Below are 72,089 nucleotides of genomic sequence, written 5' to 3' on the forward strand. Positions count from 1 at the left end.
AGTGAAGCACTAGTTTTGAAGGAATCAAAATCTCCCAGCAGTGTTATCCTCAATAGTGTTATCCCCGGCTGATAACATTTTATCTCCAGCAATGTTGAGAGAGAAAAGTTTTGGAGGAAGTAGCTTTGGAGAAAAGGGGAAGAAAGAAGACTCCCCAATAATATTATTCCCCAACAGGTAAGTAAATAATTCCCCAGTAGTGTTATCCCCAGCAGTCGCGGGGAAAGACAACACGAGCTTTTAAAGGAGAAAATCATCCCCAGCAAAGCCACAAATCGGCCACCATTTTAAAAACTGATAAAATTTTCTTTGCTTGAGAGTTGAAACAGGAACAAAGCAGCGCAAGAGAAAAAGAAAAGAAAAGAAGGAATTACAAAGGTAAGTTTCTCAAACCTTTGATCTTTACATTTTCCTCCTAGGATAAAAGTCCTAGTCTGATGAAATTTTCTCCTGAGATATCAAATCTTAGTCCGATGAATCTTTCTCCAAAGCTCGAAATGAGCTTGATTTATTTTTAAAAATATTAGAGTTGAAGTCAGGAGCCCGCCTGGAGAATGGAGGTGTTAAAATTTAAGAAATTGTTGAAGTCAGGAGCCCGCCTGAAGAGAGGAAAGGCGTTTTGTTTTTTGAAATATCGCTAGCCTGAAGAAAGGAATGACATTTTATTTTCAAAGTTGTTGTTGAAGTCAGGAGCCCGCCTGAAGAGAGGAAGACGTTTTATTTTTCAAGTTGTTTAAATCTCGCCAGCCTAAAGAAAGGAATGGCATTTTATTTTCAAAGTTATTGTTGAAGTCAGGAGCCCGCCTGAAGAAAAGAAAGGCGTTTTATTTTTAAAAGTTGTTTAAATCTCGCCAACCTAAAGAAAGGAATGACTTTTTATTTTCAAAATTGTTGAAGTTAGGAGCCCGCCTGAAGAGAGGAAAGGCGTTTTATTTTTAAAGTTATTTAAATCTCGCCAACCTAAAGGAAGGAATGGCACTTTATTTTCAAAGTTGTTGATGAAATAAGGAGCCCGCCTAAAGAGAGGAAAGGCGTTTATTTTTCAAAGTTGTTGAAGTCAGGAGCCCGCCTGAAGAGAGGAAAGGCGTTTTATTTTTAAAAGTTGTTGAAATCTCGCCAGCCTAAAGAAAGGAATGGCATTTTATTTTCAAAGTTGTTGTTGAAGTCAGGAGCCCGTCTGAAGAGAGGAATGACATTTTATTTTCAAAATTGTTGTTGAAGTCAGGATCCCTCCTGAAGAGAGGAAATGCGTTTTATTTGTTGAAATCTCGCCAGCCTAAAGAAAGGAATGACATTTTATTTTCAAAGTTGTTGTTGAAGTCAGGATCCCCCCTGAAGAACAGAAAGGCGTTTTATTTTTAAAAGTTGTTGAAATCTCACCAGCCTAAAGAAAGGAATGACATTTTATTTTCAAAGTTGTTGTTGAAGTCAGGAGCCCGCCTGAAGAGAGGAATAACATTTTATTTTCAAAGTTGTTGTTGAGGTCAGGAGCCCGCCTGAAGAGAGGAAAGGCGTTTTATTTATTGAAATCTCACCAGCCTAAAGAAAGGAATGACATTTTATTTTCAAAGTTATTGTTGAAGTCAGGAGCCCGCCTGAAGAAAGGAATGGCGCTTTATTTTCAAAGTTGTTGTTGAGGTCAGGAGCCCGCCTGAAGAAAGGAAAGGCGTTTTATTTTTAAAAGTTGTTGAAATCTCGCCAGCCTAAAGAAAGGAATGACATTTTATTTTCAAAGTTGTTGTTGAGGTCAGGAGCCCGCCTGAAGAAAGGAAAGGCGTTTTATTTTTAAAAGTTGTTGAAATCTCGCCAGCCTAAAGAAAGGAATGACATTTTATTTTCAAAGTTGTTGTTGAGGTCAGGAGCCCGCCTGAAGAGAGGAAAGACGTTTTATTTTTTAAATGTTGTTGAAATCACGCCAGCCTAAAGAAAGGAATGACATTTTATTTTCAAAGTTGTTGTTGAAGTCAGGAGCCCGCCTGAAGAAAGGAATGGCGCTTTATTTTCAAAGTTGTTGTTGAGGTCGGGAGCCCGCCTGAAGAAAGGAAAGGCGTTTTATTTTTCAAAGTTGTTGATGAAGTCAGGAGCCCGCCTGAAGAGAGGAATGGCGAATTTATTTTTAAAGTTGTTGTTTGAAGTTGGGAGCCCACCCATATAATAGAAGAATACATTGCAAGTCAGTAAAGCAGAAGAATCCAACAGGAATCCCCAGCGGAAAACAATAAAAATCCCCAGCATCGGAAAGCGGAAGGTTGCAACAAGAGATCCCAGCGCAAAATCAAGCGCATGAGTCAAAATGGAGAAAAGACGCATCTTGAAAGAAGCGGCCTGTGAACATTGAATTATGCCCAACATAACAAATCTTAATGAAGAAAGCCATATCTCCAGCGGACCGAACCAGACAGTGAGAATTAGTATTCAGAGTAGCAAAAGGTCGGTGTCACCCCCGACAGTTCTCGGAAGAAAGAAGCACCGGAATCGACGCAAGCCGACAAGAAAGCAAAACATCAAGAACAAATGGAAGATAGATGGGATCTTGTAATCCGTAGTCTAGCCTAACTTCTTGATTTTTCTTTTAAGCATGGTGTAATAAGGAGGTCAGCAAACAAGTAAAAGTAGCATGCAACAGCAGTAACATTGCAGTACCATGGTAGTCCCAGCTACCAAAACTTCCCGAACTACATTGACCTGATTCTTGTTTTAGCCCAGGATATGTAGGATACCTCTGAAGCAAAGGTTCGGTAAAAAAATTTCAAAAAATGCTTCACACGGAGTACTCGGATGGACAAAAATCGCTCATTTTATCTTTGCACGAAAACCCTTCGTGTCTTCGGGCAAAGAGGGGCAGCTATAAGCACGTGATTTTTGCCCTATGAAAGAATTACTCCCAAAAAATTCAAAATAAAACGATTTTTTTCCTTGGTGTGCAATTTTTGAAATATAATTATTTGTATTTTTGTCTGTGCATGTTTATTTGTTTAAATTAATAAAAATATAAAATATGTCGCATTTTCATTTAGTATTTATTTAAGTTTGTTTTACAAAAATGAGAAAATCACAAAAAAATAATGTACGTTGCATTTTTAGCATTTAACGTCTAAATTGTGCGATTTTATTGTTAATTTATATTTAAATGTGCGATAATAGTTATTTGGAGTTAATTAGTATTTCCAGATAATCTTTGGTTTTATAATTTAATCTTAGCATTTTAGGAAGTTGAATAAAAAAAATAGAAGAAGACCGGATTGGGCCTTTTCTTCAATTTTAAACCACAAGCCCAAAGAGTTTTCCCCATGACCCGGTCTATCTCAACACGGGTCGACCCGGTCTTCCCCATGGCCCAACGAACCCACTCCTATCTTCCCATTTTTTTCATTTTTCACTCCAAAAACCCTAACACCTAAATCTACCCGCCCCCCTCTCTCTTCCTCTCCATTTTTCTCCAAAGTTCATCCATGGCTGCCCCTCAAGCGTCCATGGCTGCTTCCTCACAGTTGCTTCATCTTCCTCATCGTCCTCACGTTCCAGTAACGAACCCTGCCAGCGTCGCCCAACCAACAACCCCGCCTCGTCGTTGAAGCCATGAACGACCAACAGCCCCGCTTCGACGAGCTCCAGCCATGGACGACGTGAAGCAGCTCCCATGGATGCATCGTCTTCATCTTCTTCGTCCCAAGCTCAAATGGCAACGACGAACAACCTTCGTCGTCCTCCTCCGTTCACCACTGCCCAAACCACCATCATCTTCTTCCTCGTTCCATGAACATCGAACCACCAGCATCCATCGTCGACACTGCCCAGTCGACTTCCAGCTGCCTCGACGAGCTTTTGCTTCACCTCCCAGCTGCCTCGTCGAGCACCATGTTCAGCAGTAGCAGCTGCTGCTGCTTCATCTACTCCATAAACCACCATGAACGACCCCAAGCCAGTCCATTGTTGCTGCGTCGAGCCCCACTCCACCCTTGCTGCTTCCTCGTCTTCGTTTTCTTTGTCAAACTCCAAGCCAGGCCATGACTACTGCCTAGTCTGCGACCTCCAGCCATAAACGACAACACACACACACACACACATAGTGGGGCGTCCAAACGTTGCTGCTGTATCATCGTTCTTCACGTTCAATCCGTCAAGGTCATCGTTTGTCGTTCTGAGTTCGTCGAGGTTAAAAGAGAAGTTGGGTTGTAGTTGAAGTCAAGATCCATTAGGTCATTGGCAGTCTTGGTTCGAGTTTTGTTTTCGTTCGAGTTCATCGTCGTTCCGATCCGGTTAGTTGGTTTAACCAATTCGTGTTTGTCGTTTTTTTTTAGTTTGTTTCATTTTTCTTGTTTATTTTTAGGTAGAAATTATTAGTTTAATTATAATGTTTTTAGATTTAAGTTGAAGATTCAATTAATTATTTTTCAGTTTGTTTTATTAATTTAAGAGGATTTAAATTATATATAGAAGAGTGTTAGTTTAAATCGCTTGAATCCGTTATTTGTTGTTTAATATAGATTTAATTCGTGTTCATTTTGCTTGAAGTTCGTTTTTAATTCAGTGATTTAATGTGAAGTTATGTTTTGGTTTTTAGTTTTTTGATTCAATGTATCTTTGTTATAATTTTGTTGGATTTAATTTAAAAAGATCAATTGATTATTTGAAGTTTAGTGATTTGAATATGTTTATTTGTTTTGTTTAAGCTTAATTCGAGTTTAATTCGAATTTGAATAAAACTTGCTTGTTATTGTTGTTGAATCTTTTCATTTATGTCCATACTTTGTTTGATTGTTCTCCGAAATTAGTATAAATTTGATCTTATTGTTTGTTGATTATCATTTTTGATTATTTCTTCAGTTTTTTCATGATCTTGTTTAGTTTTAATATAGAAATTGTTGGTTGTAATGTTGTTAGATTTAATTTTAAGTTCAAATGATTATTGAATTTAGAAATCTGAATATACTTGTTTGTTGTTGTTGTTGTTGAATCTGAAAGTAGGTTTGTTTGTTGTTAAAAAATATTGTTCAATCAAAATAATTTTAGTTGTTTCTTTGTTGTTCATCATTTAGTTTGAATTTTTTGTTGAAAATTGTTTAGAAATTGGTCATATTTGCTGTATTTTGGTTGAAATTGATTAGGTGAATTGGTTATAGCTGGTGGGGGTAGTTTGGTAATTTGCAGTACGTTCAGGGGTAAATTGGTAATTTCAGTAAGGTCGGAGGGGTATTTTTGGAATTAAACATTTGAACAATTGTTTAATATAATGGGGGACAAGACATAAATTAGTGGGGGAATAATGTAATTTTTTATGTTAAGCATGGGGGACAAGATGTAATGGGGTGGGGTTGATATATTTGTTTAATGTAGTGGGGGACAAAACATTAGGTAGTGGGATTAAAAGGGGATGAGTGGGAAGATAGTGGGTTTTATGTTTAAAAATGCTGAAATATGGTAATAAATAGGGGACTGGATCAGATTTTAAAAGAAGGAGACTTGATCAGATTTGGATGGGAGACAAAAAGAAGAAAAAAAGAGAGAAAAATTACGAAAATACTAAGACTCCAAAAATAAAAATAAAAACATTCTGGAAATTCAAAAGAAGAATAGTATACATCTGATATACAATTTAAATATTCTGATATACGGATTCAGAAATTAAGGGTTGAACATTAATTAGTCTTTCAACTCTGAAAAGATTCCCTTGGCTTCTGTCCGTTGATTGTTGTTGGCGTTTTCTGGATTTTTATCTTGAGTTTTAATCCGTCACTGGTTTCTCATTGCTGGTTGCTGGGTGTTGTTGTTGTTGTATGCTACTGAATTTTTGCTGATCTCCCTTTTCTTTTGCTTCCAATATCAGGTACACAACTGACATGCTGGTTACTGTAAACTGAAATATGAAGCATGAATACGAAAATGAAGAGTTGAAGTTCCAGATTTATTTTAATTATATTCTGAATTTTATTTGTATATATAAATTGTTTAGCTTACTATAATCAGAATCATGTAGCTGTTTAATATATATAATGAAACATCTGACGATAGCTTAACGGACGAACTATCTATATATTGCCTAAAAATAAATAAATGGTGTAGTAACTTCGTCTAGTTAATTCGTTATTGTTGGATGATTATCATGTCTCAAAAAGCACGTTAGTTCATCAAGCGAATAGACCATTTTGGAACTTGGAGGAATGTTGTTTAGTTAAATACTATTGGTTAATTTCAGCATGTAAATAAATTAAGACATTTTCTCTTTCATTTTGTAGAGACAAATTTAATAGAGAAAAATGTAGGCATTTTAGGACTGTCCTTTAAAAATAAATGAGATGAGCCTCGCCCAATAAAACGCACCAATTGCGGGGCCCTCAATAAATGTTTAATTGAATATTTAGAATTCGGGATGGACTGTTTAGTGAATTTCACTGCCTTCCCCAAAGATAATAACGTGTTAGACTCTTTAGGCGCGATTTAATTAATCTTACCTTCTTAAAACTCGGGTGCACATTTATGTGACCCAAATCCAAATCTCAACGGAGTCGAAATGTGTCTCCAATCACGGGTACATTGATTGTGACATGGTCCGAGATGCATGTCCATGACGTTGCAAATTCCTTAAAAAATAAGACTGAGATGAGCCTCGCCGAATAAAAATACAAAAATTGCGGGGCCCTCGATAAATATTTTTTTTAAAATTGCTTAGACTTCGGGATGGACCGTTTGGCAAAATTCCACGGTCTTACCCAGAAATAATAATACGCTAATCGCTTTAGGCACGATTTTAATAATAATACATCCCTAAACTCGGGTGCGCATTTATGCGACCCAAATCCAAATCCCAAAACATTGAATAAAAATACGTTCCGGATCGGGGGTGCATTTCATGTGACGCAATCCAAAGACATGTTTTTAAACGATGTTCACATTCTTTTAAAAATATAATAATAAAAGCGGTAAAGAGTTAAAAATTTGCACATGAGCTCATAATTGTATAAAAATCATATATTTAAGCCAAATATGACAGTTGAGTGACCGTGCTAGAACCACGGAACTCGGGAATGCCTAACACCTTCTCCCGGGTTAACAGAATTCCTTATCCGGATTTCTGGTTCGCAGACTGTAATACAGAGTCATTCTTTTCCTCGATTCGGGATTAAATTGGTGACTTGGGACACCCTAAATCTTCCAAGTGGCGACTCTGAAATAAACAAACAAATCCCGTTTCGATTGTCCTTTAATTGAAAAAAACTCCTTCACCCCTTGCGGGGACGGAAAAAGGAGGTGTGACACCTACTGTTATGGTAATCGTACTATTTCAATGCCCATTCGAAAGTCGTGAAAAATCTTTTATGAGGACTTTTGCACTCTCTTCGTTTACTTTTACTTGGCACGTTTTGATTTTTTACGTTCCTTAAGAAATAAAAAATGAAATGCATAATTTACCATGACACTCTTATCAATTGATGTATATTTTTAATAGATTTGAGAAAATGATTTGAGATGAGTAATTAATACTATGGGTATAACAGAAGAAAAGAAATTGTCTTCTCTTGATATGCGAAAAGTGAAAATTTATTTTTAGAATACTGGACAAGTAAAAGTGAACGGAGGGAGTAGTTTTTATAACGACTATATAGTCTAATTCTTCTTTATATATAAGTGTATGTAGGCACGCTTTTCTCTCAGTCTATTGTCAGAAATTTAAGATGAATTCAAGGAGATTCTAATTAAATGAGCCAAAGCTACATATTTGCACATGTGAGATGATTTGGATATGCAAAATTGTCGAGATTGGTAGTTGCTTCTAAGTCCTTGATCAAAAAGAGAAGAAAAAGGATGGTCTACTTTCTTGGAGGTGTTCAATGTTTAGCTTTATTTCGACGTTAACTAACATGCACCATTATCTGGCCAACAATGCATTGCATCAGCATACATTAAGAAATTATGTTTATCTAAATCTTTGGGAATTCAAAGAATGCCTAATTATGAGATAAATTATGATATCTACGGTATTTGGGGGATTTGGGAGCTGACAAGTAACGTCGACACGAATTTCATGCATTTCCACCAATTTGTTGCAGTTGACTGGATTTTGTCCGATTCTTATCTTTTTGAATTGTAAATACATCAATCTAGATTTGCTTTCATAAGATGTTAATAACTGTCTAAATTTCATTGATTATGTCAATACCTACTTTCCAAAGCAATCTTTAACTCATCCTTAACTGCCTCCTTTGTTGTGACTTGATATTTTATCGTCATAACTCTACTAACTAAACCGAAAACTAGAACTTCAAAGCATAGGCTTGTACTCCTTAATACCAACTTAAATAAACATCTTTACAAATATTAATTTTTTTATAAAATTTTACAATTTTTATTGCCTCTATTTATTTTTTCTATTAAAGAGCGTTTGTTTGAACTTATTCATCCAATTCTTGGAGTCCTCGTGGATTAGTCATAGCTAGCCTCACAGGGTTGGTTCGTTGGCCAACCCTCCAAAAAAAAAGTATAGCCAATGGCCAATAAATATCCATTAGAAGAAAAATATAGTACGGTTTTTGTTTAATTGTTTATTATTAGCATACGGGGTTTTGACTTTTAATATAAAATCAATATCTTACCCTCCCTTCGGTCCAAAATAAGTGATTTTTTTGCCTTTTTTTGTGGTCCAAAATAAATAATTTTTTCAGATTTCAAGAATGAATTAATTATATTTTTCCTTCATTGCCCTTGGAGTTAATGGTGTTGAAATATGTGTTAGTAGTATTTATTTGAAGAGATAATAAAAGTTAATATGATCAATTTCATTACTAATTAATGTTAAAATATTAATTTTTTAATATGTGTAAAAATAACTAAAAAATCACTTATTTATTTTGGATGGGAGAGAGTAAGTACTAAACTATTACATAGATCAAGAGGTTCAACTTCAACCAGAGATATATTTACCCTCATAGGATTTAGCCTTTGAGGCGATAATAAAAATAGAATAATAAATATCTAAAGTTTTTTTTTTTTTTGGGGTGGGGGGGGGGGGGTTGATCAAGTAAAATTTAAAAGATAAGTCCTTGAAGTCCACGAAATATGTGACGTAGAAAATGAAGAGCGAACCAGTGGGAGATAGAAACAAAGGAAGAAGAAAGAAACAGTATCGAAGAGAACAAAGAATAAGAATGCGGACAAGAATCGCATTATCTTAGTGCCAACCACTAATCCCATGCATCGCTCTCCTCTTTCCACGTGTCATCCTAAACTTCCTCTGACATCAGATAGCCCCATCTCTTTCTCCTTTTTACTTCACCTTCAGTTAGTACTATATATCAGCATTGAGCAGCGTGCCTAATTTCTTATAACATAGTGACGTAATAGTCTTAGAATATTTAATATCTGGTTGCCGGAGAGTTTGCCGGAAAATCAAGAAGAGCTAGCGATGGATCACTCGGCGGATGCACATAGGACTGATTTGATGACCATAACGAGGTTTGTGTTGAATGAGCAGAGTAAGCATCCTGAATCCCGTGGTGACTTCTCTATCTTGCTCAGTCACATTGTTCTTGGCTGCAAGTTCGTCTGCACTGCTGTTAACAAGGTCCCCTTTTTTCCCCTCTTCTTTATATATAGTGTATGAATACATTTGTTTTATGTGTATTCTTTTCATTTTTGGGGGTGGCTGATTTCTCTCTCTGCGACTCTGTATGTGGGGTTTTAATTTGGCATGGACGTCGAGAAAGGTGGCGTCTTTGTTTTAGGATCTTTTCTTATCTTTCCTCGTGTATATAGACATTTGTTTCATGTGTGTGTGGTTGAAAAGGGTGGCGCTTTTGCATGTGTCTCAATCCATTTTCGGAATTCTTATCATGATATATTTGAGTAATTTTATAGAATGTTGTGTATGAATCGTTAGTTTGCTGTGAAGTAGGATAGCTATATATACTTGGTCTATACGTGTTGTAATTACTCTTTAGAAATGAATATTTTGATCTTCTTTCATAGGACCAAATTTTTGTACATCATACCAGTACAGCTGAATTATAATCCATCAGGTTGACTCCAATGGGAGCATCAATACAAATAAGAGGAAGTCTAAGCTTTTCTGTTTGAACTGTGGAATTGCTGGTACCACCATTTGGAAACATGCATCAAGTTCACTCCGAAAAGCCTAAGCTTTGCTCTGGTTAATTTATTTGTCTTTTAGCACCCAATTGAGTTGAGGAAACAGATTAGTTGCAAGAAATGATAATTGACTGTAGGTACTGATGGATAGACCTCAGTAGCTGCTAGTCTTCTACTAACAAATTTTTCATTATTACAAAGATCAGAGGCGGATCCAGGATTTGAGCGCAACGGGACACCATAACTTTATATATGCAAATTACTAGTGAAAAAAGGCAACTCTTTGAAAACGTAAATGATTACGATAACATATCAACAAAATACAAATTTAATATTATCGAATATCATTAATTTGGTACTAATATAATAAAAGTACATGGGCTCATACTTGACTCTATGCATTTTCATATGCAAAGGGTTTTTAAATTTTAATATGTAAATATTTATATAGAATGTCCTGGTGTGATTGTAGCTAATAAAATATGAGTTAAATGTTTAGGTATCACTAATTAGAATTGAGAAAATATATATCTTGCTAACGTATAAAAAATCACAACCCAGATAAATCTTTCAAAAAGAGAAAGTTCTAAGCAAAGAGTGTGTGAGGAATTTGGAAAAAATAAAATAAATTGACTATTATGTACTAATAATAAACTAATTTTTAAAAGATAAAAGAAAAAACTAGTAAGGGAGTAGTAGAAAGTTTTAAAAAAAGGGGGGGGGGGGGGTTGGGTGGGGGGGGTGAGGGAAGGACTGGAAAAGGAATAAACTAAATTGACAATTACGTAATAAAAATAAACTAATTCAGAAAAAGATTATAGAAAAATGATAAATCAATTGACTAGTAAATAAGGAGCGGTAAGTATCCATGATTTTTTTTATAAGAAAACGTTACCAAAAAAACAATTTAGAAAACAAACAGTCAAGTTGTAAAGTGGGTTTTGAACCCAGGTATACATGTAAGGAAAGGAACTAGCGCCATCCAGAAACCAGCCTCGCCATTCAACTTTAATGTTCAAGGGGGCCAAGGAAAATATATAAGGGGTCCTCCGTATACACACAGTCATATATATACATGGTTTTTGCCGAGGCTAACGGGTCTTGTGACCCCTCGACACTCTATGTAGGTCCGGCCCTGACAAAGATATACTTAGAAGGCAGAGGAAACTTCAGTAGAATAAATCTGTTTTTGTGTACTATCCATGTACCCCCCCCCCCCCAAATTCCTGTATTGATATATTTTGCACGTGGATACATCTTTTCAGGCAGGTCTGGCAAAACTCCTAGGGCTTGCTGGCGAAACTAATGTGCAGGCAAGTTCATGCAGATGCTGCCCTTATTGTATTAAAGCATTGATCAACTATTCGCTTCTTATCAGAATCCTTTTCAACTTTAGATTACTCTGGTTTTGATTTCCAACTGTAGGGAGAAGATCAAAAGAAACTGGATGTACTCTCAAATGAAGTATTTATCAAGGCTCTGGTTAGCAGTGGCAGAACAGTAAGAATCGAGACACTCATTTTATTAATGCACTCTAGAAAAATATGTAGTGATGTTAATCTAAAAGATGTGAAATTATGTAGTGCATTCTTGTCTCCGAAGAAGACGAAGAGGCTACATTTGTGGAGCGAGCTAAGCGTGGAAAGTGAGTGCTATTGTTCTCTGTAGTTTGAGATTTGTTATTATGTTTTGGGATCTAACCCGTCAATGCTATTTTAAAAACAGATACTGTGTAGTCTTTGATCCTCTTGATGGATCCTCGAACATCGATTGTGGTGTTTCTATTGGAACGGTATGATTCTGGTTTGAGCAATATCTGAATTGTTCTTACTGGCTTTCCACCAGTACATCCTTTTTCGCATCATCGCAATAAATAATACGTCTCATTTATCTAGATCTTCGGGATTTACATGATCAAAGATGGTCATGAACCAACACTAGATGATGTCTTACAACCTGGAAAGAACATGTTAGCTGCTGGATACTGCATGTATGGAAGTTCTTGTACGGTATGGTGCTCACATTTACTTTAATATAATTTGAAATCTTACATAGACCGACAAACAAATTTAATACTCTTATGTTGTGATCGTAATTTCTTTTAAGACAATGATGAGTTGGAAATACAAGTAATAAGATTTTCCGAGTTCGGTTATTTGCAGCTAGTTTTGAGCACTGGATCTGGAGTTAATGGTTTTACCCTTGATCCCTCTCTTGGCGAGTTCATTCTAACTCATCCTGACATCAAGGTACCATTGTTACTTTGCCCCTTAGATCTATGTTGAACATAAAACTTGTCGTTGACTCTTAATCTTGATCATGTCTTCATTACCCAAGAGAAAGGACATAATTTGTATGGACAAAAGTCCTAATCAATTTATAGACAAGTTTACAAAATCCTATCAAGATACCTTAAGTCTTTATTAAGTTTAGGTGTGTTTTAAATAGTCTATCGTCTTCTCTCCGGTTGCTGAATATTTGAATGGTTTTTGAACCACACATAATGAGCTCTCAGTGCAGTCTGTTAGTAATACGAACGGTCTAATATTAGATTGGTTTAGCATTTTTGACGGCCTATGTCCTTTTTGACCTTGAGTTTATCTCAAATTTAAGTTAAAATATCTAGTTCTTCGGCCTCTTTGTTTTTCATCAAAGATTCTCAAGCTTGTTCAGATTTTGTAAATTTTACCTCTTCAAATTCCAACTATGCTTTTCCTATTTAATTTTTTCTGTAATTTCTTTGGAATATTTCCGGTTAACATGGTTTTAATTTTGCTTTTACTTGCAGATTCCTAAGAAAGGGAAGATCTATTCAGTAAACGAAGGGAATGCCAAGAACTGGGATGGTCCAACATCCAAGTACGTTTAATAGACTGCAATGGCTGCTAAGCTTGTTTCTCTTGTTCTGTTGTTCACGATGCCCAACTTTTCTTTTAATCCCAGATATGTGCAGAATTGCAAGTACCCCACTGATGGTTCTTCACCAAAATCATTGAGATATATTGGAAGGTAATTGAAATTTCTCTATATGCTCAGGTTGCTGAGGTTATCTTGTTGCAATGTCTTGTATGAACCCATTCACCTACCTACAATCTAAAATCCATATAATCATGAATTCATTTTCTGTTTCTTGACATGCTAGGCAGTGATAACTATAAATATTGGAATCAATACTTGATAATTCTAGAATTCTTACAAGTCAACTGTGGTTGAAATATTCAAATGTTAAAGGTTCGCATTACATCTGCAGACAGGGTTAAATGGAGTATTTTTGTTGGATTTCTTATTAAATGGATCCTTCTATTTTGACCGTTATTTGCAAAGTCTCTAGTGGATTCTGTAATGTGATATTGGGTTTGATGTTGGTTCCAATTTCAATTTGCTTTTAATGCTAAGAGTTATGCTTGGTAGCCATGATGAAAATGCATAAAAAGTTGTTTCCTTTGATTTACCTGTGTCTTTGGATTTGTTAATGCTGTTTAGATGAACTCTAGTTTCCTTGGACAAAAAAATGAGAATGAACATATTGTTAATCAACTTGTACACATCTGGACTCTAACTCGCAGCATGGTTGCTGATGTTCATCGTACATTACTCTATGGAGGTATCTTCTTGTACCCAGCAGATAAGAAGAGCCCCAACGGGAAGCTGAGGTAAAGATATGCATATCTTCTGAGTACCTGAAGTATTTCCTTAACAATAACTCTCTGAAAGTTTTTCAAATGAATTTTACGAAACAGGGTTCTCTATGAAGTATTTCCCATGTCATTTCTGATGGAACAAGCAGGAGGCCAATCATTTACCGGGAAGCAGCGGGTAATATTTCTGAGTCTTTGGTCACAGTATAACGTATAATAGAAACATCAAGTTTAGACCAGTTTCGCCTAATTATTCCTTGCTGAAGAAACTGAAAATGTCGTTGACCTGATTGATATGCTTGTTCCAGTTCATTATAGCTTTAGATCTTGACGTCTGTTTATACCTCAATAGTACAAAGAAAAAAAAATAATAGTACATATCTGAGATTGCATCTGGATTCATACTCTCATCTCTATGAACACAGGGAAAGCTTAATAAATGAGTAATGCTAATACTATAGAAGAGCTTTGGTTTTCGAATTAGAATGTGAAACTTATAGTAATGTTATTACACAGGCACTTGACCTAGTTCCAACGAAGATACACGAACGCGCTCCTATATTCCTTGGTAGTTATGATGACGTTGAGGAGATCAAAAAGCTTTACGCTGCTGAAGAGCAGAACTGATGGATGTACATACCCTCTGATCATCACTTTAGTGCTCTTGCTGGTGCAGATAATGATTTCTCAAATCACAGCAAGTTGCTGGTTGTTATAGTTAGAGAATTGCGGATGATGACTACGTTGTCTAGCGTTTATGTTGCACAATAGCTGCTGTGATGCGATAATACGTGCATATTAGTCTCTTGTTCTAATTTTTTCTCAAAGTAACTACTACTACTTATCAACAATGAAGGGTTGAATAGAGAAGTTCTGGCTTATATATCGGTCACTTACATTTCCTTTTAAACCCAGCGTTCTCTTGTAGTATCATCCGTTTGGATTCTACCTAATTATTTCCTTTTAAGGGGAAATTAAGTGCTCATACCCTTTTTCAAGGATCAGAATTCATTCTAGAGATTTGTTCATAATTCTCTTCTCACTATCATAAATGAATTTATAAACTGCAAGAAAGAACGAGACAACAAAAAAAATTTGAAAAAAGATGAAAGAGACTAGGGAGAGTACAATTTCTACTGTGCTCTAACACTAACATGGCCGAGCTTGAGTTTTTGTGGACGTTGTGTCATGAAAAGTACTTAATTTCATTAAGAATAAGGTTGTTACTTATTTTGAAGATTGTTAAATAATGCTTTTAGAATATACATGCAATTATGAGGAGTTTTTGGCTAAAATCATCCTTCAACTATTGCTAAAAACTAGGGTACATCCTTGTGTAATAATATTGAATAAAAAACATCTCTTAACTAATAAAAAAGGGCAAGAATCATCCTTCTACAACCAAAACTTGTGCCAAGCACATGACTTCCCCCAAAATCTCCCTATACTCCTTATTCTATCCCTCCCGAAGGTACCCTGCTCTTCCATATTAGGCTTCAAAAGCTATACGATTCTATGTTTAACTTCGTAAAATAACTAGAGCAACAAGATAAGTTATTTTCTTGAACTAGAATTGAAGCTAGGGTTATTCTCCATTACTTATCTTCCCACGCCTCACAAACAAGGTAAAAGCAACAATAGCCATTAAAAAAGTTTTGGCTTTTTTCGCCCGGAGTAGTATTTTGCTATTTCTCAAACTAAATATCTTTCGCATTCTTAAAAGCACCAGATCTTGTGGGTTGAAGCATAAGAAACAATAGATAAATGCTGGCTCGAAGTTTAAGCGGTCAATCATCCACACTCAACAATGGTATTATTGATATTATAGATTCTTTAAGCATTCGATAATATCATATACAATAGCTTTCACATTAACTTATACTGATATTACTGAATTTACAAAATTCTAGAAAGTCTTTTGTTTAATATAGAAGTTGAATATTTTAATATTTATTACATTGAAAAAAAATAAGTTTTAGAAGCCTAAGCTTCGGTGAAGGATGAAGACGAGATAATCAGGAAGGATAAAATAGTGAGATTTTGTGGGGGGCTGGGGGTTGAAGTCACGTGCTTGACACATGTTTTGGTTGCAGCTGTTAGTTTCTTAATGGAAATTAACGGAAGGATGATTCTTGCCTTTTTCTGGATAGCTAAGGGATGCTTTTTGTTCACTATTATTACAGAAGGATGTACTCTAGTTTTGAGTCATAGTTGAGGGATGATTTTAGCCAAAAACTCCAATTATGAGTTTTGTATGTTTAGATATTACTAGTCTTAGGGTACGTGTTTTGCGCGTGAACTATACACAACTTTAAAAAATTCATAAATATTATTAAAAAATATATTTGAGTTATAAAATATATATATATATATATATATATATATATTAAAGCAAGAAAGTTTGCATTGTGGTTAAGCCAAGTGGCAAGCTACAATAAAGCCACTTGGCAATCTTAAAGAGTTTGTAGGAGATTGTCATGAAATAAGGAAATATCACATAAGAACCATATATGGAATTCCATTTATTGAAATTAAATTGAAATAAGATTTTTTAAAAATATAAATAAAGTTCAATCATTGTACTAATATTTTCTAACTGAAATTTTTATCTGGAAAGTAAAGAATTTTGATATCAATAGTATTTGGATTCCTTTTCTAATATCGAGTGAGAAGAATATATCCTACCGTAATCTAATGTGCAATTTTATTTTATTTTAAAAATTCAATACTTTTTAATGAGTTGAAGAATATATTTTAAGGTTTTAACCTAAAATTCAGAATGTCGATATATTCAATAATTTATTTATTTCATAATGGATAATCCAAAATATCTATTTTAGACTAAGTTTTCTGAATTTTAAACAAGTATACAATAAAAATAATTTTTGTAAAGGCTACAAGCTTCAACAAAAATAATAATTACTAGAAGTTTAATAATAAAAATACCGTAATATTTTGGTGAAGTACTATATAGTTTGATCGTATGCACTTTTATTTTTGTCTATTATTGAATAAAACACTAACTGAAAAAATTAAATAAAATATCATACTTACTAGGGAAAATAATTTAGAAAGAGGGGGGTAAGATAGTGTGAGAGAATTTATACTTTGAATTAATTTAAATGATAAAATAAAATAAATAAATAATTAATACTCAAAAATATTATTGATAAATTCAAATATTATATAGCGAAAGATTAAAAAATAAAAATAAAACTATTTTAAGAGAAAGAAAAACCATATTGATTATAGTATATTATAATAGAAGTAGCAGGTAGGGATATAAAGTAGATGACAAGCAAATAAAAAGTTAAGTAATAATGTAACCATATTAAGTAACGGGTAACACAGTAATAATAGACAAAGAAACAAAAAATAGAGAATTTTTTTTTGTAAATAAATAATATAATTATAGATATATAGAAGGATTAGACATTTAAATTTGATATAAGAAAATGTTTTGAATTATTACGAGAAAAAACATATTATATGGATAATATCACGCAATTGAAAGTATAATTTATAAACCTAAAATTTAAAATATTTACAATGAAATAACGCCAAACAGCAAATTAACAATATAAAGATGTAATTAAAATTGTCATGTAGTTAAGTTATAAAAAAATTAAAGTCAAAACTCTATACGAAAATAAAAGGAAAAAAAATTAATTGCTTATTGCACATAAAACTAAATAATAATTACTAAAAGTGTAGATTTATAGAAAATAATAAAAGAACTTCTTCGTTTAAACTTTGGCATATTTTCAAAAGAATTAGAAAAATAACACGATAATGTTTATATTATAGATACAACACGAAATGTAAAAAATAATTAAAATATTATATAATAGAAAATAATGTATATAGAGGAGAATAGAAGTAATGTGAAGGGGTCTACACTTTAAATTTATTTAATAATATAATTAAATAGGAAAAATAATATTATTGATAAATTTAAACAAAATAATTGGAGCTACGAAATAAAAGAACAAAGTTAAACTAAATTTTAGGGTAATACAAAACTATATTCATTGTATTATACTAAAAGTAGAGCAATGAGTAATGACATTAAGTAACGCGATAAGCTAATAAAAAGTCACATGGCAATATAGCAAGTGTGCATTATGGTTAAGCTAAGCGGCAAATTAAGATAAAGCCACTTGGCAAATTATGACAATATTTGTTGTAGTATTTAATTTAAATCGAAAGACAAGATATTTATTTATATTTAAATAGAAAGTTATTAAATAAGATTTTTTTGAATCTGAATGGAAAGAAAGTTAAATTTGAATTGATTGATTAATTAATTAGGAAAGCTAATCAACACATAAATGTTCCAATTCAACGGGAGGCTCAACGACTGAGGCGAATTGTTCCAAATAATGAGAAAGAATTTTTTGAAATTTGAGTTTACAACAAAAATAATAGAAAAAATAAAATGTATTTGTTACTAGAAATAAGACTAAAAAATCTAGGTTCGAATCCATAATCATAATTACCGAGTTATTGGATCAAAACTTAACTTTCGTAACTACCTTAGAGATAATGTTTAACTATGAATCGACTCAGACATTGGCTAAACAAATGTCAATTGTGTTGCCTTACGGTAAAATTACTTATCCAATATTTTATAATTTATTTTATGTCTCAATTGTTTGGAAGAGACGCATACATTTTTTTTGTTTTTTTTCTATTAGTGCTAGCAATTGCTATGCTAAAATATATAAGAAGGGAGGATAGATTCTTCTTTAATGGCTCAGGTATGGATAATGACTTTTTAGCGCGTTGTTGATATTTATGTTCTCTCAAATTATATTGATATTTATGTTCTCTCAAATTGTATAAGCCAATCGATCGAACAACATATATATATATATATTATATGTGTGTGTGTGTGTCAATTAGAATGAAATAGATTTGGATAGGGTAAACACATAGATGAATATAATTGCACTATTTGGGATTGTTATTTACACAAAATAAAATGAATCATAAAATCATAAGGTAAGATTCATTTAATTAAAAATTGCATGTAAGAACTCATCTTCTTTTAGTACATGTGCATCGTAGAAGAAAAATATTTAAAGTAGGTTAACATTTATTTAATTATAATATATTAATCTTAACTATATCCCAAATGTATCATTTAAATTATTAAAAATAATGTGACTTTAATTGTGTGGTTAAAATTGAGGTAACTAGCAATATTGAGCAAATTATCATCCAACTGTTTTATAAGTTGGTAACTCCCAAAAGTTAGAATATTTTGGTTGTTAATAAATTATCATGTATGTATATATATTAATTTATCACTGTATAATTTTAGGTTGGTAGAAGTTGATGTTGATGTAAGAATTTATTGTGTTGAGATAATAATATAATATATTTTTATAATTTAAATTAAGATATTACTAAATGTATTTTTATTTGTTATTACTCTATATAGAATGACTTCACTCAGTTTCAATATAGATGAGATAATTTGACTTAGCACGAAATTTAAGAACGAAAAAGATTTTTTTTGAAATTTATGATCATTTAAGTTTTGTGGGGCCGTGATATTTGCATGGGTGTAAGAACTTCTCATTATATGTAAAATAGGTAAAATAAAAAAAATTAAAGTTAAATTATTTCCAAATACAGAACTGTGTCATTCTTTTGGAACAAACTAATAAGAAAAATATTTTATGTAAATTGAAAGGGAAGGAATATTTATTTTTGAATCATATTGTATTTTTATTTGTTTGTATCACCAGCTATATATGAGGTTATAATATTTAAGTTTATGTCAATAGTTATTCATATAATTTGTTCTTTTTCATTTATAGAATTTAGCAAGATCATAATATTATCCGCACATCGTGTGGGTACTAATACTAGTAAAAATTAAAGTAAAAGTTTAACTTCTTGAGAATAATGAATGTTGATCTTATTGAGCTAGCTCAATAGAAAAAGAAACGTTACCACATACAAGTCTTCTCATGCCTCTTTGTATTTCAATTACTTCAATATTTTTATACATAAATATCATAAAAGGTGTGTTTGATTGAATGATAAAACGGTAAAGGGTCAAAAATACTTTTCTACTATTTGAATATATTCATTTATACCCTTTGTTATATTACATAAAATTGGTTTAAAAGTACCCCTCTGCCGTTAGGATCCTTTACCATGGCAAAATTGTCTCACGTGCCCTAACATATCATTAAGGTGGATGCCACATAGCATGCCACCTCACCAAACTTATCCCACTTTACCCCCTCCCGGACTCCCCTACATTCCTTAAAAACAGAGTTCAATGAATCGAACTAGCAATTCAAATGTTTGAAAGTGCATTAGTAGTTTAAAATTTTGTTTACAAGTCACTCAACCCAATGTAACTGCTAACCCCTTGCAGAAGAATATGTGTAGAGAAGCTGAAATTATGGTTGCATATTTAAAAATTGATACAACAATGAGGAACATAACAATTTTGATCTAGTGACAAGAGTATAGCGCGTGATGTGCATAGAAGGGCGGGCCTATTATTCACCCAATTCTAAACTGTATACCATTACCCCTATAGATTATCAAAAATTTAATATAGAATAAATCAACAAACTGAGTTTCTCTCTGAAAAATATAATCAAATAAGTAATGGAAGAAAAGAATCTTCCATGCTAAGATGAAGAATGAGTCATCGACCGTGATTTTGCTTCTTTGTAACCCCTTCACTGCTGAGGCATTAACAGAATGGTCCTCTAAATGCCAAAATTGCAAATTTGCACAAACTCCATGTCGATGTATTTGGTCCAGAGCTCCTTGTATTGGGCCATAGCTATGTCCAACCAAGGCTTTATATGAATCAACAGCATTATGGATCTCATCCATACTTTTACTCAGATTGTAGCCAAGACCAAACACATACCATGATTTATCAAATGATTTTGTTGTTGAATAGAAGGTGGTCAACCCAACTGAAAGATTTCCTAGTTTTCACAAAGTTATCCTCATTCTGATTAACATAAATAAGTTGGCAGTGAGGAAAGTGTGTAAAGGATAGTATTACTCAACCATAGTTAGTCACTTAAAGTTAGTTGTACAGCTATCAATTAGTTGTATCAGTTAATGAATCAACTACTTATACGTGTAACAGTGTAGTTAGCAGCTCAATGAAACAGTGAAAATTTCTCAATCGCTCTTTTCTTCTTCTCTTCTTCTTTTTGTTTCAGTTTCTGCAATTCACAGATTCAACATGGTATCAGAGCCATCAATCGAGTGATTCTAGAGATATCTTCGTGCAATCGAAGAGAAAATCGAGAGAATCGACTCTGTTTCCTGTAAATTTTTTGTGAACCCTAATTGATTTTATTTGTGCAAATTCCATGGCAATTGATGATCAATCGAGCAACACGAATGTCGGAACCGGTGTGACCAGCGGTGGAGCGGTAATTCTCAATCATAATCATCCATTATATCTCCATTTGTCTGATGGACCAGGACCAATGATGGTGGGTCTATTGTTAACTGGAGTGGACAACTACACAATTTGGAATTGAGCAATGAAAGTAGCATTGCTAGGGAAGAACAAATTATGCTTAGTTGATGGATCCACTTTCAAAGCAGATTTTGGACCAACATTAGCACATCAATGAGACTGCTGTAATGCGATTGTTACCTCGTGGTTGATGAGCAACGTAAGTCAACATTTTTTAACCTCTTTTCTGAAAATGCACAAACAATTTGGACACGGCTTAAGGAATGTTTTGACAAGGTGAACGCATCTAGACTTTACTATTTTCACAAAGAATGTTTTACTTCTACTCAAGGATTTTCATTAGTATCGGTTTATTTTACTAGATTGACTGATCTATGGCTAAATACGACTCAATTTTGCCGCCACCACCTGCTAAAGACTATGTTGAACAGTTACATTTCCAACGCCTATTACAATTTCTAATGGGGCTAAATGATAGTTTTGAACAAGCTAGAAGCCAAATAGTCTCAACCATTAACCAAACGTACACAATGGTAGTTCAAGATGAAAGTTGTAGGATGATGATATGGAACAGTTTTGGAATGCCTAGTCACAATGAACCTACTGCTATGTTCACAACTCAAGCTAGACCCAAACAGAAGAGGAATTATGAGTTGGAGTGTGATTTCTGTAAGATGAAGGGGCACACTAGAGATGGTTGCTATATACTCATAAAGTGTGACTACTGTAACAAAACAGGAAATTTGAAGGAGAATTATTATAAGATAGTTGGTTATCCTACAAACTTTAAGTCTAGGAGGAAAGTGAATATAGTAGAACTACCGGGCAGCAACACACAGAATATTGAGCATAGAGCTACAGGGCAGCCACAAATTTTCACTCAGGAGCAGTATGCTCAAATTTTGCAAATGTTGAACAACTCTTCCCTTGGGGAAATGACTACACAAAATATAGCAGCAATGGCAGGTACTCTTTCTATTGCAATATTAACATTCCTTAATGGATTGCGGACACTGGTGTTACAAATCATATGATAGGGAATAAAAACTTATTGGATAATGAGATGTCAGTAGATAATGGAGGTCAATTACAAATGCCTACAAGAGACTCGACTAAGGTCACACATGTTGGGGATTGTCAGTTAAAAGGAGGTGACACTATCAAGAATGTTCTTTGTGTACCTTCATTTAAGTTCAATCTTTTGTCTGTGTCAAAAGTGACAAAAGACCTGAACTACTTTACATCTTTCTTTCCTACATTCTTTGTCTTTTAGGATCTCTTATCTGGGAAGGTGAGGGAGATTGGTAGAGAAGAGTATGGTCTATACACAATGCTTTTTGCAACTAAACAAGAGAAATGAAGGACTTATCAAGCATTCACAGTTTGCCTTGCTAAAGGGCAAATCTCACACTTATGTAAAACTTCACATCTACTGAAAGGCAGTGGGAACATTTGGCATAAAAGGCTGGGGCATGTGCCTATGCAAGTCATTAGAAGAATGTCTACTTTCAGTAAATGTGAAGTTTTACATAAGTGTGATATTTGTCCTTTAGTAAGGCAAACTAGAGTGCCTTTTCCAGTTAGCCATAGTAGAAGTGTAAGTAATTTTCAATTGATCCACATGGATGTATGGGGAGACTATAAGACAGCTACTCGTAATGGAATGAAGTTTTTTCTTACCTTAATCGATGACTATACAAGATGGACTTGGGTATTTCTTATGAGGCTTAAATATTATGTGATTTTTTTGCTCAAGAATTTCATTACTATGATTCAAACTCAATTTGGCTTAGTAATAAAAATGTTTCGATCTGACAGTAGTAGTGAATTCTTTAACACAACTTGTAGAGTCTTGTTTCAACAGTATGGAATTTTGCATCAAAGCTCTTATCCCTACACCCCACAATAAAATGGGTGGTTGAAAGAAGATATCGACACGTCTTGGAGACAGCCTGAGCAATCAAATTTCAAGGCTATCTACCTACGAAATTTTTGGGGGAGTGTATTGAGTCGGTTGTCTACATAATCAATAGGATCCCTTCTACTATTCTTGGTAACAAATCACCATTTGAATTACTTTATAAGAGGAAGCCCTCTCTTTCTCACATGAGAGTCATTGATTGCCTTTGCTTTGCTTCAACTCTGCCTAAGTGTGATAAGTTTCAACCCCGAGCAGTGAAGTATGTTCTACTTGGGTTTGATGTAAATCAAAAAGGGATATAAACTGCTGAACATTGAGCACAATACTTAGTTTGTCAGCAGGGATGTGATTTTATGAAGATGCCTTTCCTTTCCATAATCCTGAGATTGCTACTGAAAGCCTGTCCTTCAATACTGCCAGTCCAACCAGGGCAGGAGATACTTTCTTACCTAGTTTTGTTCCTTCAGATGTACCTGCACCTATGGTGACCACTCCTTTTGTGCATTGTCATGTTACTTCTCCTAAGTCTATTTTTTTATAGACTCCATCAATTCTTTATCAGACACTACATATATGTCAACTACAAAAGAAGTTTTACCTGTTAATGAATCTACTGTGCCCATTGCACCATAGGACATTGTTAGGAACTCCACTCGATTATCTAAGCCACTTATATGGCTTAGTGATTATGTGAGATCAGACAAGCAAGGACAGTCCAACAATTGTATATATCCTTTGTTTGATGTTATTGAATATGATCATATCTCCACTAAGTACCGCAATTATCTTTCTCAATTTTCCAATGGGGTTGAACCAACCACTTTTCATGAAGCAGCAAAAGACAAACATTGGGTTGAGGCTATGCAGGCTGAAATCAAGGCTTTGGAAGACAACAATACCCGGGAGTTGGATCCACAGCCACTAGGTAAGAAACCTATAGGATGCAAATGGGTCTATAAGATCAAGTATAAGGCTTCTGGAGAAGTGGAAAGGTTCAAGACAAGACTTATAACTAAGGGTTTCAATCAGAAGGAAGGACTGGATTACAAGGAGACATTCTCTCCTTTAGTTAAAATGGTGACTGTTCGAAGTGTCCTTTCCTTAGCTGCTTCTAGGCATTAGATAATTCATCAAATGGATGTGTACAAAGCTTTCTTACAAGGTGATCTCACTGAGGAGGTCTATACGAGTCTGCCACAGGGTTTCAATAAGCATGGAGATACATCATTGCTTTGCAGATTACATAAATCACTTTATGGTCTTAAACAAGCTTCCTGTCAATGGAATCTTAAATTGACCTCTGCTCTCATTGCCTCAGGCTTTCACCAAATCCATCTGGACTATTCTTTATTCACCAAATGATTGCATGGTCACATAGTGTAGTATATATCGATGACTTGCTCGTCACTGGTGATGACATGTCCTTGATCCAGGCTACTAAGGATGATTTGCAACAGAATTCAAAATCAAAGACTTGGGGAGCTCAAGTATTTCTTGGGTATTGAGTTTGCTCGGAGTGCTGAAGGGATTTTGATGCATCAGAGGAAGTACTCACTTGAGCTTATTGCAGAATTAGGTTTGTCTGGTGCTAAACCTATAGCTTCTCCTATGGAACCTAATCTGAAGTTGACAAGCTGTGAATTTGATGGTCATATAGTCTCATTGATGATCCACCTCTTGATGATCCTGGACCTTATCAAAGGCTTCTGGGCAGGCTTCTTTATCTTGCTGTCACTAGGCCTGACATTTCGTTTGTTGCTCAATGCCTTAGCCAGTTTATGCACAAACCTAAAGTGTCCCGCATTGACGCTACTTTACGTGTAGCCCAGTACATTAAACACTGTCCTAGGTTGGGTATTTTGCTTAAGTCTCATTGTTCTGAGTCTTTGTCAACCCTCAGTGATGGGGATTGGGTTGCATGCCCCAATTCTAGGAAGTCTGTCACAGGCTATATTGTTAAATTTGGTGATTCCATCATCTCTTGGAAATCCAAAAAGCAATCTACTATTTCTCGAAGCTCTGCTGAGGCTGAGTATCATAGCCTAACCTCTACTGTTGCTGAAGTGGTGTGGCTCCTTGGCTTAGTCAAAGAGATGGGTGTTCCTCGCTACTACTCTGTACATGTTTATTACGATAGCAAATCTGCTCTTCAGATTGCTGCAAACCATGTGTTCCATGAGCGCACCAACACATATAGACATTGATTGTCACTTTATCCGCGAAAAGATCCAACAAGGTCTCATCTCTACTTTATATTTGGCTTCAAATGATCAACAAGCAGATTTACTTACCAAAGGACTTGGCCGGGCTCAGCATGACTACCTTGTGTCCGAGCTAGAAATGAAGAACATCTTCATACCTCCTAGCTTGAGGAGGGTGTAAAGGATAGTATTGCTCAACCATAGTTAGTTAAGTTAATTATAGTTAGCCACTTAGAGTTAGTTGTACAACTGTCAATTAGTTGTATCAGTTAGTGGAGCAACTACTTATACGTGTAACAGTGTAGTTAGCAGCTCAATAAAACAATGAAAATTTCCTAATTGCTCTTTTCTTCTTCTCTTCTTCTTATTTCAGTTTCTGCAATTCACAAATTCAACAAGGTGGCGGTTGAAGAAGTAAGGGAGGGGGGGGGAGGGGGTAAGTTGGTATAGGTTCGGTGAGTGGAGGCCAGTGATATGTCTAGCCACGTGGGATAATTGTGCCATGATCGAGGGTCTTAATGGCGGAGGGGCATTTTTAAATAAATTTTATAACGTGGAGGGCTATGATTGACCAATAATATAACATAGGGTATAAATGAATATTTTTGAATAGTAGAGAAATATTTTTGACCCTTTTCCCCGATATAAAAAGGTTGCCATAACACAAGATTGAAACTAACAAACAAAAAAAATTATTATTGTTTTAATTTTAATTACATGTCCATAATCTTAATTTATGTGTGATGAGTACATTATCATCCTATTTCAATTTACTCGTCCAATAAATTTTCGAAATGACTAACCGTCAAAATAAAATCAATAAAATATTTGGTAAATGATTCTTGCCTTGGAATATTGTCAAGGTTTGGATGGTTTTAAAAGCTAACTTCTTGAGTAATTTTCTTTTGGAATTTCAATGTTATTCATAAAAAATATAGATTGAAATAATTTGTAGGGAAAATCAAGACTAAAATATATATATTTGACAATTACTTGATCATGCAGAGCAATCTCATGAATTTGGTACTAATAATAACCACACTTTTTTTTGGGTAAAAAGTTATTACAACACTTATAAGATATCACTAAAAGCATTCCATGTTGACTTGGACTCTAAAGTGATACATATTTTCTTTACGTGAATATAATTTTTAGTTAATTTTAAAGTCTTAAGTCTAAGTATTAGGATTTTCTATATAGTTTAAATAAGGAAGGATCTTTAAATTAAAAATTTAGTTGATTTCAAATTAGAAAAATAATTTAATAATGATTTTGTCCAATGAAAATTTATTTGTAAAGGTAAAGGCGAACGATGGGGTTCATGATCTTAATATAGTATATATAGATAGATATAGATAATAACCGACAGACGATACACGTACACAAAGGCTTGTAAAATAATAAAGTTTACATACTTTTAATAAAATACGATTTATTTACTCTATTAAATTTGACAAAATTGCGAGATTATACTAAGTTTTTGTTGTTGTTATTGTTGTATTAAATTTGACAAAATATGATACTTCATTATACATAATAAAAATAAAAAATTCTAAATCATAAAACAAGAAGAGAGATAACTTAAATATAAATAGGGAAAAGGGTCAAATATACTCTTTTTACTTTCGAATATTGTCTATATTTAACATCCGTTATACTATCCGGCTAAATTTATTCATACTGTTATATTATTCGGCCAATTTTATCCCTTCCATAAGCAAACTTTTAAAAATTACTCCTTAGTCCGTCATGTGACCCAGAATCTCTCAGATCATTTTATTTAAGTCACTTATTCTTCTTCTTGATCTACTATTTTTGAAATAATTTGCTTTTACATGCTTTTTTAATTGAAAAAATAAGAGCAAAAATATTAAAATAATACAAAGGTTAGTAAACAAAGTATAGTAAATTGAAGAATCTAAATTAGGTAGCTTGTCTAAATTCCAAAAGTATTTACAACATCTCAACTTTAATGAATTCGTTGTGCACCAGAGGTATATAGACTTTGCAAGTATTAGTGATAGAAGATGAAGTTTCTTAGAGACCTTACGTTGTCGAATTCAATTTTGCTTTAATCAAATGTCTACGCATTGTGCACTCTTAAGTTAATCGATACTAACCAGATAATAACAAAATGTATTCGAATACACATGTACATACATGATGATCAGCTGCGTATAATACACAATAAGAATAGACCATCAAATTCTACGGTGTATATATTGTTGAAGAATAAATAAAAATTTAAACCAATTCCAAAACCATTATCACAAGAAGAGAAGTGAGCGGTAATTAAAAATATTCATAAATAATTTGTATATTCTAGTACCTTTAGTATTCACATGAATAGTAATTTCTGAAAATTATGGAGCAAGAAGAACTATAACTGATTTAAATAAAAGGCAATTAGAAGATTTCAGATTACTTAATATACCAAGTGTAATTTTAAAAAGTTTGCTGATGGTAGGGATAAATTTAGCCGGATAATATAATGATAAGGATAAATTTGACCGTATAATAGAGGTTAAATATATACCATATCTGAAAATAAAAGGATATATTTGACCTTTTTCCCATAGAAATATATTGGTTGCAAACTTGCGATTTTACCCTATACTCAAGCGTAGTATTCAGAAGATATCAATAATTTTCCCTTATCTTTAAAAAAAGGGAAAAAGGTCAAAATTGTCCCTCTACTTTGAATAATTAGTCACGTTTATACCTGTTTTTACTTTTCGCCTAAAATTGTCCGTACCGTTAACATAGTAACTAAAATTACCCCTAACCCTAACAGATATCCTACATGGCACCTGAGATCCATAATAATTTGCCAACTAAGCAAATATGAATCCATTTTTAAAAAGCCACCCGACCCATTAATTAGTCTTCTTCTTCATTGATTAGAGAAGACCAAACCGAAAGACAGATCATCTTCCTTGCCAGGTCGGCGCCGAAAATTTTAACCTAACACCCAGTTCGAATCAGCTAAAAATGCCTCAAACATTAGATTCAAATTCTAAAAAATGTTTCCAACAAAAATTTATAACACCCAATTGAAATTCTAGTAAAAGTTCTTAGATCTGATTTCTTCTTCTTTTTAATTCAAGCTTGAAGCTCCTTCAATGGAGACCAAAAATTTTCCCTCAAAGTAGATTTTCCCGCAGCAAACCGATGAATAAAATCACTTCAGCCAACCGATCCCAACTCTAAAATTAAAGCAGAACTGATATATTTCAAAAATCTCAAAAATCGATATACACAGTAATGATCTGTTGTTGAATCCACGAAGTTAGATTTTTTCTTTTCAACAAAATGAAGTTAGAATACAAAACTTTGATTAAACTTGATTAGAGTATTACTACAGTGGAGTATTAAACATAGAATCTTTCATTTGGCAGTGAGAACCAGTGGAGATGGAGTTTAGTACGAGATGTCGTGGCTATGGTGTAGCTAATTAACAGTTACCGAGTTTTGGCTATTTTATTGAGTGGACTAACGAGTTCATGGATAGTCAGTGAAATGGATCGGGTCTTTTCAATTGGTTCCGAATTTGCCTAGCTGTCAGTTTAGGAGAAGGGTCCTAGATGCCATGTAGGACATCTGTTAGGGTTAGGGGTAATTTTAGTTACTATGTTAATGATAGGGACAATCTTAGACGGAAAGTAGAAAAAAATATAAATATGATTAATTATTCAAAGTAGAGGGACAATTTTGGCCTTTTTCCGTTGAAAAAAAGGACAAAAGAAAAGTATTACTACGACAGTAGGACGGAATGAATGGCCGAATTTTACACTTCTCCGAAAATACGACGCGGCAGTCACATAAACGAAGTTGTAAAATTCTCTCCTATACCCTTCCTTCTTCCCCACTTCCCCTCTACATTTGACATTTACACCAACCCAAAAAATAAACTAATCATCACAATTCACACGACCCGCAGATCCCAAAAAATATCAACAACTCTCATCTACAATTTTTCATTTAATTTTCTATCAGTGAATAGTTTTATAATCTTCAAAAAACTCTATAAATATATTTTAAAAAAATGTCAAGCGACAGTGAGGACGAAGACGAGCTCTTACAGATCGCATTGCAGGAACAAGCTCAACGCAACATCAATTACCAGAAACCGGTTCATCAACCTTCTAAACCGGTTCGCAACTTCGTTCAGCCGCCATCGCAGCCCAACTCGAGAACCGGCGCTACCGGTAGTAATACGGCGGGGAGAAAGAACACTAGCGCTGCCGCGATGCCGAAGAGCAGTAACAAGAACAGTAATCAGCAGCGGAAGTCTGTGGAGGATGACGATGATTCGGAAATCGAGATGCTGAGTATATCATCGGGAGATGAGGATTCGTCCAAGGATCGCGGGTTCGGGTCGAGCAATCGGGCAGCAAGTGGTGGAGGGAAAGCTGCATCTGAGGATGATGGATTGTGGGATGGTGGTGAGCCTGATTGCTGGAAGCGTGTTGATGAATCTGAGGTATATCTATGTATTCCTTTTCTTATGCTTATTGAGCAACACTAGTAGTTCTATCTGCTTCTGCATATGCACTGTGGACTCATTGTACTGATGTTTGATAATATGTATGTTCAACAAGTTTATATAAGCTGAGGCAGTCTAGTTGTTATACATTTGCGCCCCATGTCTAACTACCTTGTTGTTGCTACCCTATGTCATAAGATAGGGGTAAGGTCTGCTTACACTTTGCCCTCCCCAGACCCAACTTGTGGGATTTCACTGGGCTTCTTGTTGTTGTTGTTGCAGTCTAGTTATATGTACAGTGGTGACATTCAAAAAAATGCAAACTTGCACGGTGATATTTACACACTTAATTTTCAAAGGGATTCAATAATTTATTAACCAGAACAATTATTTAAACCTTATCTGTACTGATAATTTTCTGATGAAGGGGATTCAATTGAACCCCCTTCAACACACTTACCCCCACCACTGGTTTGTACTACTTGAATGATATATGCTTCTTAAGCTATACTAGTAGTATATGCTCCGACTCATGCCTTAAGGATTCCTCTTCGTTAGTCATATGTTTCGGATGTATAAGGTCTATGAGCAGTTCTAGAGAATCTCTTTAGTTAGTAATTCTCAAAGGGGAAAAGTCTTCATAAAAAATTCTCAAAGGGGAAAAGGTTAGGATTTTGTCAAGCTTTATAGGGATTTTAAGCTGCAGAACACGAAAGCATGGACAGTCAGGCAAAATGAAGGAAAAAGTGAAAAAAATATGTAATGGAAGTAAATATGACTTGAAAATATATACACAAACAAGGGCAAATGAATTGAAAATACTAAACTCAAGTGAGATATATGAATAAAATCATGAAACCATTTGAAATTTCTAATAGAGATGCAAAGGTGAGGCTTTAAGTTTCTGATATAGGTTTAGTGACTATGTTTCTAATGTTAAATTATCTAATTCATGTTCTTAGTCAGTACCTAATTTGTTCACTACATTTCGTTAACAATGAACATATCAACTGCTAGTAATTGTTCATGTTTGGTTCTTCTCTTTAGGAAAAAATAGAGCCCATAGGCAAACAGGTGCACGGTTTAGTGCCTTGATGGCAGCCTAACACAAACTCTATTTTAAATACTGATAAAAAAACACTCTGTTTAAAGCATACGACTAAAGAATTTGCTTCAATGGATATCCTCTTTGCACATATCTGTTTGTACTTTAGTTGCTTACTATTTCTAGTAACATTCTTTACTATAAGCCTGTTTGCATTTTTTGAATAATTTTTGGAATTCACATTACTTGGATTGTTCATTTTAAGGGAATTAGTCTTTAGGTCTTGTTATACCAATATGGAGCTATATGTAAAATTATTTACCTTACAAAAACTAATCAGGAGGAGCAATATGTATTTGTGTTATTGGTTAAACAGTCTTCTTTATCTTTTGTAAATAAATCAGAGGCCGTGAGTGGTAGTTCCCTTTCTGTGTGGCAATTGATATTTAAACGTGATGAATAAGTTTTGAAATTTACTTATTGAAAATCTTTGCAGCTACGACGCAGAGTTCGTGAGATGAGGGAGGCAAGAGTGGTTTCAACCACTCAAAAGCCTGAGCCAGAGAAGACAGCTGTACCACAAAAAGCTATTAATAATTTGCAGTCTTTTCCTCGTGGCATGGAATGCATCGATCCTCTGAAGTTGGGGTACTTCTCTTCTTGCTTAAAATCTGGCTTGGGAAAGTGCTTTCTCCTGATACTTGTTCTTACTGGGATGCTGTTCTCCTAATGACAGGATAGTTGACAACAGAACATTACGGTTAATCAGTGAGACCTTACAAAGTTCCCCATCCATTGGCGACAGAGATCATTTAGACCCCAAAGTTCGTGGTATTTAATTCTGTCACCAATTTTTTTGATTCTATAATGCTGCCTGTTTTTGATTCATTATTTTCCTCGGACCATATTTGGTCAGCACTACCTGGGAAAATGGGAAAAGAATTATGGTTGAGCCCCTTCAAAGTCATTGTTATCAAGGGTATGTGTAGATGCAGTGATAAATATGAAGATTGATCTTCATAACAAGATTTACTGGATTGAATGATTTCGTATTATTGGGTTGGATGATATCAAGCCTATGTTCCTGTGGCTGTCAGGTGCTTGTGGTTTCAATTATAGGGATCTTATTTGTGATGTATTACAAACTTGTGTTGTGATTACCTTTAGGTCTGTCATAGTTCACGTTATCTTCATTTCTGTTTATTCTTGTGGCATCAGGTAAATCAGGACCCCAAGTAGCTTTTTGAAAGTCTTATTGCCTATGTGGTTGAGCCTTAGGGAAATGATTTGTGTTTGTTTACTCTTTAGTACAAAGATAAAAAATAAAAAAATAAAATTGATTTGTTCTTTTCTACTAGAAAATACCATATTGTGGTGTGAGAAAGCATGTGAAGCTTGGATTGCGATTGTTAGAATAGTTATGTAATAGTTATGTAACCCTAATCCCATATGTATTAGGAGTAGGACATGTTATGTATATATATAGGACTCATTGTATCATGTTGAACATATGAGAATAATATCAATCATATTTTCTCCCGTGCATTCTCACATGGTATTAGAGCAATTGTGAGAGATTTATCGCTGTGCACAAATTCCAGCGATTTCGGGAAGAGAAATCAGTCACCGGAAGTCTTTCTCCGGCGACTTTTTCAAGGTTGTTTGCGTTTGCGTTGTCTTCGTCAGTGTTGTGCAAAATCCAACACTACCACAAGAGTCGCCACTGTCCGGCGACCAAACCCCAGAAAAATCTCCGGCAACAGAAGCCCCAAGCGCCGCCAGAAGCTCACGCGCCGTCGCATGCAGAACCCTTCGGCCATTTTTTGAAAAACTTTCTTCAGAACAGTTGGGTCGTGTACCAATTCCGACCCCACCCATACTGTTTTCGTTTGATTCCGACCACTTTGAGTTTTTCTGGTGACTATACTAATTTTTTCCGGCAACTACAGTAATTTTTCGGCAAAAACTGTGTTTCTTTCATCTGTATCAGCGAGTTGTTAGTTGTTTCTTTATGTTATTTGGTGATAATTTTATAGACCTCACTTCAATCCAACGATGTCTTTGGGAGTCGATGCCTTCGGGTCTAAAAACTAGGGTTTTGGCAGTTCCGGTGTTATGATTACCTCTGAACCTTTAATGGGAAGTTCAAACTACTTAGCTTGGGCTTCGTCTGTCGAGTTGTGGTGTAAAGGTCAAGGTGTTCAAGATCATCTAATCACGAAGTCTAGTGAAGGAGATGCAAAGGCCAAAGCACTTTGGGAGAAGATCGATGCTCAATTATGCAGTATTCTGTGGCGATCTATTGATTCCAAGTTGATGCCCTTGTTTTGTCCATTCCAGACATGTTATTTGATTTGGGAAAAGGCTCGCACTTTATACACTAATGACATATCTCGTTTCTATGATGTGATATCGCGGATGACAAATTTAAAGAAACATGAATTAGATATGTCTACTTACTTGGGACAAGTACATGCATTCATGGAGGAATTTGAGAAGTTGATGCCAGTTTCTGCTAGTATTGAAAAGCAGCAAGAGCAGCGACAAAAGATGTTTCTAGTTCTTACTCTTGCTGGGCTTCCTAATGATCTTGACTCAGTACGCGATCAGATTTTGGCTAGTCCGACTATCCCCACAGTTGATGAATTATTCTCTCGATTACTTTGCCTTGCTGCAGCACCAAGTCACCCAATGATCTCATCACAGACACTGGACTCATCTGTTTTCGCATCCCAGACAGTGGACAATCGGGCATCTCATACTATGGAGAGTAGACGAGGAGGAGGTCGTTTTGGAAGATCTAGACCCAAGTGCTCTTATTGTCATAAACTTGGACACACTCGTGACGTGTGCTATTCCTTACATGGTCGCCCACCCAACAATGCTTATGTTGCTCAGACCGAGACTACAGGTAACCAGGGATTTTCTTTATCTGAAGGGGAGTATAATGAGTTCCTTCCATATCGAGCAAGTAAGCAGACATCTCCACAAGTAGCCTCTGTTGCTCAGACTGATACTTTCTGTTGCTGGTAATTCTTTTGCTTGTGTTACCCAGTTTAGTACTCTTGGACAATGGGTTGTGGACTGTTCCGTTGCGTTTTTGGGGCGATGCAGTTCTCACAGCTTGTTATTTGGTTAATCGGATGCTTTCCTCTCTCATCCAGAATTAGATACCGTATGCAGTATTGTTTCCCCAATCACTCTTATACTCTGTTCCCCTCGTGTTTTTGGGAGCACTTGTTTCGTTCATAACTTAGCCCCTGGGAAAGATAAGTTAGCTCCTCGTGCTCTCAAGTGTGTCTTCCTTGGTTATTCTCGTATTCAGAAGGGATATCGTTGTTACTCATCTGATCTTCGTAGGTACTTTATGTCCTCTGACGTCACATTTTTTGAGTCTAAACCTTTCTTTACCTCTTTTGACCATTCTGACCACCTTGATATATCTGAGGTCTTACCTATACCGACCTTTAAGGAGTCTACTATAGCTCCTCCTTCACCTTCCGCCACAGAAGTTTTACCCGAGTCTACCATAGCTCCTCCTTCACCTTCCGCTACAGAAGTCTTACCTATTCCAACCGTTGGGGAGTCTAGTGTGGCTCCTCCTAGACTCCCTGCCACAGGAACACCACTCTTAACATATCATCGTCGTTCGCACCCAACATCAGACCCAGCTGATTCATGTCCTGCACCTGACTCTGCTTCTACTGCGGACTTGTCTCTTCCTAGTACACCGATTGCACTTCGGAAAGGTATACGGACCACCCTTAATCCTAATCCCCATTATGTCAGTTTAAGTTATCATCGTTTGTCATTACCCTATTATACTTTTCTATCTTCTTTGTCCTCTGTTTCCATCCCCAAGTCTACAGGTGAAGATTGTCTCATCCAGGATGGCGACAAGCTATGATTGACGAGATGTCTGCTTTACATACGAGTGGTACTTGGGAGCTCGTCCCTCTTCCTTCAGGTAAATCTACTGTTGGTTGTCGTTACGTGTATGGAGTCAAGGTTGGTTCGGATGGTAAGGTTGATCGTTTTAAGGCTCGTCTTGTTGCCAAGGGATATACTCAGATATTTGGGCTCGATTACAGTAATACCTTCTCTCCCGTGGCTAAGATAGCATCAGTCCGCCTTTTTCTTTCCATGACTGCTGTTCGCCATTGGCCCCTCTATCAGCTGGACATTAAGAATGCTTTTTTACACGGTTACCTTGAGGATGAAGTTTATATGGAGCAACCACCTGAGTTTGTTGCTCAGGGGGAGTCTCGTGGCCTTGTATGTAGCTTGCGCCGGTCACTTTATGGTCTAAAGCAGTCTACTCGAGCCTGGTTTGGTAAGTTCAGCACAGTTATCCAGGAATTTGGCATGATTCAGAGTGAAGCTGATCACTCTGTATTCTATCGGCATTCTGCTTCGAATCTATGTATTTATCTGGTGGCTATGTTGACGACATTGTTATTACCGGCAATGACCAGGATGGTATTACTAAATTGAAGCAACATCTCTTTCAACACTTTCAGACTAAGGATCTGGGCAAACTAAAGTATTTTCTGGGTATTGAGGTCGCTCAGTCTAGCTCAGGTATTGTGATCTCACAACGAAAGTATGCCTTAGATATTCTTGAGGAGACAGGAATGATAGGTTGTAGACCTGTTGACACTCCGATGGATCCGAATTCTAAACTTCTGCCAGGACAGGGGGAGCCTCTTAGCGATTCTGCAAGATATAGGCGGTTGATTGGTAAATTAAATTAGCTTACAGTAACAAGACCTGACATTTCCTTTCCTGTGAGTGTTGTGAGTCAGTTTATGGATTCTCCGTGTGATAGTCATTGGGATGCAGTTGTTCGCATTCTTCGGTATATAAAATCAGCTCCAGACAAAGGTTTATTGTTTGAGGATTGAGGCCATGAGCAGATCGTTGGATACTCAGATGCTGATTGGGCAGGATCACCTTCTGATAGACGTTCTACTTCTGGATATTGTGTCTTAGTAGGAGGAAATTTGGTATCTTGGAAGAGCAAGAAACAAAATGTGGTTGCTCGGTCTAGTGCAGAAGCAGAATATCGAGCAATGGCTATGGCGACATGTGAGCTAATTTGGATCAAACAGTTGCTCAAGGAGTTGAAATTTGGTGAGATTAGTCAGATGAGACTTGTGTGTGATAATCAAGCTGCTCTTCATATTGCGTCAAATCCAGTGTTCCATGAGAGAACTAAACACATTGAGATTGACTGTCACTTTGTCAGAGTAAAGATACTCTCGGGAGATATTGCTACAAAGTTTGTGAAGACGAATGATCAACTTGCAGATATTTTCACCAAATCTCTCACTGGTCCTCGTATTAACTACATATGTAACAAGATCGGTACATATGATTTATATGTACCAGCTTGAGGGTGAGTGTTAGAATAGTTATGTAACCCTAATCCCATATGTATTAGGAGTAGGACATGTTATGTATATATATAGGGCTCATTGTATCATATTGAACATATGAGAATAATATCAATCATATTTTCTCCCGTACATTCTCGCAACGATTATAAGGTTATCTTCAATGTTGTAGCACTGCAATATGGTATGTCCTATAAGGAGGTATCGGACCACTTAAAGACAAGCTTAACGAGTAAATGCTGACAGCAGCAAAGGATTGCTTTTACTGATGCATGGATTTTTCAAAGGATTAATCCTAGTAGATAAATGATAATAGTGGGTAATGGAGGTCAATTTTTTCATTTTCATATTTACCAAATTCTATAACAATTTTCTTATTAGTGTCATTCAACTAATAAAATGAGGTCATTTCTACTTGTTTCAAAAGAAGTCATTTGAAGGAGAACCTTTATACTCTCCTCAAATGAACCTATTTCTTTACTATTTTTATTATCTACACTACTTTTCTTACAAGTTCTTGCATAATCTTGCAGAGAGGTTGAATTACTTTTCTGAGAAATTTGACCCGAAGTTGTTTCTGTCTCGGATCCACCAAGACACTAGCGCTTCAGAGTTAGAATCAGGTGCTCTTGCTGTAAAGACTGATCTTAAAGGACGTACACTGCAGAAAAAACAGTTGGTTAAAGAAAATTTTGACTGCTTTGTGTCCTGCAAAACGACAATTGATGGTGAGCTTTGCGTCCTGTAGCACGTGCTACGTTGGTCTTACCTTCATTTATGATAGAAAATGCTTAGTTCGGCGGCAATGTTTTCCTTTTTGTAGATATTGAGTCAAAGTTAAGACGGATTGAGGAAGACCCTGAAGGTTCTGGAACCTCTCACTTATTTAATTGTATCGAAGGAGTTAGTTCAATTGCTAATCGTGCTTTTGGGCCACTATTTGAAAGACAGGTAGGTAGCGCACAATTCATTATATTTTATTAATACATGTAATAAAATTTGAGTATGTAAGTCTGGTTCTTTACTTCTCTTGAATATGGATGGTACTTTATGGTTTTGTTTTTGTAGAAACTTTTGTGAGTGTAAATATTATTGTGTAGGCTCAAGCTGAGAAGATAAGATCTGTTCAAGGAATGCTGCAGAGGTTCCGAACACTATTTAACTTGCCCAGTACTATTCGTGAGAGCATTAGTACTGGTGAATATGACCTGGCAGTCAGGGAGTACAGGAAAGCAAAGTCAATCGTTCTGCCTTCTCATGTATGGATGACCTAGTTAATGCTATGACTTTACATATGCTTGTGTTGTGTGCATTATCCTCCAAGTGAGAATGGCGTATAGAGTTTTATATTTTTGTTTTTACGTGTGCCTTTCAGTGCTTAGCCTTTATATTTCCTGGCCTTATTAATCTGTTTTATAGTCGTTATAATTGGTGCTACCAGTAATTGATTATGCTTGGATCCTATCATATATTGTAGTTTAGGACTTCTTTGCAGAAGCTTCTCCTATGTATGCAATTGACAATTTTTTTTTTAATGATTTGCTTAATGTACAGGTGCGAGCACCTCCTTGATGCCTTATTTGATGAGACCTTGAGTTTAATTATTTGAGAAGTATTTTAGGTGCTTTAGCCCTCCTCTGTTTTGACTGCATGTATGCAATTGACGATTTTGCTTTTATGCTAACAATTTGTTTAATGTACTGGTGCGAGCACCTCCTTGATGCCTTATTTGATGAGACCTTGTATTTAATAATTTAAGAAAAGTATTTTAGGTGCTTTAGACATCCTCTGCTTCTCACTGTGTTCTGATTAGTTAAGCTGATTAAAACTTGACAGAGTTCCATGCTTTCATGGCTTAGTTTTGATTTAGTTGTAGTCATGTTCCATTTGACATTGTTATATGCTCCTTAACATATTGGGTTCGATAATAGTCTGATGCTTAACCTTTTCTGATTAGTTTCTGACCTAAATAGATTTACTGTTTGCATCCCTTTGTCTTTGTTAATATTTTTCATAGTTATTCATAGTTTTTGCCCTATCTGTGTTACTCACTCTTGATTGAATATCTTTCCGTCAGGTTGGAATTTTGAAGCGTGTGCTTGAGGAGGTTGAAAGAGTTATGCAAGAATTTAAAAGCAAGCTTTATAAGTCTCTGGAAGATCCTCAAATTGACCTAACAAATGTAAGTTATGGTTACCATCTTGAGTTCAACATTAAAAAGTCAAAAGTTATGACCAGTGCATGATTAGGACATTGCTGTAGATAGTTTGGTTCTCTTAAAGTCCACAAGGAGGTGTTCTTTAATACACACACTTGGATTGTTAAAACTTGAAAGACTAAAGATCTCAGAACTCTTCTCTTGCTAAACTTAAAAATGTGAAAATATATCTCGAGCTTTCAATTTGTGGATTAGGGATAGTCCTAGGACCTTTCAACTTCCTTTGCTTCCTTTCCCCTTTATCAGACATCCACTTATGTTTTGGTGACCAGTCACCTGTTGAGGCCATTCTATTTAACTACTTATGTCATGTCCATTTGAGCTACCTATTTTTGGGATAAATAGTGATTACATATTAAGAAAAGGGATAACCCCATATATGTGAGGTATACAACATTAGACTCTAATACCCAAGGATGCATATCACTCTTCTGCTGTGTCTTGTCTAGCTAATATTTGTTTTTTCTTGTTAATGCTAAATTATGATAGAATCCAAATGCCTCAAACATGTTCTTTTATAGTGTTAAGTTCATAATGATTTAGGGTATCCTTTTGTACTGTTACTGCTGTCTAGGGACTTGATTGGTGTTCTTTTATAAAATTATTGGTATCTTATAATTGTATATTAGCTGGTTAATTTACTGAGTGAGCTTTCCTGCCTGCAAATAGCTTCTCCTAACACTCTTTTTTTGCGTCTGAATTCTAAAGCACTTCTTGGAATTTGGGAAGTCATGATCAACGTTAGGTTGCTCAAAGCTTAGCAAGGTTTAAACATCAACATGTAAAGTTCCTTTGTATATCATCACTGTACTTTTACTTGAAGCAGTGAGCCATATTAATAGTTTTCTTTGGACCTCCTTTTCGTGATGTATGGTAGGGTGCAGACTTGTTGATCACCTCGCACCTGCTATCTGAATTTATTTTCTTGTTTCCTGTGTATAAGATAGAACTGAATACACATAGAGGTAACTGATTAATTCATATTGAAGAGTGCCTATGTCATCTATCAAATGTCTTATATGTGTAGACAATCAGCCTGATAAATTGATATCGGACTGCAATCTCAATGTAACTACCTTTTGCTGTGTGATAAAGAACTTCCAGACAAATGTTTGGATATCTTACTACATATATGAAGGAGAAATGTGATTCTATGCTAAAGAAGGGTGAAATTGCTTATATCAAGGCATGGCAGGTCTCAATTGCCGGATTACTGAGGGCAAACCAAACAGTTCTGATAATTGGTTACCCTGATTGCACTTGAATTATGGACCTTATATTTGTGTGCAACCATCTAAATGCGGATACTTTAAATTGTCACTTTCTATGTTTAAGGAAAATCTAAAATATTTTCCTATAAATACTTGTTACTCGTATTTTGACTTTAATTGCTTCATGCAGCTTGAAAATAATGTGAGACTCTTGTTGGAGTTGGAACCCGAATCAGATCCTGTGTGGCACTATTTGAATATACAGGTGAGGACTCTAAGGTCCAATCATCAGTTTCTATTTTTGTTCCTAGGTTCTTTTTCTTTTACTAGAAAGACAATTTTATTGAACATAAAGCCTTGTGAGACTAACAATTGAAACAAAAGATCGACCAATTGACAAGATATAATGTTACATCATGAGTTGTTTTATAGCAACTGCTAACTCCACTATGAGTTTTGTTACCGGTTGAACTCATGGTTGTTTGATGTCTCTTAACCTTTCGATTGAACCTATTAAGTTCCCACGTCGATTGAGGGTATGAGAAGTTGTCTCCTTGGGTGGTTTTGGACAATTTTCACCTCATAAGCAAGGTTTTGGATTGAGCAGGCTCAAGGTCCATTTTCTTAACATGGTAAAAGTTGGGGTCAGCTATATGAATCCTCACATTCTCATTTAAGCTCAACTCATATCATCATCATACCAAATAAAAATATATTCTGAGGATTCATCATGAATTGGCAAGTTTTATGCTGGCTGCCAGCCTACCAAAACTCTCCTCCTTTATCCGTGCTTGGGACCGGCCATATGAGCAAGCTCACATTTCATTAAAAACAGAATACTCGTGATGGTTTGTGAAACCCTCTCTCTTCTGCATAGATTATAATTGGCATTTTGTTTTCTTTATCGGAGGCGAATGATATGGTAAATATTTCCATATTTTGTTGTGGGACTAAATTCTGCAATGTTCTCTTTGTTGTCAATCCGACAGAACCACAGAATCCGAGGTTTGCTTGAGAAATGCACTTTAGATCATGAAGCAAGGACGGAAAACTTTCGGAATGAGATGCGTGAAAGAGCTTTATCTGATGCAAAATGGAGGCAAATTCAGCAAGATTTGAACCATTCTGTAAGCCCAACTGCCTGTTATCAGAAACATTTGATAATTAACTGGATTTAAAAATTAATGTACTAATTTTCTATCCCAAATGATCATCAGTCAGATGTTGATTACTCTGATTCTCATGAAAATGCATATTTGCCGGGTGATTCACAACAAGTGGAATTTAGTGGTGAAAAGGTTGATTCTCTCAGAGGAAGTTATATAAGGAGGTTAACTGCTGTAATTATCCATCATGTGCCTGCCTTTTGGAGAGTAGCTATTGCAGTTTTCAGCGGGAAATTTGCGAAGGTAATGAATTTTTCTTCCAAGTATACTTTGTAACTAGGTTGGTGCAAAATCCGAAGGATATAAACAAGATATTTTCTGATAATTTACAAAGTCAATGAGGGCCAGAGCTTTTGTGGTGTTTTTGAGTTATTTCAGTGTCAAAACAAAAGCAGTTAAATTTGCATCTTGCACTTGTCATTTTTGGGGGTTTCAATTTATTTTTTAAACAATTCAAAAAATGGATGACAATCATTGATAAGTTTAGTTAACCTCAGTTTGCTTAGTTGATTTGCATAATCTTTGAGTCTTGTAAGAACACAGTTTCTGAATACAACTTTGTGTATTAGGTTTAGAAGTAATTCTCATTTTCTGCACCCAAGGGTATGGCCTAGTGGCCTATAAAGTGGGTTGAGAACCATAAGGTCTCATGTTCAAATCCAGCGGAGGCAAAATACTTGGTGATTTCCTCCCATTTGTCCAAGCCTTGGTGGATAGGATTACCGGGTACCTATGCTGGTGGGAGGTATCTGTGGAATTAGTCTAGGTGCCCGCAAGCTGCTCCAGACACCACGGTTATAAAAGGAAAAGTAATTGTCAATTTTCTTTCTTTGGTTCGTTGTTAATCTGACCTACTGATTACACTAGTTTCTGATTGAGCTCTTATTATCTAGGACGAGAGGAAAATCCATGAAGATTAAAAGCGTGCAGTTAAGAAATGGTCAGATAATGTATCTACTTAATTTCAAAAAAGAAATGGTCTGATAATGTAAATCTTTCTGTCACTGGTCAATATTAATAGATATCTAAACAAAGTTACATCAGTTATCTGCCCTTGGTTTGTAATCAAGATCCTGTTATAAAGTTAAAACGTGTCAAAAACCAAAGAGCTTGATAAACACAAAGAGGAAATATCTGATTTCTTTTGGTGCTATTTAGAACTAATGATTCTCCCTCGTCCCTAAAAGAATTGGTGTTCGGAGTACGGGGCTGAACTTATCTAATTCAGTGTGAATTTGGGCATTGATTTCTTAAATATTTAATGTAAAATTTATCTATTTAAAAACTAAATAAAAAGTACTATAAGTAACATTTTTATTGTTAAAATATTTAAAAGCTTTTTTTGAAATGGGTAACGGGTATATTAAAACATCAGCACAAAGGAAGTGCTGAAATTCATATTTACAGATTACAAAATGCAAAAATATCACCTGCACATCTCACAGGGATCCTATGACATCTATGATAGATTCTGCTTCATCTACTTATTTTTCTTTCACCAAAAGTGAAATAACAAAATATAATTCATCTTAATCTTTTGTACTGAGCTACTTCTATCTTCAAAGCATCTTGCATTCCTTTCTTTCCATAGTGTCCACCAGATGCATGCTGGGATGATCTTCCACCAACTCTTCTGCTTTACACAACCACCTGAATATTTAAAAGCTTTTTGAAAAGGAGTGGTCAAAGAAAAACTCTTTGACTCCGTAAAGATGACGTTTGTTACTGTCCAGCACTATCTTATTGCTGGGATTTTGCTTTTTTGCATAGTGATTCTAAAAAATATGGCTCCCCTATTAGTGTTTGTCTCATTATTTGTGGGAGGACACATTCAAGGCGAAGCAGCTACATAGTGTTAATGGTTCAAAAGTAACTCTTATCTCTGCTTGACTAATGACAAGTACCTGGATACAATAACTTAAACTTGATACTGAAACAAGTTGAAACATTGTCTTTTGAGCTCTTTCCTCTTTGGGGTTTGAAATAGTTGTGCTAGATATGTTATATCACAAGTGGAAGGGGACTTATGCTTGAAGTCGTGATCTCTTACTATTATGTAGTCTTTATGGTTCTTCTATGTTTTTAACTCACACTATGGTTGAAAGTAATAAATTATAGTACTTTAATTTAATGACGTTAGCAGATATAGATGCTAATAAAATTGTCATTACTTCTGCCATATATCATTGATAATTCTTATTGTGATCCTTGGTCTGGTCAAGGTAATTTTCTTTTATTATTTCCCTCTTTCTTCCTGTTCTCATTTGCTCTTTTTCTTTTTATTATTCACACTTTTACACAACATTCACTAACCACTAATTATATTCATTTTTTTTTCTCCCAATATCACTTCCGTCGCCCCTCTGACGCCATAGCCACTGTTATCCCAAATTTTGGTTCAATAATATCTCATGAAAGATTCACCATTGTTCCCTTTTAGCTTTGTTTTTCAATTTCAAAGTACAAATCTACTACCACCAGTAAACCACCCTTCTCCGCTCAAAGAACCCGCTTACCCCTTTGTTCCTGTTGGATAGTTTTACGTGCAATTTCATTTGCAAATTTGTGGGTTGTTATCAATTCTCAAGAAAGGAATTTTGGCTCCGGTGAAGATGAGAGATTGAAGAGTGCTTTTAATCGGGGGTGAAGTGTTGTTGGGGTGATTTTGCTGGTTGCTTGGGAGTCTTTCGGGGAAGAAATAATAATTCTATTTTCTATAACTGGAATGAGAGGCTTGAAAGTGGTGAAAATGATGAGTCAATAGAAGGCGAGCAGCTGAACTCCATCGGAAATAGAGGAAACAGAAAGATGATGAGGAAAAAGAGAGGGAAAATAAAGAAGAGAGAAATGAATAAGAAAACAAAAAGTAGGAACGATAAAGGGTTTTGTATTTCACTTAAGATAAACTACTCAATTGTAATTACTTACAGCGTCCAATGAAAAATCACATTTGTTCTGTTTTTAATCGCTTCTAGTGGGGTGAAAACACTTCCTTTGCCACATCACCTCTTAGGGTGATATTAATTTCACATCGGATAAGAATAAGGGGGTAATAGAATGCCCGTAAATTTTAGGTGTGTAACTGAGTTCTGGGAACAAGTTTGAGGGGTAACTTGTGTATTTTCCTTATAAGATATGCAGTCTCATCTCTCAACATTTGTTATTTATTTCCATCTGCTAGTTTCTTTGATCTCAATGGACCTTTCTTCTGGTTCTGTAGTCTTCTCAAGTATCCTCTGATTCAAATGTGAATGCCTCTGTGAACAAAAGTGAAGAAAAAGCGGGAGATGGGAAGTACTCAAATCATTCACTTGATGAAGTTGCTGGGATGGTTCGCAGTACTATATCAGCTTATGAATCCAAGGTAATTGTCCAATCTTGATGGTAGGTGAGTAAAGTATAGATATATATGTAATCTTTGAGTAGTTTATGGACTTTGTTGTCTTCCATTTATGGTTGTAATAGGAATAGTTATCAGAAATTTCCCCACTTCCAAATTTGTCCCACCAAAAAGAAAAAAATTTAACTATCACTTCCAAACTTTTTGCTTTTCAATCAATGAGGATCAAGGCCTGCTGCACAATGCACATTACTTCTCTTTGTTCTATTTATTTTGCCGGGAAGGGGTTTTATTTTATTGAGGTCACTATTATGTAATTCTTTGCTGGGAAGGGGTTTTATTGAGCTCACTCTTATGTAATTACTCCAAATTTTCTAAAGAGCAGCCTTTCGAAGGTGTTTATAATGAAAACGTATCCCCAGTGAATACCTCTCTATGTAAATTTTTCACCCATGTTTGTCTGTGTTAGCATAACCTTCTAGCACTTTTTGACTTAGGATGCAGTTGGTTTTGGTTTATCTATGAAAGTCTATATCGGAGGAGGAAGTTAGATTCATTGGACGGTTGCGGCTCACAGAATCTGGATTTGAAGTACTCCATTGCCTTTCCTTCTATCAGACAGTATGATTACTGTGACAAATCTAAGCATGACTACACCCAAACTGCTTAAGCTCCTTACTTCAGTTTGTTGGCTTTGTACCCTTTTTAAGTTTTCACATTCTTTTACACTAGGAGCAAGCTGTAGTTAGTCTTTCTGTTATCGACCTCGTTTTGGCATTCCAGAAAACAAATTTGCAACTAGGCTTTGCGATTGATTTGTATGTCTCGGGGTGAAAGAGGTGTAACATCTTATGATTTCATATGTTCGTTTTGCTTCTTTTTAATGCATCTGAGTATTGAAATAACTCCCACAGGTTCAGAATGCATTTGGGGATCTTGAAGAATCAAATATTCTTTGCTCATACATGAGCGATGCCATAAAGGAGATATCCAAAGCATGTCAAGCTTTTGAAGCAAAAGAATCAGCGCCTTCAGTTGCTAGTACGTAAATTTTAGAGTTGCTTAGACTATTGTGCATGAGAGGTATCTGATTGACTTTATTCCTTCGTAACAGTTGCAGCACTGCGAACACTTCAGTGTGAGGTCTCAAAAGTTTACATATTGAGGCTCTGCTCATGGATGCGGACTACAGTTGAAGAGATATCAAAAGATGAATCCTGGGTTCCAGTATCTATTTTAGAAAGGAATAGATCTCCATATACCATTTCTTCCTTGCCTTTGGCTTTCCGTTCAATTATCACATCTGCAATGGATCAGATCAATTCGTAAGTTGTAGAGGTTTGTTACATGCTGTACATATTTATACATAAAGACATAAGTATCCAGTTACCCCTACATATGGCAGTAAGTTGAACAGTCTGGGTAGCTAGATTCTCTCATTATGTAACATCTTTGCTATTTTGACATTTACTGTTACTTCTTTATTTTTTGAAAAAGTTGCTTTGACATTACTTTAAAAAAAAAAGAAGGAAAAAAGCTTCAGACACTGGGAAGTGCTTCAAATCTAGGGTTGCAAGACTTAAGAATGAATACATGACTTAAGCAAGAGTGAATAAGTGGTAATTTGCACCTATGTGAGCCTTAGACCAGCTTTATTAAATATCACTTGGTTCCCTTGAATGAAGTAACTTGACGTAGGAATTGTTAACTTTTTGTCGTCTTTGGAAGCTATAAGCCCTTAAGAACTCGCTAAATCAAGGGGTTGGCCTGGTGGCAATTGACTTGAGCCTTGGGGTTTGCTCCCTTTCAAGGTCTCAAGTTCGAAACCCACTGGGTGCAAACAATTTCTTAGGGCCATTGGACTGGGTAAAACCTGAATTAACCGTGGTGCACTTGTGGGAAACTCCTTGCCGAGGGCCTGTGCACCCCTGGGAATAGTCGGGGCTCTTAGAGACTCGGACACCCGGTGCAAATCAAAAAAAAAAAAAAAAGAACTCGCTAAATCAAGGGTCATTTGTGGCTTTGCATGTGTAATCTGAACTTCTAAACTAAATTTTTTGACTAGATTCACTACATTTATATATACCACTTGTATATGGGTGAAAATTTTATTTTATAAACTAGGTAAACATTTAACCAAAAGGTACCTCTTACTTACGTTTGAAAGATTATGCTGCAGTTATAATTATTGATAAGACTTGTTTTTTCACTAGAAAGAAAGTTTTGCTCATGAGAATAGCTGTCACAAAGATTAGAACCTGAAGATGACTAATTCTTCTTTCTCTGGGACCTCTAGAACAGATAGAGATATGATAGACCATGTAGAGGTTCCACTGATTCTCCTCCCACTCCTTATGTACTGAATTTAAGGCGGTTTTAGAATTTACTGGTTCTACAGTCTGTCCATGTACGCCATTCACTGGCAAATGGCGAGAATGTACAATTCCCTCAAATCTTACCTTTCCAGCTATGATCAAGTCTTGGAGTTTAGTGCTAAAAACTCATTAAATGAGAGAGAGAGAGAACAAAAGATTCCGTAAGTATTCTTGCAAAACAATAACAAAAGCATATTTCATTGTTACATTGTTTGTTAAATAATGTACCAAGGACTTGATTGTTCTAGGTCTTCTCAAATGTGATGGAAATTGAAGTCTCTGTTACCTTTTAACTTAAGTGGAACCTTTGCTTAATAGAAGAGGCGAAGGGAAATTCCTGAGATATATTGAGGAATGAGGAAAGCACATACAGATTTAGTGAAAATATGAGTAACACTATAAAGCTGAGTAACAAAGTGATGAATAAAGAGATACCAAGAGGATCGTGTATTTGTTCATACTAGCTATTATTCAAATTTTTGCAAGGATGGAGTGGCCATTGCAAGAAAAGGAGTCCCCTACTGAGAATGTGTAAAGATAAGATGGAAGCATCTGAAGGCGCAAACCGCAGATGATGGATATCACTGATCCTTTTAGGATTAAATTGAGGTGTGATTGCCTGTTCTTAATGATAGAGAAGGCGAATAGAGATGGGTGGGCTTGTGAATGAATTCTCGTGAGATTTCTAAAAGTATCCCAAGGCCCCAAAAATCATTCTGCTTAGGAAGATGCATAAGCTCTTAGTTAAGAAGAGGTTGATTCTTCAACACCTCCTATCTCTCCTGAAGAGAGTCGTGTATGATTTAATCTAACTTCTGACTCCTTTAGAGTTTTGGGAATCACCAACTGATTAAGTGTTTATCTTTAACAAAGGTTAAAAGTTATAACATTCTAGTAGGTTTGCCATCATGCTGTTTATTTGTTGTTGGAGGGACATGGAAATGATGTCTTTTAGGATGGGTGGAACCTAATATTATTAGCTGTGGATAGTAATTCATTTTGGTTTGCGTGGGATATGGATATCCTTACCTGGTCGAAAATCATATCCGTGTCTGACCTTTATCCCGAAAAGGGAAAAAAATGAAAAAAGGAAGCAAAAAGGCATATCCATCTCTGAGATTTGACAATCAGAAAATGGTAATATACTTTACTGAGAACCATACTAAGATATTTTGTCTGAATTGGTGGACGACTTTTTGGTTGTGGACCCTTGTAAGAGGTTCTGGGATCATGCCTAATATCATATCACTGCTAGAAAAGCACATTGCTCTCAGTACATATGTATGTCACAGCTTTGACCTTTTTTTGATAAATAAAGGAGGTAGCAGCTGTATAGTACTAAGGAGCCAAAGGCGTAAAAAGGGACCCCATGCTTCTTTAATTAACATGAGGAGTCCAAATATGTATCCATGTCATTTTCTTTCCACGTGATTTATTTTTAGTGCCTGGGCATTGGAAGACGAAGTTTACAACTTTCTGCCTTTTCTGCGGTCTACCTCTAGAATTGATTGTGCATAGGCATAATCAAAAACAATATCAAATGGAAGTTAACATAAAGATTTTTGTTTCCTCAGTGTCTCTTAAGCAGCATTTTTATCCATGTTCATGCTACGTAGGGACTTAAAGCACATCTCCTCTCTCAATGGTTAAAAATTTGCAAGGAAATCGATCAAAAGGATCTCCATTCACTCTAAGCACATCTCGTCCCTCAGTGGTTAAAAAGTTACAAGGAAATCTAACAAAAGGTTGTATAATTCTTGTAAGCAAAGATGAACTCTTCTTGTGGTAAGCCGTATTGACAGTGTATTTAGGCCATCAGAGAACAAGTCTGTTACTTTGTTATGAGAGCTTAAGTGTGTCTCAACTTTTGTTCTTTTTTCGTTAGCTAAGCTTTTATTTTTTCCAGAATGATTGAGTCTTTGCGGAATGAGGCGATGAAGTCAGAAGACATATTCTTGCAGCTTCAAGGAATCCAGGAATCTGTTAGACTTGCCTTCTTGAATTGTTTGCTTAATTTTGCTGGTATGTAGAAGTTGATACCTTAGCATTTCAGTAGCTGAAAGACTTCAGAGCTTGATACAAATTGTTTTCCCTGATAATTATAGGTCATCTGGAGCAAATCGGAAGTCAGCTTAACCTGAATAAATCCAACAAAGAAAGTCCGTATTTTCAAAATGGATATCTTGAACCAGAAGAAAAATCATCTGATCCCCTACCAGGAAGTATTGTTGATCCACATCGACAGCTGTTGATGGTTCTAAGTAATATTGGATATTGTAAAGATGAACTTGCTCGTGAATTGTACTGCAAATACAAACAAATTTGGCTGCAGCCGAGGTACAAAATTACTTTCTGCTCTTTAGCTTACACATTTAGTTAAAAGCACTTTGATGATATCTTGCTCCAAAATATATAAGAAATATTGGAAAATCCCAGCAAGTAAGCTGGATAGACTTAGGAATGTTATTTCTTATATTAACATTATGCAGAACGAATTTCAAGGTGAGATTCATAAAATGGTTGGTTACACCGGGCATTACTGGTTTGCACATTTTGCATAGAACTCTTATTCTTATGCTGAATAAGAAAAAATGAGAAGACTGTGTTGATCATTTCCTAGGCCTTTTCTCCCTTGACTTCGGCAAGATTTTTGTTTAACTGCCAAATATTATGTTTAACATCATGTCATTATGATATCTACTTTAGGGGGAAGGATGAAGAGGACAGTGATATCCAAGAATTGATTATGTCTTTTGCTGGGCTTGAAGAGAAGGTCCTTGAACAGTACACTTTTGCAAAGGTATGACATAAAACTGTTGTATCAATTTTTTACCTGGAAGAATCTTAAAAGAGAAATGGAACCTTGAGTCGAGAAACTACTGCACGTCACTGGAGATTCTTGAATGAGTATATTTGCACCAAGCATGTGGCAAAATGTTTATTCAATTATACAGTTATAGTCATTGTGCTTTCATACAAATTGCTTGTTCATGTACCTTTCTCAGAATCAAAATACAATGTACTGCGATTAACCCTCACCCCCTAATCATTTAATTTAATATAATTGGGAGACAGGTAGTTAGATGATATATCTTTTGGTCCCTCATGGGTGTGGAGGATGTACAATATCCCCCCAAAAAGAGGAAGTTGCAACATTTTTGTGATGTGCTTGATATGGTCATACATTTCTTAAATAAAGGCTCCATAATTACTATTTTTTGGCATATTTTTGTTAGACAAATTTGATTAGAGCAGCGGCTATAAACTATTTCTTGGATGGTGGAGTGCAATGGGGTGCTGCGCCAGCAGTTAAGGTGAGAAAGACACTTCTCATTAACTTAGTGTGTTTTCACCTTTGAATGTTAACATGGCCTTTTTTGCCTTGCAGGGTGTGCGAGATGCTGCTGTGGAATTGCTGCACACTCTAGTAGCTGTACATGCAGAGGTAAAATTCCCTGATTGTTTTATGGGCATACTGTTGCTGAACTAGTTAATTTTTAAATTTCCTTATTACTTGGTCTTCTTTGTAATATTGATTTTTCTCTTCACAGGTCTTCGCTGGTTGTAAGCCTCTACTGGACAAGACGCTTGGTATTCTTGTTGAAGGCTTAATTGATACTTTCCTAAGTCTTTTCCATGAAAATCAAGACAAAGATCTCAAAGCATTAGACGCGAATGGCTTTTGCCAGCTTATTCTTGAGGTGAATTGGCAGTCTACTGAGTCTCATACAAAACAATGGAAAATAGTAACTACATACTAAAGCTAAAAATTGACACTGTACTGTTGCTATGTTCAGTTAACTTGTGCTGTCAGATGACTTCTGCTCTAATGGTTTAAATACAATTTGATGCTTTGCATTTGCTTTTTGAGTACTTTTGGTTCCTCTAGGTTGCAGCATTCAGTGTTGAGCCAAAAAACATAAATAGTTCCTGGGATTTTTTTCTGATGGTTTGTGTGGCTAAACATGCAGCTTGATTACTTCGAGACCATATTGAATCCTTATTTTACACATGAAGCAAGGGAGTCTCTGAAAACATTACAAGGGGTCCTCTTAGAGAAAGCAACAGAATGTGTTGCGGAGGCTACTGAGACTCCAACTCACAGCCGCCGGCCGACACGTGGAAGTGATGATGTATTTCTGGATGACCGGCAGCAAGGGATGACTGTATCACCAGATGACCTGATTGTGAGTAACACTTGCTCTGTATGCTCTTCTTTTCAGATTTCTTTTTCCGCTTGCCTTCTGAGTTATCTGTACAGTTAAGATAGACTTTCTTACAGAATATTGCTTATTATCACTGAATCCACCTGACAATTTTGCTGCTTTGCCTGGCCACAGTGCTGCCTTTCACCACAGTGTTTAGTTTAGACGGTGTCATTGAGTTGTTTCCTCCACCTTTCTTACTTGCATTTCAATTGTGTTTTAATTCTCAGGCTCTTGCCCAGCAGTATAGTTCTGAGCTACTTCAATCTGAACTTGAGAGGACTAGAATCAATACAGCATGCTTTGTGGAATCAATTCCCCTGGACTCTGTTCCAGAATCGGCTAAGGCAGCATATGCTTCTTTTAGAGGACCTATGGATTCTCCCACTAGAAATTTTAGGGGATCACAACATATTGGATCCCCAAGTTTCTCCAGGCCAAGACGTAGATAAATAAGTATCCATTTCTTTTCTGTCAGTTTTTCTTATGTAATGCTTGTGCAGTTGTTGTATTTTAGCAGTTTCTACATTCTTTTGTTAGAAGAAAGAATTTTGCTGATTCATTCATGTACGTAGAATTGAAGCTGTTTTCCGCCAGTACGGTTTCAAAAGATTTTATGCAATTTTCTTTATATAAAGTTGACTTGAGTTTTATATCTTGTATTTGGTCTTATTCCACTTTCGATCCCATATATAGCTGACGGTGAGGGGTATACTGTGGACAGACCACCTTGCGTTGCTACGAGTAGCTAATTACTCGGGGGAAATTCAAAAATAGCCAGATTTATAAGTGGTCATTCAAAAATAGCTACAGTTTTAAAAGTAATCGAAATTTAGCCACTTTTCATGTAAATATAAATCTGAACGAAAACACTGTTCAAAATTCGGAAAATACTCTAGCATAATATACTGGAGTTCCAGGATAAGTATATTGCAACTCCAGCTTATTATAATGGAGTTCCAGCATAAATATACTCAACCTCCAGCATAATATACTGGAGTTCCAGTATAATATACCGGTCCAGTATAATATGCTGAAAATTTATACACAAGTGATCCAATCTCCAGTATATTATGCTGGAACTTTCCGCGTGTTGGAATTCCAGCATAATATGCTGGAAGTTCATACACAGATGCACCGATCTCTAGTATATTATGCTGGACCGGTTCCTATTGCAGCAAAATAATGGCTATTTTTCAATGACTTTGCAAATGCTGACTATTTTTGAATGATCCGTCCGAAAACTGGCTAGCCCGTGCTATTTTAACTAATTACTCCGACTAGTTTGACCACACCATTGGGTATGTGTATCCTTCAAGTCGTTTGCTCAAAGTCAAAGTTTAGTTTGGGAGTCCGTACGTTGCAATTTCTGCTTGGCCCTATTTCTACAAAGGAACCTCCTACTAGCGGACAATGCTATAGATCCTCTTAAATGGATCCTTCCTTTCAGCTAGATACAGTTGCTGTTTTTATTGACTATGGCTAGATAATAAGTTGAGCTTTTTCTTATTTGATGTCGGGGCTGCTTGTCCAAATTCCTCCAGAGTCGCTGAGTTGTACCTCTTGCCTGAAAGTTGAGCTGCCTATTGCACATGCTGTATCAGTCCTCGAGTTTAGAAGCTTATATCCTTCACTTCAATTTCGTTATTTTGGATTGGCATGTCTTGTTTGGGCCGTTTAATTGGGCACAGATTTTGACCCTCAGTTGCGTTTTCAAGGTTAAATTTCGCATTTTATTATAAACAAGTAAAGAACAATCCATTTGACAGTGTACTTAATATTGTAAAAAGGAAAGAACATTTACATCCTAAATATATTCACAGAATATAAGTGAAGACTTACGTCTATTGTATAAGTTTTATTGTACGTTCGATCCAAGATTTCTTTCTTTCATTTCACATTCAATTTCCTCCTGGTGATGATCGAATAATTGGAGGAAACAAATGTCGTATAATTCAAATTGGTAGATGAATCCTCATTAATCAAACTGAATGTCTAAACAAGCAAGACTTTAAGAGTTTTCGCTCTCTTGAGAGACAAAAAATTTGAATTTTATTAATTTTGTTGTTAAAAGTACACCCTAGGAAGAATAAAGAATGGGTAAACAAGTTATTGCCTATGGATCTTTTTCCAGCAGAACCATTTCCAAGGCTGATTGTCCATTTGGTTTCTATTAGTCACTGCTTTGTTTGTATCAATAGCTACCCCTTAATGGTAACATAGCGGTGAAAATTTACTCGTATCGATTATTTATCAAATCAATAAATGCATTTGCATGTAAATTTCTCTTTCTTAACCAAGTTAATATTATACTTTCTCACATCTTTAAGTCCCTTGTGACTTAACCAGGGTAATTTAATGTGATTTACTATAAATACCGAATGCAAATAAATTTTACCTTTATTGTTATATCGTCTTCATTAGGGTGTTTCTTTGTAGATTACTCATAGGTTAATCCGGAATAAAACTGCCAAATAGATCTCCACCTTTGTGAATTATTTACCTAGAGAATTAAGAAGATGAAAAGAGTATCACACAACGCATAATTCTATTTTCATTAATTTTTGATAATTATGTTAACCCGAACTCATCTGCAATATATGATGCAACAATACTAATTTAACTTCAACACAAATAAATAATTGAAAAGCCAATAACGCAAATATACTCAGCAAATATTCTGTTATAAAAATTTCATTTATTCGCAAGAGAAAAATCAGACAACTATGAGCTATTCTTAGAATTTGATTCTGCTTGAAGCTTGACAACTGTAAGAATTAGACTTTATTCAAAGATCAATTCAACTTTGACTTTTTATTTGCTTACACTTAAGCCGGTCTCAATTCCAAATTATTGAAGTAAAGTTTTAATTTTGCTAAAAGAAAAGAGATCCTTCTTTTTTAGCTTTTAATTTCCCACTATTGACAAGCTGAATCGAGAAATATTAGGATAAAAATATCATAATAGGAGAAGTATACCAAGCCATGAGCAGATTTAAAGGGTCGACTACGGGTTTACATGAATCCAATATGAATCCCGTTAATTAGTATTAACTTGAGGTTGCTGTCGGAACCATTTAATGGACATGAAGTAATTTTGATCTTTATTGAAAAAAAAAGATATAAAAAAATAAAGAAAAAGGAAAACTATAAAGCAACATAGAATTAAAACTTATCACTTGTGGGGTTTCTCCGTCTCTTACATCACGGAAGAGGACATGAGTAAAACCAATATATATATATATATATATATAGTTTTAAATATAAAGAAGAAAAGGAGGTGAGAGCAACATTAGCCTATTTTCCCACAATCCCTTTCCTCTTTCTTTTTCCCAATTGTGGTTTGTCATTTGAAAGTCAACATTTAACGGATTTTTTCTTAATATTTTTCATTTTACACAAACAACTGCTGACTGTGGGCTTTTTCAAGTTGAGGTCCATTCTTATGGGCCCTTTAATAGTGACCTTCGGCTGTGTACCTTCGCTTTCATGGGCCTCACCTTTTTCATCTTATTACCCACTTGTAAATTGCTCACTATTTTCTCTTTTCTTCTTTTCTGCATAAAGCTGACCCCCCCCCCCCCTCTCACACACAGTAGTTACACAAAGATATCTAGGTAAATTTCCTTAGAATATGAGATTTGCAGTCTTGAAAATAAGACATTACAATGACATTGATATAATGTAAAAAAATTCTTAGACCGACGTATATAATTTAAATTCTATCTCTCTGTAGTCTGTATAGAGAGAAAGGGAAAATACAAAATCTGTATATCTTGTTGACTCAATAGTGAGTCTTTTCTTAGATATTTGCTATTGTTTTACTGATATTTGGTACAAATAATTAGGACACAATCTTGGATTTATTTTTAAGAATCTATTCCATATAGTGCCAGGCATGCAGCTTCACTTTTCATTAATTCCAGAATGATTTTAGAATTTATATCCAAGACTCAATTTATCTTTTTTATTTTAAGATCCAGGAATTGTAATTGAAAAAATGTATGGAAATGTATGTGTTACATCTTACATAGTAAAGAACAGGAAAACAGCTTTTATTATGTGAACTTTGGTCCCTTTCTCATCATTTTCTTGTAGCGTACACACGTCCAATATGTCCCCACCTTTCAATAACAATAAAATTGCAAAAGTCTATAATTTAATTGAGACCTCCACATATATAAAAAGAGAAAAACTTGTAGGATTTTATCACGATCCAAAATTTACAAGTCTTGATGACACCTAACCCGACTCGTTTGGTCAGCCAATTAACAGTTAACACAATTCTGATAAAATAAATGTGATCAACAATTGATATAGCTGGATTCCAAACAGTGACCTAAAGACGGGTAATACAAGACATGAGCTACTAAAACTAGATTATTGCAAAAACGGATATGAAATAAATTCAACATCTGTTTGAAATGTACTTAAACAAAATTCAACTCTAGAACTACCCAAGGACAAGTGGTAGCCACATCTGGAAGGCACAAACATCTTCAGAGTCAGCTCCCGACATCACTCGCAACTCTGTTCCAAAATCTGCACGCAAGATGCAGAAGTGTAATATGAGTACAACCGACCCATGTACTCAGTAAGTATCTTGTCTAACCTCGGTGAAGTGATAAGGCTTTTAAGTTAAAAGATACTCACTGATATAACATGTACAGAAGACTAGCACTAGAACAATATAACGGAATGGAGCACAAGGAAACAATTATGCGAAGCAGTAAATGATTTCTAGAAGAACCGCGATTAATATTCCTCAATATCACGACCAAACCTTTCCTAGAGCGATAACCAACAAATTACAGTAATAAATCCATAACTTTAATAGTGTGAGAAATATACCTAAGACATCAAATTCAATGGCACGGTAACACCCTTCATGCATTTGTCTCATCCTCACCAAATATACATGTAATAGTACCAACCAGGTGAAAGGAATGCTGATAACAGTAATGACAAGGTAGGAAACATAGAAATAATAACATCAATTAGGAAAGAAGAGCATAATTTCACCTAACTAGCAGGGTAGAAGGCATAGATGTAGATATAACAAATAAGAGGAGAAAGCATGATCTTTATAAGCTAACAAATAGAGGCATGAATGGCTAACATGGTAGAAAGCTTATACTAAAGTGCAACAAACTAGATACGACATGGATGTAGATATAACAACAGGAAGTAGGCACGATATTTGCAAGTTAAACTAGTAGAAGGCATGGGAAACACAACAAGAATTAAGATAGAGAACAAAGACAGAACAATAACGACAAGTCACATAGGAAACATAGGTACGACAATAATAGCTCAAGGTAAAAGGCATGAACGTATACATAAGGAAAATATATCACAACATAATGCATGTCCCTCGTCCTTGCCTGCACGGAAACACCCTTCGTGCCATGAACTCCTGATAATATAAAGCATGATAATATAAATAAAATGGCACGACATCACCCTTCATATTTTTTACTCTAAAATGAAATGGCACAACATCATGCTTCTTGCTTTACACTCAAATAAAATGGCACGACATCACCCTTCGTGCTTTACACTCAAATGAATAGCACGACATCACCCTTCGTGCTTCACACTTTTCTTCACATGATACTATATATACAATGGTACGACATCACCCTTGGTGCTTTGCACTCTTCCTCACCAAGCATATGTATATTAATTACAAGCAAGGTGGGAAGCGTGAATAACATTAAGGAGAGTGATTAAACGAATGTTCCAAATGAGTCTCAATCCCAACTTTCAAGCCGATAATAGTTCAATAAACCCTCAGGAACCTTATTGTTCAAGTATTTCAACAATTATCAAAATGAGCTACAACTAAAGTATAAAATCTATTGTCTCAAGAATAAGGATCATAGTAATGTATTGGTGATTAAGCATAATGATGAACGAATTAGACACATCAATATTTTTTAACATCCCGTCAATTTTTAATCAAGTTATAATAAACTAAATCTTGGGTTCTAACATTTAATTCCATATTCTTAGTAATCTAGAAGTCAAGTAAGACATGAAGCAAGAAGGTCACATAATTCTACAAGGCACAATTTATAGTATAGTTTACCCCCAAGCATGATTAACCCTGGCACATGCATATATGCTCGTCACCTCATATATGTATCAATCCCGCATGTAGCAAATAATGTTAAATAGTAGAAAAAATTTTCTTAACAAAGTTAGGCAAGATACTTACCACAATTCGGCCAACTCAATAATCAAATTGGCTTTTCCTTTATAAATTCACCTCCGCTCGGCTCAATCTAGCCAAAGATGACTTAAATAAATCACACAATGCAAGAGAAAATAATTTCCATTAATTAAGCTGTGATCTTTATACAATTTCTAAAAAGTCAACAAATGTCAATCCCGAGTTCAAGGGTAGGTCTTGATTACCTATAGCCCCACGAGTCCATTTACGTGTTTTGTTTCCAAATCCGAGTTCAATTCGACTCTCAAATCCCAAATTTTTATTTTTCAAAACTTTCACAAAATCTCTAAATTTTTTCCTTAGATTCTCATGAATTTGATGTTAAATCTAATATAATCACGATATATACCTGAAAGTTTATTAAAATTACTTATCCAATAGTTTGGTAGGAAACTCCCTTCACAAAATTGCGTCACATCGAGGCTAGGGTTCAAAATATATCAAAATAAAACTAAGTCTCGGAATACTCAGCTATATGTAGGCTGCAGATGTCGCATTTGTGAACCCCGCAAAAGCGGACAATTCATCGCAAAAGCGAGCCAGGCGGAGTTCTACTAAAGTCGCATTTGCCACCAAAATATTGCAAATGCAAAGACAGCTACCATCGCAAAAGCGAACATCTCACACTCGTAAATGCGAGGAATATCTTAGCAAATGCGAAGCCTTCCCCAGCAGCCCAATTTCGCAAGTGCGAGGGCTACTTCACAAATACGATTACTGCATTTGTGACAAAAATGGAATCGGCACCAACACTCAAAAAGTCATATAAAATCATTCCGAAACCAACCCCGAAACTCACCCAAGCCCCCGAGGCTCCAAACCAAACACCCACGCCAGTCCAAAAATATAACACAAACTCGCTCGCGCGATCACAACATCAAAATAACCTCTAGAATCACGAATCGGATGCCAAAACGCATGAAAATCCCCATGAACTTCGAAAACCTCTAGAATCACAACCACACGTCTGAACCATATCAAATCAATTCCAAATGATGCGAAATTTTTGCAGACAAGTTCCATATGACAACACGGACCTATCCTAAGTTCCGAATCAAAAATACGAACCCGATAACCTTAAAGTCAACTTCTAGTCAAACTTATGAACTTTCCAAACCTTTAAATTTCCAACTTTCGCCAATTAGTGCCGAATCCTTCTAGAAATAGCCAAATGCAAATCAGGGCATAAAGCCGAGTCCAAAATCACCATCCGGACCTAACAGAACTAGCATAACTTCAATCCGAGGTCAAATGCTAAAAAGTCAAACTTGGTCATCTCTTCCAGCTTAAAGCTTCAATCATGAAGTTCACTCTTCCAAATCAACTCCGAATAACCTGAAAATCAAAAATCGGCGATTCACACAAGTCATAATACATCGCGCGGAGATACTCGTGCCCTCAAACTACCGAGTGAAGTGCAAATGCTCAAAACGCCCGGCCGGGTCGTTACATTCTCCCCCACTTAAATATACGTTTGTCCTCGAACGTGCCAAGAGTCATTCCAAGGTCATCAAATCACGGTATAACCTTACCATGCACATACCGGGGGTAATACCATGTCACTCTAATCCATATAAGCCTGAAGATACCACATAATTGAAGATCCTTAATTCGACCTTAGCCCGTAAGACTTAGAACCCAAATTTCCAACATCTGGAATTCCTTACAAGGACCAAATCTTGCATCTACACATTGTATAAGTCTGAACAAGCTATATTAAGTCATAACTATAACCCAAGATGTAATCACATGATATACCCCTTCACACCGATACTTACAGTAGTAATTGCTGACCACCATGGCTGCCCAAAAACAAATTCGGTACCTGTAGTAAACCTCATATCGATTAGAACCTTATTCAAAACCTTCATACACTGCCGATGATGAAAGAAACACACAGAATCTCTTAACCACTATCAATAAGCCAATAAGCTCACTCGTACGACTAGGGCCATTGCCCAAATCCTCAGCAACAATATAGTATCATTCTTCCAAACATTCTTTATCCCAATACGATAGTGCAAATCTCAGGTCTAGAAACTCATCTCAGCCAATACAAACAGCCCAGCTGACAAGTCTCACCAAAAATCATATGGAGCCCCACACAATGCGGTCCCATACACAAACAAGTATTAATTCAAACATGACAGATAATAGTAAGAAAGTTAAATAATAAGGCTACTAAGCCAATTAAGTAGGCAGGGTAATTTTAACATTTTCCTTTGAACTATTTTCAACAAGGTGAAAGCAAAATACACAAAATAAGCATAAGGAGTTATATTTCCTCATAGTACCATTGCGGCGCGCAACCCGATGCCATCATATCAGTCCACATAGGGTACCTATTGAACCATAATACTCGGACTCATTGATCACATGTGCGTCAACATCAAACACGATAGAGTGTACCAATATAACCGTGGGAAGATGATTAGGCACAACAACACTAAGAAAGACAAGTACAACTATGGTGAAATAAGCAAGTCAATATCACGAGGGCTATCTTGCCCATAATGCCATAAGGCACATATATAACCATAATATGCGTGCGAAAAATACGGGCCCGATGCCAACAAGATCAAATATTATTAAATTTCTTTAAATCCTTAAGTTTTCAATTTGACAATTTTTAACAAAAATTCATTACTCGGGCATACGCCCAAGTCCTATATTTTACTACGGACCCTCCGGGACCGTCAAAATACGGGTCAGGGTCCGTTCGCTCAAAATGTTGACCGAAGTCAACTAAAATTATTTTTAAAGACAAATTTTTTATTTTCTCATATTTTCACATAAAGACTTTCCGGAAATGCGCCCCGACTGCGTACGCAAATTGAGGTTTTGAAGGCCTCAGAACCCCGAATTGGTTTCTAAAACACGAGATGACCTTTTGGGTTATCACATTCTCCACCTCTAAAACAACCGTTTGTCCTCGAATGGTCATAGAAAAGTACCTGAGCTAAGGAAAAGATGGGGATATTTGCTCCATATATCGGGCTCGGACTCCCAGGTAGCTGCCTCAATAGGCTGACCTCTCCACTGCATACGAACTAAAGGGAAATTCTTCGATCTCAATTGACGAACCTGCCGGTCGAGAATAGCTACCGGCTCCTTCTCATAGGACAAATTCTTGTCCAACTGGACAGTGCTGAAGTCTAACACATGGGATGGATCGTCGTGATATTTTCGAATCATGGACACATGAAACACTGGGTGCACTCCTGATAAACCTGGCGGCAACGCAAGTCGGTAGGCCACCTTTCCCACTTGATCAAGGATCTCAAAAGGCACGATGAACCTAGGGTTTAACTTGCCTTTCTTCCCAAACCACATCACCTCCTTCATGGGTGACACTCGAAGCAACACTCTCTCTCCGACCATGAATGCCACATCACGGACCTTATAGTCGGCATAACTCTTCTGCTTGGACTGAGCTGTATGAAGTCTTTCCTGATTGATCTTAACCTTATCCAAGGCATCCTGTACTAAATCTATACCCAATAACCGAGCCTCTCCCAGCTCTAACTATCCAACCGGTGATCGACACCGTCTACTATACAATGCCTCATAGAGAGCCATTTAGGTGCTCGACTGATAACTGTTATTGTAAGCAAACTCCGCTAACGACAAGAACTGATCCCAAGAACCTCCAAAGTCAATGGCACAGGCGGGGAACATATCCTCCAAAATCTGAATAGTACGCTCAGACTGTCCGTCCGTCTGAGGATGAAATGCTGTGCTCAACTCGATCCGCGTACCCAACTTACGCTGTACTGCCTTCCAGAAATGTGAGGTAAACTACGTACCTTAATCAAAAATAATAGACACGGGCACACCATGGAGGCGCACGATCTTACAGATATAAATCTTTGCCAACCGCTTCGAAGAATAGAAAAGTGCCACAAAAATGAAATGCACTGACTTGGTCAGCCTATCCACAATAACCCATACCGCATCGAACTTTCTCTAAGTTCGTGGGAGTCCAACAACAAAGTCCATAGTGATAAGCTACCACTTTCACTCACGAATCTCTATCTTCTGAAGCAACACCAGGTCTTTGATGCTCGTACTTTACCTGCTGACAATTCAGACACTGAGCTACGTATGCAACAATATCCTTCTTTGTAATGACCCGACCGGTCATTTTAAGAATTAATGCCCCGATCCCTTATTAACTGCTTTCCTCGTCCCTAAATGAGAGTTTAAGTTTTAGGATTTAGACCGTAGTCAGAGCAATATGAATATGACCTAGGAATGGAATTCCATTGGTTCCGCTAGCTCCGTTGGGTGATTTCAGGCTTAGGGGCGTGTTCGGATTGTGTTTTGGAGGTCTGTAGCTTATTTAGGCTTGAAATGCCGAAAGTTGAATTTTGAAGTTTCCGGTTCGATAGTGAGATTTTGATCTAAGGGTCGTAATGGAATTCTGAAAGTTGGAGTAGCTCCGTAGTGTTGAATGTGACATGTGTGCAAAATTTCAGGTCATTCGAACGATGTTTAATAGACTTTTTGATCGAAAGCATAAATTGAGAGTTTTTGGAGTTCTTAAGCTTGAATCCATGGTTAATTTGATGTTTCGATGTTGTTTTAGGTATTTTGAGGATTGGTATAAGTTTGGATAGTAGTATGGGACTTGTTCGTATTTTTGGTTGAGGTCCCGGGGGTATCGGGGTGATTTCGAAAGGTTGTCGGAAGAATTGGGAGTGGTTTGAAGCAGCTGAAGCTGCTGATCTCTGTCATAACCGCACATGCGGTTGGGTCCTGCAGGTGCAGAGCCACATACGCGGTGCTAGAATTGCAAAAGCGAAAAAGAGGAGAGCCAGCAGGGACCACGGAAGTGGGCGCTTCATCGCAGAAGCGACACCGCATCTGCATAAAGATGGTCGCAGGTGCGGAAGCTGGGTTTTAATGAAATGTCGTAGATTCGACTTTAGTTCCGCAGAAGTGGGACATCAGGTGCGATCCCATGGTCGCAGAAGTGGATTTGCTGGGCAGAACATATAAATAGATGTTTTCGCGAATTTGAGTTATTTTTCATCTCTTTTCAACGGGAAGAAGCTTTGGGGAGAATTTTCAAGGGGGATTTTCAGAGGGATTCATTGAGGTAAGGTACCTGGTTCCTAAGCTCGTTATTATGGTGATTTTTATCATTGGAAGCATGAAGTTTGAAGGAAAATCAATGGTAAATTGGGGGTTAGGGCTTGGTTAGTTAGAGAGCTTGAGTGGTGATTTGAGGGACCATTTGAGGTCCGATTTTGGTACTTTTGGTATGACTAAACTCGTGACAGTATGAGGATTCTAAAAATATAAATTTTTACCCGATTCCGAGACGTGAGCTCGGGGGTGTTTTGGTCATTGTTTCCTAATTTCACGTATTAGCTTAGAATTAATTAGTGGAATCAGTTACTTGAAGTTATATTTACATTATGCAATTGATTTGAATAGATTTGGGCCATTTGGTGACGAGTGCGTACTTGTGCTAATTGTTGAAAATCCTATTTTTCATTAATTAACTATAATTGTGTTTCTTTCCCTGTTTATATTACTTGCAATTTAAGCCTACTATTAGCTTAGGGAAGCATGTCTAATTGACTTAATTGCTTTACTTGCTCAAACTGCCTTATTTAGATTCTTTGCAGCATGCTAGGTTAGAAATGCATGTTTTACCTTGGTACTAAATTTGTATTGAATTGAGTATTCTTCGTGTTGCTGTTGTGTGTTTACTTTGGGACTACGGGATGGTATCCCGGGAGATCCCCCTGCATGTTTACTTTTGGACTATGGATTTGTATTCCGGGAGACCCCCCTGCACTTTTATATTGGAACTACGGGACTGCATGTCGCGCCCCTTTTTTTCTCGCGAAATCGGGCTTGTGACATTTGGAAGGACAACTCGTTCCTTTTGGGAATTGGGTTTTAGAACTTGAAGAGTCGCCACCTAATGATTAAGTGCATTAGGACACTAAGAAGGGTTTGAGTTTGAAGAACCAGAGTTTGGGTAAGGGCTAGAAATTATCTCGAGGGGAAGGTGTTAGGCACCCCTCAAGATCCACTAGTGTGGTTCCCGGCCATGTTACAATTGTGACTTCACATAATCAAATAAGCAATTAAGGGCCTCAAATAGAAGGGGATTTTCACATATTATTGCAATCAAATTGAAAGTTTGAAGAGAATAAAGAAAGCAGAAATTTTAAGGAAATAGTTCGGACAATAAAACAAGTTAAAAAGAAAGGGGCTCCTAGGTTTACAAACAATATGGATCACATCAATGCAATGCCCGATAATCACTTCTCAAAAAAGGGGTTACATGTGGTATTAGCGCACCAGTCATCATATCCATATCTACCCTTTCCCACCCCGTTAAGGTATTAAGCACAAAATAGTATCATTACTTATTTCATGCTGGTACCCGCCCCAACCCTATCAGTCCCAGAGGCATTTGGGACTACTAGTCCTAAAGGGAAGGGAGATTTGGTTTTCAGAGTTTTAAAAGGACAAAATTCTAGGACGACAATCAAAACATCTAAGGCAAGTATGGGGAGAACACATAACAGTTTAAAGGGCTCAAGCAGGCCTCCTCAACTTAAAGACAGATTGTTTAGCATGTCTTGCATGTACTTCTTATGGTCTGAATTAAATTAAAGCGTAGGATAGGGTGATTCATCACATATTTCTCAGATGAGGAGTCCGAATTAGCCTTCCCTGGTTGTAATTTATCAAAGACTGATGCAGTTAATTAATTACCTAATGGTTTGCCTAAGTGAGACCTATATTCATGATATCTAACAGTGCTTACTCCGATTTTAAAGAAGGCTTACTGATTGTAGAAAACACATAAGTTCTGCGGATGTTAAACGACATTACTACTGATTTTAGACTTGTAGATAAAATAAACGAATCAGATTCAACTGGTTACTCCTATAGGCATGATTTCTAGGCGTTGTTGGTTTTAAGACGATTATAAAAGTGCAGGAGTCCTATAGACATGGTATCTAGAATGAAACTTATTATTACTTAACCTATAACGGTTTGCCTAATGATAGATGTAAAATGCAAAAGTGCCGAAGACCTATAGTCATGATTTCTATATGCATAAGTGCAGAAAAAACCTACAGACAAGATTTCTATATGATATGCGAAAGTGTAGAAAACCTATAGACATGATCTCTATGTATGCAGAGGTGTAGAAAAACCTACAGATAGGATTTCTATATGATATGCAGAAGTGTAGAACTTGTGAATAGTAACGCCTATGAGCATGCTGTCTACCCTTTGCATACATAAGTGACCCTCCCCTTTTCACTAGAACCCCATAAGTTATTACAATATATTACAGACCAGAATGAATTAAGAAAAGTAAAATTACATCAGAAATTAAGCTACAACCAAGGAGCCTAATTCAGACTCAAGGTCCAACAATACGAGGTGAACCAACTTCCAGGATCAGGTTTCCAAAGCCTTCTCTTATTTGGGATGTGTCAAAGTTCCTCAAGAGCCTCAAATGGACTCCGGCCAGTGCTTACAATCCAAATATATTGCAGAATTAAGGACATAATGCAGTGTGGAAATGCCAGCCCTTAGATGTCCCAGTTCAGAGGGAACTCGAGGTCCCAAATCAACGCTCATAAGAGGGGGGCAGAATTTAGAATCTATGAGTAAGTGTAAGTGCACAAGGGGGAAATCAGGGAGATCCATGGCAGGCTGGTGGTCATGCCCAGCAATCAGGAATGCTGGCACACCCCTGACTAGCCTATTAGCCATATTTTGAGAGTTGGGATCCATTGAGGATCAGGTTCAGACCTAAGCAACAATTTGGATGCTGTCAGGCCATGAACCTTACTCAAACACATAGAAGGGAGTGGGGGTATAGGGAGTTCATAACAAACAGCAGATGCAAAGAGAGAGTATCATACTCAATACATAACATGAATAGAAAAGTAGACCAGAGTGTAGCAACTATAAAATAAACACATAGGGATGGTGCTGAAATCGAAAGTAAGGCATACCAGTTTCAGGGAAACAAATAAGTGAAAGCTGAAATCTTGTAAACCAAATTGCAAGAAAACAGTACAAAGATCTCCAAAGAGAGTAGAGTATTGAAAGAGTTTTGAAATTGAGAGGTGTGTGTGTAAAGTATTGAATTCGAAGTGTTGAACTGAAGGTTCAAGGTGTCTAAGTGAAGAAGGGTTGTGCCCCTTTTATAGTGCAGAAAACAAGTAAGAAAAGGTAAGGGAATAGTTTGCAATCAATCACACAGAATCTCCCTTCAGTTAATGGATTCTGATTTCAAACGGGTAGAAGACAATTAAGGGAAGAATTGGATTAAAATCTTTTCCAAAGTAGTACAAGAAGAGCAAATACATAGAAACTATTTAAGGAAAGAGTTTGATAGCAACACGGTTTGTGCAAATAAGGAAAGGCAATCAATCATCAGCTAGTAAAAATCAGAAATTGAGTTTTGGTATGAATGAATCCAATAAGAAAAGGTGAAGAAAGGTTTAATTAAAGAAAATCAGAAACAATCAATCGAACCTTATTAAAAGGAATTCTGAATCAATCACAAATTGGCAGAATCTCTTTTGAAGGAAGAATTCCTCATAAATAAAGCATATAGACATGTCAAACAAGAAAAAACTATCATGCTAATTAGAAAGAATCTAGCATAGAAAATTTTAGAGTCACAAGCAAAGAGGCTCAAATTCAGTACATAGACTCAGACTTAGTTCGAGAGAATCCAGGGTTCCATAATAGAACCCTAGTCCAAACATAAGATCAAACTCGCCAAAAATCCCAAATCCTAGGGTTTTCAACTCGAATCAGATGCAGAGACGAGAAGACAAATAACTGAAACAGGCTTGTGAGCACGTGATTTTTGCCCTAAATATGATTATTCCCAAAATCCCAAACAAAATAATTTTCATTTATTTTTTTACAATTTTTGTGCATTTTGGTGTCATTTTCTAATAATTGTTGCATTCTATTTGTGCATGTTAATTTTATAAAGTACAAAAATATGCATTTTTGCGTTTAGGTTTTAGTATCAATTAAGGGTTAATTGTTTTAAAAACAAAACATGAAAATCACAAAAAATTAGTTCACTTTTGCATTTTAATGATTTTTATTGTGAATTTGTCATGAAATAGCTTTTGAACAATTTTAGTAATTAATTAGTCTTTGTTTTGAAATAACTAGGATTTCATGTTAGTTTTACATTTCCATAAAAATTAGAAAAAAATATAAAAATTATAAAAGTGAGAAAAGAAAACAAAAAGGAAATAAGAATAGAAATTGGGTCTTAATAAAAGACCCAAATTTGGGCCAAATCAAAAGAATTTTTCAGGCCCAAACGCCTTAAACCATTGCAAATCAGCCCCAGCCCAAGTCCCCAACCCGGTCCGTTCCCCCTTCTAATCGAAACGACGTCGTTTCGTGGTCTCCGAATCTGGACCGCTGGATCTCATCAATCCAACGGTCCGGAACTAACGAGGTTCCTAATTTAAAAAGGTCTGAAAGCCCACCCCAGACCCTCGTCTTCCTCACCCCACCCCTCCTCTCAAACCCTAATCCGCGCTGCCCCTAAATCCCTCGCCGGCGGTGAATGCAACCTACGCCGTTCACCCCCAGATTAACACTACAGATCCTCCTCACTCTCCTCTTTCCATTGCACCCACTGGTTCCCCTCGAATAAGGCCGGAGCTCATCGAATCTTCGATTGAAGTTTCCGGTCAAATCGAAGGTTCTTCCAAATCAGCCCAAAATCACACCACACAACCCCCAGCCCTCCCTCAACACCAATCCATGGTTATTTTCCTTCAAATCACTGTGAAATGGCTCGAATCTTAGATCTGAGAATTTCTGTCCAAAACAATAAACCAAATCTTTGTGATTTCGAGCCGTAGTATCCTTAACCATGTGTTCTCTTGTAAGAACACATGGTTAGGGATGTTACGCGTCAAAAATCTGAAAGGATTCAAACGTTTCTGACTGGCCAGAGTTCCTCGTGCTTCTGTGAGTTTTTACTGTTTCTTTTTACACGCATGGTTGAAGTTTTAATTACCGTTTAGGTTTCATTAAGTGTTCGGTTAAATTTACGATTTATTTTGTGCATTAGTATAATTCTGCCAATTGTTGATCAGTTCTGAGTTGATATTTGTTTGAATGATTATGAGTTTATGGATTAAGAATTAGTTTCAGTTCATTTAATGTTGTTCATGTTAGCTTAAGCTTAGTTTGATTTCATTTAGTTTGATTGAGTTAATATAATTGAACAATTGGGTTTGGTCAGTTTGATTAATTGATTTCTGAGTGCTAATTAATCATTTTTAGTTAGTTTTAGATTGGATTAGGGTATTGGTTATAGCTGTTAAGGATGAGGGTAGGTTCAGTAACTTTGAGGAGCTTTCAGGGGTAGTCTGGGTATGGAAAAGTGTAGTTCTGATAGGAATAGTAATATCAAGGTATATGGAATGGCAGTATAGGTATTGTATGGGTAGAGGAATACCCTAGGGCCTTCTAGAATGAGATTTTAGTGCACATTTCAGCACAAAAGGGGGGCTTACTTGTTTATCAAGTCAAGAATAGGGGGACTAAACTGAAAATAGGGAGGGGACTAATTAGAAAATCAGAATCTGATCTATTCTCTTTGGGGTTGCCTATAAAAGGGCATGAAATGCCTTGGGAAAGGGGGTTCTTTTTCTTCTTTCAGCTCTAAGCTCGAAAATCCCCACAAAAGGCTCTCCTCCCTGCTTTCAAATCCAGTTAGTAGTTCCATTCCAGTATTCAAAAATACAAACATCAAAAATGAGAAAATCAGAAACAATCTTACAGTTTCAGTATTAGTTCTGGATTTCAGTTGGGTTTTGGGTTTAACAGCATTGCAAAGGTGTTTAGGTTCAGCTGGGAGGGCTAGGAGTGCATTTGAAGTGTGTGTTGAATTGATCTGTGGAGTCTGCTTATATTTCTGGTTTTCAAAGCATTTCCTGGCATGTTCTGTGATATATATTGTTGAGTTTGCTGCTGTTGCTGTTCAAAGTAGCTGACTCCTTTCCTTTTCTCTATTTACATTTCAATTTCCAGTACTTGTTCTGTAGCTCTCAAGTCTATGGAAATGAAGTAAATATGCTGTTTGAAGTTGATCTCTGAACTCCTCATGTTTTTGTTTGATTTAATGTATAAAACAGTTAGCTTACTCGATATTTCATGTCGTTTGTGTACTAGACTAATCCTGGATTGTGTAAATTGGACTGATGAACTGTTAAGCATGAGTTTGTTCATTTTGATTATTAAGTGGGTACTTAGGTATTTAGATTCATGTATGTAGTCAAAACTGTGGGCTGTTTAGACTGTGCATTTCATGTTTATGTAATTGTAGTTTTCAGTTTTGCTTAAATTCCACAGTCTGCTGAAGTTAAATTTGCAAAGTTGTAATTGATTTTGAGTTCAATACACGTGACTGCTTTTAATTTTGGTTTAATATGAATTGTACATTCAATAGCTTCGTACTGGGCCAGATTTTGGGCCTGGCGTATTAATAGGTAGCCTAGATTTTTTTTGGGTTAAGTGATAAATTGAATTGGGGCCTAGGTGCATTAAAGCTTAAGAAGTTAGTTAAATCAAAAGGTGCCCAAGGGCTCGATCCCTGGGCTGTACGAATGCCTGTCAATAAGTTAAAATTTTGGCCTGCTTTAGGCCCGATACTTAGAGCTCTAAGAGTCTGCGCCTACAGCATGTGCAATGGCATGATTTGGACCTTATGGGTTCAGAGCCCATTTTTCTCAGCATTTCTTCCTGGATGTTCAAATTCAAATTCAACAAAGTACTGGCCTTAATCAATTAGGATCCTTAAGTACTTAATAACATAATTATCTCACTATTTAGATTTGGAAAGGTTGTTTAGTGAATTTCACCACCTTCCTCAAAATAACAATACGTTAGAATCTTTAGGCGCGATTTTAATTAAAATACCTTCTTAAAACTCGGGTGCGCATTGATGCGACCCAAATCCAAATCTCGACGAAGTCAAAACGTGTTGACAACCACGGGCGCATTGATTGTGACGTGGATCAAAATGCATTTTCACAACGTCGCAATTCTGCTAAAATAAATAACAATAAAAGCAGTTTATGAATAAAAAGCACATAAGATAACATGTATTAAAATCAGATAAATCAAATACAGTAGTTAAGCGACCATGCTAGAACTACGGAACCTGGGAATGCCTAACACCTTCTCCCGGGTTAACAGAATTCCTTACTCGGATTTCGGGATTCAATCGGTGACTTGGGACACCATTAATCTCTCAAGTGGAGACTCTGAATATTAATAACTAAATCCCGTTCCGATTGTCCTTTAATTGGAAAAACTCCATTACGCCCTTGCGGGTGTAGGTATAAAAAAGGAGGTGTGACAGCTCTGGCGACTCTGCTGGGGATGAGTTAAAACCTTGTTATCTTTACATTTAATGAAATGCAATTTCTTTGTCCCTAATTCTCTTTCCATCTTCTTTTCTTTTTGTACAGTTCTTTTTATGCTGATATCAATGATATGACATGCATGAGGAATCTTCAGCCCAGTTTTAAAAGCCAATTTAGCTCGGAAGTAATAATACAAGAAATCAAGTGTGATGATGGGGTGGATTGTAACAATGATGAAGCTTATGAGGAAATTAGTAAAGAATTAAGTCATTTTGAAGAAAAACCCAAACCTAACCTAAATGACACAGAAGCAGTTAATCTAGGGGATCAAGGCAATGTACGGGAAACTAAAGTAAGTGTTCATCTGGAGCCACAACTCAAGGAGGAGATAATTAAAGTATTGCATGAGTACAAAGATGTTTTTGCATGGTCATATGATGATATGCCAGGTCTAAGTACCGATTTGGTGGTTCATAAATTACCAACTGATCCGGCACTCCCCCTGTCAAGCAGTAGTTGAGAAAGTTCAAAACAGACATAAGTGTGAAGATCAAAGAAGAGATTACCAAGAAGTTTGAGGCAAAGGTCATTCAGGTTACACGGTACCCCACTTTGTTAGCCAATGTCGTGTCTGTGCCGAAGAAAGATGGCAAGACTAGGGTGTGCGTCGATTATCGAGACCTTAACAAGGCAAGTCCAAAAGATAATTTCCCACTGCCCAACATCCATATACTGATCGACAATTGTGCCAAACATGATATTGGCTCTTTTGTGGATTGTTATGTGGGTTATCATCAGATTCTAATGGACAAGGAAGATGCAGAAAAGACGGCATTCATCACGCCGTGGGGGACGTATTGTTATCGGGTCATGCCGTTTGGTTTGAAAAATGCCGGGGCAACTTATATGAGGGCCATGACAACCATCTTCCATGATATGATACATAAGGAAATCGAGGTATACGTGGATGATGTGATCGTGAAGTCTAGACAGCAATCCGACCATGTCAGAGATTTGAGAAAGTTCTTTCAAAGGCTTCGCAGGTACAATCTTAAGCTCAATCCTGCAAAATGTGCTTTCGGGGTGCAATATGGGAAGTTGTTGGGGTTTATAGTCAGCCGGAGGGGTATTGAATTAGACCCGTCGAAGATCAAAGCCATTCAGGAGTTGCCACCTCCAAGAAACAAAACCGAGGTGATGAGTTTGTTGGGAAGATTGAACTATATCAGCAGGTTCATTGCTCAGCTCACGGCAACTTGTGAACCAATTTTCAAGTTGTTAAAGAAGGATGCCGCGGTCAAATGGACTGATGAATGTCAAGAGGCTTTTGATAAGATAAAGGGGTATTTGTCAAATCCAGCCGTGTTGGTCCCGCCAGAACCAGGGAGGCCTTTGATTCTATATCTGACAGTTGTGGACAGTTCATTCGGCTGTGTACTGGGGCAGCACGATGTTACGGGCAGAAAGGAGCAGGCTATCTACTATCTCAGCAAGAAGTTCACATCTTACGAGGTTAAGTATACTCATATGGAAAGGACATGTTGCGCCCTAACTTGGGTGACACAGAAGTTGAAATATTATTTGTCATCTTACACTACTTACCTTATATCTCGCTTGGACCCATTGAAGTATATTTTTCAAAAATCCATGCCCACAGGGAGGCTTGCAAAGTGGCAGATCTTGCTTACAGAGTTCGACATTATCTATGTGACACGGACTGCCATGAAAGCACATGCATTAGCCGATCATTTGGCTGAGAACCCCGTCGATGAAGATTATGAGCCTTTGAAAACCTATTTCCCTGATGAAGAGGTGATGCACATTGATGAATTGGAACAAGATGAGAAGTCAGTATGGAAACTTTTCTTTGATGGGGCTGCAAATATGAAAGGCGTGGGAATAGGAGCAGTACTTATTTCGGAAACAGGTCAGCATTACCCTGTTACAGCTCGGCTTCGTTTCTACTGTACAAACAACATGGCAGAATATGAGGCGTGTATATTGGGATTGAGATTAGCTGTGGATATGGGTGTACGGGAAGTCTTGGTCATGGGTGACTCGGACTTACTGGTACACCAGATTCAAGGAGAATGGGAAACACGGGATTTGAAGCTTATACCGTATCGGCAGTGTCTGCATGAGCTTTGCCAGCGTTTTCAGGCCATAGAATTCAGGCACATTCCAAGGATTCATAATGAGGTTGCTGACGCTTTGGCTACTTTGGCGTCAATGTTGCACCATCCAGATAAAGCTTATGTTGATCCATTGCAGATTCAGGTCCGTGATCAGCATGCTTACTGTAATGTGATAGAAGAGGAAATTGATGGAGAGCCGTGGTTCCATGATATCAAAGAGTACATTAGAATGGGAGTATATCCGATACAGGCCACCGGTGATCAGAAAAGAACGATTCGGCAGTTAGCAAACGGGTTTTTCCTTAGTGGAGGAGTGCTGTACAAAAAAACTCCAGATCTCGGTTTGTTGAGATGTATAAATGTAAGGCAGGCCACAACTATCATGACTGAGGTACATTCCGGAGTTTGTGGATCGCATATGAGTGGGTATGTTCTAGCAAAAAAGATTCTCCGAGCGGGTTATTATTGGCTCACGATGGAGCGGGATTGTATCAGTTTTGTGCGTAAGTGTCATCAATGCCAAGTACATGGAGATTTGATTCATTCTC

The 72,089-nt window shown here is 36.3% G+C and overlaps 2 protein-coding genes across 3 annotated transcripts; both read left to right on the forward strand.

Moving 5' to 3' along the window:
* The first annotated feature begins 9,269 nt into the window (after window positions 1–9,269).
* LOC107788283 (fructose-1,6-bisphosphatase, cytosolic) lies at window positions 9,270–14,719 on the forward strand. Of its 2 annotated transcripts, none has more exons than XM_075233012.1 (12): window positions 9,270–9,559; window positions 11,349–11,396; window positions 11,509–11,583; window positions 11,667–11,728; window positions 11,809–11,875; window positions 11,979–12,092; window positions 12,246–12,332; window positions 12,872–12,942; window positions 13,027–13,092; window positions 13,650–13,736; window positions 13,824–13,899; window positions 14,238–14,719. In XM_075233012.1, exons 1-12 carry the CDS (start codon window positions 9,401–9,403, stop codon window positions 14,346–14,348), a joined length of 1,023 nt encoding a protein of 340 aa, XP_075089113.1. In that variant the 5' UTR covers window positions 9,270–9,400; the 3' UTR covers window positions 14,349–14,719. The 2 variants fall into 2 exon arrangements, with proteins under 2 accessions (XP_075089113.1, XP_075089112.1); XM_075233011.1 differs by having other exon boundaries at window positions 9,275–9,559; window positions 11,349–11,400; window positions 11,513–11,583.
* Window positions 14,720–29,095: 14,376 nt separating this feature from the next.
* LOC107788285 (exocyst complex component SEC5A) lies at window positions 29,096–51,399 on the forward strand. The gene is made up of 21 exons (XM_016609958.2): window positions 29,096–29,803; window positions 31,348–31,499; window positions 31,588–31,682; window positions 36,781–36,975; window positions 37,071–37,198; window positions 37,348–37,506; window positions 38,325–38,429; window positions 39,867–39,941; window positions 40,666–40,803; window positions 40,894–41,085; window positions 44,063–44,206; window positions 45,097–45,223; window positions 45,297–45,507; window positions 48,464–48,579; window positions 48,663–48,894; window positions 49,264–49,357; window positions 49,794–49,871; window positions 49,946–50,002; window positions 50,109–50,258; window positions 50,529–50,744; window positions 50,993–51,399. The coding sequence occupies exons 1-21, from the start codon at window positions 29,366–29,368 to the stop codon at window positions 51,212–51,214; spliced, it is 3,324 nt and encodes a 1,107-aa protein (XP_016465444.1). The 5' UTR covers window positions 29,096–29,365; the 3' UTR covers window positions 51,215–51,399.
* Window positions 51,400–72,089: the final 20,690 nt, after the last annotated feature.

The sequence above is a fragment of the Nicotiana tabacum genome, chromosome 16, assembly GCF_000715075.1.
Source record: "Nicotiana tabacum cultivar K326 chromosome 16, ASM71507v2, whole genome shotgun sequence".
Lineage (NCBI taxonomy): Eukaryota > Viridiplantae > Streptophyta > Magnoliopsida > Solanales > Solanaceae > Nicotiana > Nicotiana tabacum.

Bases quoted from the DNA above. Each gene is read 5' to 3' on its own strand.
- LOC107788283 (XM_075233012.1), top strand. From the start codon at position 9,401: ATGGATCACTCGGCGGATGCACATAGGACTGATTTGATGACCATAACG. The intron at 11,876-11,978 runs GTATGATTCTGG...TCATTTATCTAG, and splicing joins GTGGTGTTTCTATTGGAACG to ATCTTCGGGATTTACATGAT. The intron at 12,333-12,871 runs GTACCATTGTTA...TTTTACTTGCAG, and splicing joins TAACTCATCCTGACATCAAG to ATTCCTAAGAAAGGGAAGAT.
- LOC107788285 (XM_016609958.2), top strand. From the start codon at position 29,366: ATGTCAAGCGACAGTGAGGACGAAGACGAGCTCTTACAGATCGCATTG. The intron at 48,580-48,662 runs GTATGTAGAAGT...TGATAATTATAG, and splicing joins TTGTTTGCTTAATTTTGCTG to GTCATCTGGAGCAAATCGGA. The intron at 48,895-49,263 runs GTACAAAATTAC...TATCTACTTTAG, and splicing joins CAAATTTGGCTGCAGCCGAG to GGGGAAGGATGAAGAGGACA.